Source organism: Lissotriton vulgaris, chromosome 2_1 (assembly GCF_964263255.1).
Source record: "Lissotriton vulgaris chromosome 2_1, aLisVul1.2, whole genome shotgun sequence".
Lineage (NCBI taxonomy): Eukaryota > Metazoa > Chordata > Amphibia > Caudata > Salamandridae > Lissotriton > Lissotriton vulgaris.
Window position 1 is genome coordinate 1,839,676,289 of NC_141687.1, and position 72,089 is coordinate 1,839,748,377.

Below are 72,089 nucleotides of genomic sequence, written 5' to 3' on the forward strand. Positions count from 1 at the left end.
AAATGGATTTATTAATGGTTATTTCTTTTAGAGGGACTGATGTTCAATGTGAAGTACTGGTGTAAGGTGATGTCACAAGCAAAGTGGCTAGACACTCCTGCTAGGGTGTCTGACGGTATTTACAACTTAATCCTGTGATCTGTGATGCCCTTAGGGGTTGTAATTGCAATGCATTGTTATGATATCCAAATGTGCAGAGTACTGTCATTCTAAAGTGTGCATAAACATGTAGTCTTGCTGCTGCGCTTAGATGAAGACCCCAGACTGTTGGCCCTTAAGATGTAGAGGTGAATACTTTTTTTTTGTTTTATAATTTGTTTATTGGCATGTATCTACATACAAACAATGAGCACATTGTGAGCACTTGCAGACATGAATGGTTCAATAAGCAGATAGCATGGACGTTACATTGCAAAACAGCACTGTTCCCACTTCAACCAAACAATACAGCATGGACTAGCAGAATACCAGTCTAGATCTCCAAGTGATCTCCTCATTACCCACAATCTTAGTCAGTAGGTGGTGACTCCCCTTCCCGTCTGTCTCCCATATCTGGTATAGAGCATGGACCTACTCAATCGCCCTCATCCTGTGTATGCCTGTGTTCCAGGTATATCGCCCAGTAGTTTTTGGGTCTGTTGTGTGGCAGTTGAAGTTCGCTGTAGTGTTCTGATTGTGTGCAGCAATACAGCATGTCGTTAGACCAACGTGTTAGTGTAGGAGTCGGGCCCCGCATCCAAGTAAGAGCCACGCATCGCCACTAAGAAGGCTATATCCACCAGCCGACGCGTAGCTGGTGGCACGTCCTTTGAATAACCTAACAGAGCCAGTAATGGGGATGGGGACAGCAACAAACCGGTAACCCGATTCACCTCATCATATACCTTTCGCCAAAGGTCCGCCACTCTCTGGCACAACCAGGCTAGATGTAGGAAATCGGCCGTTACCCACTATGTCAAGCTGGATTCGGCGACGTCCGTCGGCGTCGAGGTTGCCGGCTCTTTCAGAGGTGCTGGATTCACAGGTTCCAGCAAATAGCACTTTAAGCAGATGAAGTCCTTTAGCCCTGTGACTTCAGCAGGAGACTGGCACTCTTCCAGTCCTTGGAGATTTTCTTAGCAAGCGTGAGAGTACACACAGTTCCTCCCTCCTGGTTCCTTGGCAAAAATAAAGAAGCACTGCAGGATTCCCCCCAGCAAACAGCACACCGGCAGAAGGGGTAGGCAAGTCCTCGGATCAGCAGGCCTCTTGTCCTTGGTTACAGGGTTCCTTGTCAGAAGTGATCTAAATTCTTGGTTCAGGGGTCCTTCTCTTATACCCCTTTTCGGCTTTGATCCCTTTGTCCATGCCGGGGAGTTTCCCAACATCCTGGGTCTGTTGTGGGTGGGGCCAGGCAGAAGCACCTGGCCTATTCATTGCACAGGGCTGGGTCCTCAGACGCCCAGCAGGAGGTGGAGCCAGCATTTACACTGGCAGGAGCAGAGCTATCGGCCTCCTGGCAGGAGGTGGGGCTAGGATCGTCCATGGCAGGCACAGAGCCATCAGCCGCTTGGCAGGAGGTGGAGCCAGCATTGTATCAGGCAGGGCAGGCTATCAGAACTACTCTCCCCCTATTCTCAACGCAAATGTCCCACTCATCCCACACTGACTCATCCAGACCTGTGGAGCCACCCAGCTCCTGTCACACACACACCAAACCAGCAGAAACCAGAAATAGTTAGACAAGAAAATAGACACTTTCTAAAAGTGCTATTTTCAAACCCAGAGTCCAAAAACCATCCACACCAACGGATGCGTAATTAAACCCCGAGTTCAGGGATACCAAACTCGACATTGCGCCATGCTCCCCGAGCCAGCTAGGATCATAGCATTAATAATCCCGGCGGCCCATTCTACCCAACGGAGAGCAGGCTACCTCGCAATAGTGAAGAACGAAGATGGCGGTAATTCACTATTAGGACATGCCAACTTGGTCAGGCGTGTCCTACCTTATACTTCCAATGCACCCTGCCCGCGGGCCTACCATAGGGGTGACTAACATGAAGTCAAGGGAAGGTTTGAGGGGCTGGCAAGTAGGTATACTTGCGCAGCCTGCGTGACAGCACTAGGCTGCACGTGGGTCTCGCAATGACCGACCCGTAGACATTCTTTTACGAGGCCGCTCCTGTGGGTGGCACAACACGTGCTGCAAGCCCACGAGCGGCATTTGTATTTACAAACCCCGGCACTCCTGGTGCACTAGACTAGGGACTGACAGTAAACCAAATAGGCCAAACATGGATACAATCGATACATCAATTTAACATAGGGAGCACTTGCACTATGGCACTGATCAGCAGTGGCACAGCGCCCAAAGCATATACCAGCAAAACATCGTAAAACAGTGGAGGCAAAACAGAAAAAATGGAGGAGAGACTCAAGCCAGGTCTAACAGATACGGTATAGGTTTGTGATCAATTTGGTGGAGGTTTTAGCGGTAATGACAATCATACGCCAAAACTGTGGGAGGCTCCGGCATGTCCTCGCCTAGCAATCCGCGCAGGGCATGGCAAACCCGATGAAACTGAAAGCGTGGAAGCAACAAAGTCCCAGCGCCCTCCCTCGGATGAAGATCCTCCCATGTACAGGCCTTCTCTGACACAAAGATCTCCTATGGTATTGACTTCCAAATCCGACAGGGCCGCTGTCACCGCTCTATCCCTACAAGGGGAAGCCACGAACACCACTCTATTTTCGCCTCGGGGGCATATAACATTGAGCAGGCCTGAGCATCCATAAGATGAAACCATGCATGAGTAACCCCGTTCATGAAGTCCAAAACGCCCATTCGTCGATCTCTAGGTCGGGACAATAAAGCTGGTAGCGGAGCAGGAGCAGCCACCAATGCCTCAATACGGAGATGTGGCGCGTCCGCTGGACCATGTATCCATGCGTACGCGTGTGCCCCTTGCGCAGCCCTGTAATATAATTCAAAGTCGGGGGCATTAAGACCCCCATCTTCATACGATCGTATGAGAATTTCCCAGGCAACCCCTGGGCTGCTCCCCAGCCCATACCAAACGGAGTACCAGAGCATTAAGCTGACGAAAAAATGCACCCAACAAGATCATGGGGATATTACTGAAAAAGAATAGAAAGCGTGGAAGCACGATCATTTTTAGCAATGAAATTCTCCCTATCAGTGACAAGGGCAGCGCTATCCACTTGTCGATATTCTCCTCCAGCTTGGAGATGGCCACACCATAGTTTTCCCTAAGCACAACGTCAGCATCCGTGTGCAGCTTAACGCCCAGGTATCGAACTCCTCAGTGGTCCACTGTATGGGGTAGTCCGAATCCACCCTAGCTGTCGCGGGGGTGAGGGGAAACATAGTCTTGCTCCAATTTACATGTATCCCGGATAATGAACTGAATAAAACTACCTCCCATAGCACAGTCGAGAGATTGTCTTCAAGGGTGCTGCAAACACAGTAAAGTATCATCCGCATATGTGGACACGATTAATTTATACGTAGAAAAACCAAGACGGCGATGATTATGGTATTCTCTCAGCGCACATGCCAGTGGCTCCGCCACCAGGGCCTACAACAGAGGAGACAGCGGACATCCCTGTCGAGCACCGCGTTCCACTGGGAAGGGTTGAGTCGTGATGGAGCCCATGCGCACCCTGGCCACCGGAGAAGCATACAGCGTATCTAAAAGTTGTATGAAAAGGTCTCCCACTCCCATCCTTCTCAATACTAGGCGAAGGAAAATATAAATGTAAATGTAGTATACTTGTAAAGTGCATAGCTGCCCCAGCAACGGGACGTCCCGGCGCTGTAAAACACTGTGGAACCCCTTCTGGCTCTCCCTGTGAGATGCCCCTCCTGGGCACCCCCAAGGTGAAGCCAGGCATCCCAGTGTTGTTGGGGCAGTTGTGGAGATTAAGCAAGCTATTGCCCAGAGTTGCAGCGTGGGACCCATGATAAGAGTAGGCGCCGAGGCGAGAATTATCGAGCCCACGGACATTGAGCCCAAGACCCTGCCGCGTCGGGAATTGAACCCTGGTCCCGGGCCCGATCTCTGCGTCAGAGTCTGCCGCTTTTAACCAGTGAGCCACACTTCTCCACAAAAAGGCCATTCAACAGAATCAAAGGCCTTTTCCATATCGAGGAAGACCACAACCGCAGGAACATTCTGCCTCGTGTGTTGAAAAGCCGCAAAAACCCTTCGGAGATTGTAAGTAAGATTTCGATTAGGCACAAACCCTGCCTGCTCCGGGGCCAGCAGTGTAGGCAACAACGGACTCAATCAGTTGGCCACAATCTTCTATGTAGTGATAGTGGTCTATAGGAAGAAAAATCATCGGGAGGCTTCCCAGGCTTAAGAATAGATACAATAATAACTACCCTCATCAAGGGTGGCATCACTGCCTCCTCTGCTATCTCCGCAACCAGAGTCAACAATTTGGGAATAAGAATCTGAAAATGTCTTATAAAAAGATGCTGGAAATCCATCACTGCCAGGCGCACTTCCAGCCTTCATGGAAGAGAGAGCCAATACTACTTCCTCCCTCTCAAATGGCTTAACTGGGAACTCCCGGTGCGTGTTCGTAAGTCCAGGCAGTTGTATATGCGTCAGATAATCCAAAATACGTTCCTCTGATGCAGACCCCCTCGATGCGTACAGCGCCGCATAGAAATCTCTAAACCTGTCCGCTACTCGTTCCTCAGACAGTATCTCATCCGAGTTTTCTGCTCTCATCGTGGGCACCATAGCTCCCTGCCTACGCTGTTTTGCCATTCGTGCCAATACAGCTCCTGGCCGTTCTCCCTCCCCATATGATCTGGCTATGCTATATTTCCCTAAATGTTTAACTTCGGTATCTGCCTCTTCGTGATGTTCACGGAGCGTCTTAGCTAATTCACTAGTCAGTTCCGCACTAGTGTCGTGTAATCGCCTCGTCTCTATGTCCTTCAGTTTGGATTCTAACAATGAAAGGCGTGCCCTTATCGATTTTAGAATACCCGCATGTTTAGCTATAGCCAGCCCACGCATATAAGCTTTAAAGGCCTCCCATACGGTTAAGAAGGAGTCCACTGAGCCTAAATTATTTTCAAAGAATTCCGCAGACGCCAAGTCTTCGCGAAATGCCCCGTCTAGTAGCGCGTAAGGGGGAAGACTCCAACTAAAAGGGGGAGGGCGGTTTGACAAAGCTCTAAGTTTAATGAGGACTGGGGAGTGGTCGGAATACATACACGATCGTGTCAAGCACTGCATCACTGCCGAGATGTAAGAAGTGGGAAGTAGCCAGTAATCCATCCTCGTATCTATATCATGCTGCGCAGAATAGTGTGTGTACCCCCCTGTGGATGTCTAGTCCTCCAGACGTCTAGCAAACCCAATCGTACCATCTCAGGCTCAAGAGCAAGGGCGGAACACGTCGGGCGCCGCACCGGGCCATCTGATCTATCCAGCTCGGGATGTCGTACCATGTTAAAATAGTCTCCCCACGGAACCTGTTCCCCAAAGTGTTCCCGTATGGTAGAGGCCAGATTCAAAAAGAAAGCCGGGCAATCATAATTCGGGCCATACGAGTTAACTACAGTCATGCCCTTACCTACACATTTGGAGATAACAAATCGTCCCTCAGTGTCTGTAATAACAGGGAGCAGCGTTATGTTGGCCCTTGGGTTCACCCATGTGAGCACCCCCTATGCGTGTGATGAAACCCTGCAGCATGTATGTGTCTATGAAGCCCCCTATAGGACAACGTCAGGCTATCCGGTCTTAAATGGGTCTCTTGGATAAGGGCAATGTCAATAGAATGTCTCATTAGATACTGTAGAACGCGCCTAACCTTTCTATGGTCATTGAGACCACATACGTTCCATGTCAATAACGTAACGGTATCTGCATCATACGTGAACTGATTAACTTCAGGTGACATCGGGCAAGTGATAAACAATCAAAACCATCCATATCAGCAGTATCTTAGTCCAGCGCTCTGTGCACATTCCATATGAACTCAAAACACAGCTCTCAAAAGTAACAATATGTCTGCCAATGCAATTTTCTAGAACCCCCCAACAGCAATACCTTCGATCCTGCATAGTATCAAAAACATAACATTTGTGCATCTGCATCCTTCCCCCATCCCACGCATGCCCAACCCAAACACGGCCGCGCTCCCAGCCCCAACCGCCCGCCCCCCCTCCCTCCCCACAGCAACATAATCATACAGGACCCTTAGGACCCTCTCCCTCATTACCTTTAACTCAAACTCAGAAAAAAGGAAGGAGAAAATCAATGCAAAACAACAAAGAAGCCCTCCGCAAGGAAGGCAGACAGTAAGAGTGGTTCACACTCAAGGGCGTAGGTAGCGTGCTCACAACTAGCCAATAGTAACTGGTACTGTGAAAAATTCCCGCCCCCCCCCCGCTTGTACAAAACCAATTGCAGGTGATATTCAAATGGCCATATTGCACTCTCAGGAGCCATGCCGCCCAACTCAAAGACGAGGTTCGGGTGCACCATCTGCCCCCCAAACTTTGTGAGAAGGTCCGGCCTGCACGGCAACCGTATGTGAGGAAGGAGAGACCAGTGAAGCAGGTCCGTGAACCACCACTGCTGGGCCATTCCGGGTCGATCAGTATCATCCGCACCCTGGACAGGGACAGCTTGATGAGCACCGCCGGAATCAGGGGAATGGGTGGAAAAGCGTACAGAAAGCTGTTCGACCAGTCGATCCATAGGGCATTCCCAAACGTCCCCTGTTGGTAGTACCTGGAGGCGAAGTCTCGGCATTTGCTGTTTTCGGCAGTGGCGAACAGATCTACGTCTGGAGTCCCCCACCTTGCGAAGACTTCTCGTCGTTTATGACCCATTCGTGGTTTTCCTCAGTCTGCTCAGTGCGTCCACCTGAACATTCTGCACACCTGGCAGATGGGTAGCCTTTATTGTCAGTCCTCTACCAGAAGACCGTGCCAGATCGCCTGCGCCTCCTGCGACAGAGTGCGTGATCTCGAGCCCCCCTACTTGTTGAGGTAATACATCGTGGTCGTATTGTCCGTCTGTACAAGCAGAGAGTTGGTCTGAAAGGACGGATGAAAGGCCTTCAGTGGCAAGTGAACAGCTCTGAGTTCCAGGAAATTGATGTGGTACGTGGTGTCAGACGGAGACCACGTCCCTTGAATCTGTAAGTCTCCGGAGTGCGCTCCCCATCCGTGGAGATACGCATCCGTCACGATCGTCTGTGTGGGAATGTCCTTGTGGAAGGGAACCCTCTTAGGAGATTCTCCGCTGAAAACCACCACTTCAGAGACTGAAGAGCATGCAGAGACAGTCGTATTGTGTCGTCCCAAGAACCAGTCCTCTGATCCCACTGATCCTCCAAGCACTACTGCAGTGGTCTCATGTGCAGCCGTGCGAGAGGCGTGTGGAAGATACAAGAGGCCATCGACCCCAGTAGAGAAGACACCGTCCTCACGGTTGTAGATGGAGCGGTCATAAGAACCTGAGCCTTCCGAAGGAGTGATAACAGTCGCTCCTCCGAAGGAGACACGTTTGCAGACGGCGTATTGATGGAGGCTTCCAAGTACTGTATGCATTGGACCGGAGTCGGGACAGACTTGGACATGTTGATGTGCAACCCCAGCTTGTTCAATAGAACGCACTTCTTCTGGAAGTGTGCTTGAGCTTCCGAGAAGGAGGCCTTGATCAACCAGTCGTCCAGGTACAGGTAGACAAACACCTTGTTCTTCCGCAGGTGTGCTGCTACCACTGCCATGCACTTCGAGAACGTCCTGGGCGCAGACTTCAGCCCGAATGGCAGTACTGTGTATTGATGATTGGCGCAGACTTGGAATCGCAGGAACTTCCTGTGTTTCTGTGCAATGGGCACATGGAAGTACGCATCCTGTAGGTCTATAGCACAAAGCCAGTCTCCCTGCTGCAGCTGAGGGTAAATCTGCTGCAACGACAGCATGCAAAATCTCTGCGAATCCACTGGTTTGCTTGCCGCAAGTCCAGAATGGGACTGAACTCGTTCTTGTCCTTCTTGAGAACCAGAAAGAACCGCGAGTACAGAACTCTTCACCTTTGAGGCAGAGGTACGTCTTCCATCGCCCTTTTCCTTAATAGGATGTCGGCCTCTGCCTGGAGCTCGCGCAGCTGAAACTGCGAGCTCACCGGCGGAATAGCTGAGTCAGGCTGGTGAACCGAAGAGTGTATCCATTGCCAACAATATTCAGCACCACTTGTGCCGAGTAATTTTTCGCCACTCTGCCAGAAAAAATTGAACGCGTGCCCCCCACCGGCATGGGTAACGGATGTAGGGGAGGTAATCGCTCAGGGCCTAGACCCAGCCGGGCCTTTGGTTGTTGCTGCGGGCTGTTGGCCTTCTCTGCCCCTCAGGCGTTTCTGGAAGGGCTTCTGGAACTGCTGTTGCTGCTGTCCCGAAGTCTAACCTCGCCTTCTGCACGAAGCTCCGAACCATCTTCCAAAAGGGCGGTAGCTCTTCTCAGGCTTCTCTAATCCGACAGCCGTCAGGGTTTCAGCTTCTGCTTTCATACGGACCATTTCACCGTCCGCATGCTTGCCGAATAGGGTTTCCCCCAGAAAGGCAGGTTGGCCACCCGCTGTTGCGCCTCCGGCTTGAGTGAGGTGAGGCGAAGCCAAGTGTGTGACGCCGTGGCAGTATCCATGCGCCACCAGGAGAGATACATCAGCAGCCGCGCTGATCTGATTAGACACCATCACCCCCTCATTTAATATCTCCTGAAAGTCCTCTTTCTTGTCACGAGGGAGGAGCTCAGCGTACTGCTGGAGGGACTCCCATAGGGCACGGTCATATTGCCCCAGCAGAGCCCAGGCACTAGCAGCCTTCATGGTGGTAGATGCCGTCCCACAGACCTTTCTGCCCGCCGAGTCCAGCCAACAGCTGTCCTTATCAGGTGGTACTGTCGAAGAAGGAGTGGTGGCATGCTGCTTCTTAGCCGCTGTCACAATAACGGAGTCTGGTGTTGGGTCCTGGGTCCATTCGAAGAAAATCCGGGTCAGATTCCAGAGCCCAGTATTTCTTGAGGAGCCTGGAGGGAGCTGCCACCGCCGGAGTGAGATACAACTCCTTGGCAGGCTCTAGCAATCCGGGTACCAACGGCAGCAGCGGTCGAGACAGATGCGTTATGTGGAGCGTCTCGAAGATCACGGATGTCGTAAGTGTTGGCACACAGTCACCATGATCCCTAGCTTAGCCGAACCCAACAGCACTTCCTGGAAAGAGACCATATCATCAACAGGAGACACCCTCGTCCCTGGAGACTCAGTGTCAGTGAATAATCCCTGGTGGACGTACCTGAACAGGATCTGGATCTGCGCCTCCTGTGGCGATGTCTAGATCAAGATGACGACTGGCCACGGCTCCGCGATCTCCCTCTCCGGCCGGAGCGTGATCTTCTCGGCCGATACGCAGGAGCAGGCGATGGCAGCCTGGCCGGGAGCCTCAGCTGAGGGGGTCCCCTTAGGTGGCGTAGGATAACGCGGAAACGAGGCCGTCCTGGGTGGAGGCACAGGTGGAGGAATGGAGGGAATCGGCGGTGGCGGGAGTTGAGGCGGCAGTGACTGACGAGGAGCCTGCCCACGAGGCGGGGGTGGAGGCGGTGTGGGGTTCCGCGGAGGCAGACCCTTTGGCAAAGGAGGAGGGGTAGGCGATCTAGGTTTAGTAGGTGTATACATCACTGAGTACACCGAGCCCGGTGACTGTCTTCTTCCTTGGTGACTATGGCGAACCAATCGGCGACCTCCTAGCGTCAGGACTCCTCCTGTGCTTCCTTGGCGTCAAAGAACGCAGTCTAAATCGACCGGTGGCGCCTCCTCGACAGCAATCCCCTTGACGCCGATCTCTTCGCCGACGGCGAACGGCGGTGTAGCCTCTACTGCGAGTGCCGACGCCGGGCCTTTTCTCGAAGTAGATGACTCGACGATGACGTCGCTGATGTAGACGATGCTGTCGACGATGGTCTGTTCAGCTCCCTCGACGCCGCTTCTCCCCAGAGGCCCGGGGAGATGAGGAACAGACCGTTGTCATCCCCCTCGACGCAGGCGTAGTATGGGGACACTTGCTGGACTTCATGCCCCTGGGGAGCCCCCCCAGAGGCCTCAGCATGGCAGATGAAGCATGCCCTGACCCACCTTGTGCCTTCTGACGCCTACCTCGAGGCCTTTGAACCTGATCTTCATCCTCTCTCTCAGGGCCCTGGCAGAGGTTTTGCAGATGTCACACTCCTCTGGGGCATGAGAGGAGGGAAGGCAGACTATGCACACTCCATGTGGGTCAGATTTAGCCTTCTTCCTATCACACTCTGGGCAATTGTCAAATAAGCCAGGCATTTTGCAATACAGGGCACCCACAGGGAAGAAAAAAGGCTTAGTACTTAATAAAAAAGCACTACACACAAAAAGTGGAAAAAAAAAAATCACCCAATAAACCCGAAAGAGAGCTCAATGCTCCAGGGTCCTGCTTGCAGGAGCCGGAAAAAAGAACTGAAAGTAAAAGGGACCTGCTGTGCCTTCTGGGATACTGAGAGAGTTCTGGAAAGTTCTCTTAAAGGCACAGTATCCTGTTTGAGCCACATAATGGCAGCCTATGGAGCTTGCCTGTCCATACCTTCCTCTCTACCATTCCAGAGGCTTTTGCTGGTAGAGGCAAGTTTCTCTGGGGAGGAAACTGGGCAAGCTGTGCTGTTTGTGTGGTTTTTTGGTGGAATTTCTAGTTGAAGTACTGGACAGTGTAGCCTGTGGATATAGGCTTCATTATTGGTCTTTAAATTCTCTCTTAAGTGTCTTTGCAGTTCTGCATTTTTTGACAACTAAAGAGAATATTTTTGATTGCTCCGGGGTCCACGCACATGGGCGGGACTATTCACTAGATTATGACTATACAGAGATCCCCTACTACAGAACCAGATTGCCATGTTGAGCAAGAAAGTCCAGCCTGTTTTTTTGGGGGGGGGGAGACTTAAGTTAACTCGAGGTGTGTTGTGAACCACAGATGCCTGGTGTATTGTGAACCACAGATGCCTGGCCCACTAGAGCGACAAGGACAAGAATGAGGAAGTCTTTTGAAGTTTCTGAATCACATTGTATGGGAGAGGTGGAAAAGCAGAAGCAAATATCCCAGACCAATTTATCCATAGTGTATTGCTCATGAACTGTGGAAACCTTGGAGGGGAGGCTAGGGCATTTGGTGTCCGCTCCTAGAAAGGTACTCTGCTAGCAGGTGTGCTCTGGATTACTCAACACTGTTTTTCCCCAACTGCAAGAGTGTGGAGTTCTCAAGCGGGGCAGAACCCCATGACATTTGTTGGTGAGCTCCAGGCAGTAGCCCTGCAATGGACAGAACCGAAGTCTGATCAGAGTTGATGCCCATTACCATTCATTACAGGCATCACTATACCTCCTATTCAAAGAAAATAAAACGTAATTTTACACACTATGGCAGTATACAGGGCAGGTGTAGCTACAGCTACAAATGCAATGAACATTAAGGTTTCTGCAGATGTTAAGCAGAAATCTGTCTACAATCTACCTGTACATATGTGGAAAAAAGGCAGGGGTGGAGGGAAGCTGCTTGGGAGCGGTGCAGCTTCCCTTGGCTGCTCCCGCCGCTACTCCTACCTTGGAATGTATTCACATATGCACTATTGAATAGCCCCACGAGCCTTGTTGGTGTTGCTGCTGAAGTCTGGAAAGGTAATCATAACCTTGACAAACAATTGTCAACGATTGCACATGCTTGGCTGTATCTGTCTTTTTCAGCATATGATCAACTTGAGGGCTGAAAATGTGTACCCCTATAAAAAGCATGTTGCTCAGATGCAGATTAACTTCTGGCTTGATGCCAAAAACACAAGCATGCCTGTGCTGTGTATTAAGACGAAGGAATTTATGCCTCTGGCAGCTGTCAGCCGCATTGAGAGCACACCTTTTAGTGGTGTTGGGAGACAGTTTGTCATTCAACTACAATCTCTCCTGTGCCAAGTGTATGTATTGGTCAGGGAGATGCTGTTTTAGGTCTCCCATTTCATCCCACTGGGCATGGTCGTAACTAGAAAATAACCCTTAGAAGGTGGCGTCTTGCCAAGGAGTTGCATAATGAGAGAAATCAGCATTCCTCCCCACATTGATCTAACTGACTGGTGATGGTGCATTTGCTCGTTTAGTGTAGTGTGCACCACGAAGTCTGGCAGGAGCTAGCCTCTAATGTAGGGTGGATCAGTGATTTATTAGTCAACCCATGGGGCTACGACCCTAGCCTTGACTGGGTCTTTGAACATCTTCAGCATAGGCTTAACGATACCCTCAAGCATGGGCAGAAACGTGTGGTACGCTGGGTGTGGAAGTGTTTCTACCAGAATCCCCTTTTCCGGAATTGCATGCAAATTCACCTTGTGAAAGGTGGCAGCCCTGCGAATTCACTTGGTGAGAGGTGGCAACGTCAGCTCCTTTCAGACTTTGAACAGCTGGGGCTCTCGAGGGAGCTACACACAATGGTGGTCACACCCTGGACCTAGTCTTTACTAACATCGACTCTTAGCTGTGATCCCCGGCTCCCCTCACATGGACAGATCACGCAATGATCAAGTTCATGCTGGCCCTTAGTGGGCCGAGCCCCTTTGGTGAGAGGGAAACATCTCCCGCGTCAGTGGAATAAGCTGTCTCTACAGAGTTTTGAAGCCGAATTCCTGGCGTTGCCCCCGCCGAAGGATCAATATGCATCCAGGGCCCTGAAGGGCTTTAGGGAGGAACTGGAACATGTTCTAGATACCATTTTACCTGTAATTAGACAGGCCAGACCCATTCGAAGCCGTCGCTCAGCCCAATGGTACTCGCCCAAACTCAAGCAGGAAAAATTTGCCTGTAAGACGTTGGAATGAATATGGCGACGCAACAAGTCTTTACAGTCAAAGGCGTCATTCAAAGCTGCACTGGTGGTTTATCATAATCTCAAGGCAGCTAGATATCAGTTTATTGTAAGTCAGATCGAAAGGCTGTCACTTAATCGAAAGCCCTCTGACATCGTAAAGGGCTTCACCACCCCAGATGCTTGTAAACCGTCACCCATCGAATCCCAAGAGTTGTGACTCTGGCCGACTTTTTCAAGAGAAAATTGTTAAAATCTAAGCAGATTTCCCTACTCAAGCTCAGGGTTCCCCACAACTGGATTGCAGGCCAGGACACCGCCTTGGGCAACGAGACTGCTCACTGGAATCTTTTTCCCCGATCTCCCTCCTGGAGACACAAAGAGTCTTGGAGGAGGTGAAATCAGGTTCCCCTGCAGATCTCTGCCCCTTTAAGGTCATGTCACTGCTCTTTAACATTGTGGCACCGCCATTCAAAGAGGATCTTTAATCTTTCAATCCTGGAAGGTGTGGTCCCACTATCCTGGAAGGAAGCCTTTGTCCGCCCCATACTCAAAAACCCCCAGGATTTAGGTAACTATCGCCCTATCTCCCTGCTCCCATTATTAGGGAAAATTTTGGAGCCTCATAAACCAGCAATAAATAGGTATCAAGAGTCAAAGACCATCTTGGACCATTCTTAATCTGGGTTTCGGCAGGGTTTTAGCACCGAAACAGCCTTACTGATGGTAACAGACTCCCCAAGGATGACCATAGACGCTGGGGGCTCGGTAATCCTGGTCCTGCTTGACCTCTCTGCGGCTTTTGATACCATCTCTCATGTTAAGCTCACGGAGAGGTTTAGAGTGGCAGGTATACAGGGCTTAGCACGAACGTACGTTGTTACAACGCATGCTTTTAGCACGCATGCTGTAACAACGCGGTTTTTATAACGCATTCTTTTACAATGCATAATTCAAAGGGGTGTTGGATAGTGAATATTTTAATTTACTATTCCAACACCAGTCCCCGTTGACACTAGGGAAGGTGTTGGATAGTAAATTAAAAGTATTCCCTATCCTTGAGCGCCCCCCAGAGTCATGCGTTGTAATAAAATGCGATTTAAAAACCACATTGTAATAGCATTGCGTGCTAAAAGTTGCGTCGTAAATGACGTTCCCCCTTAGCACTCATGTGGCTGCAGAGCTTTTTGCAGGACAGATACCAAACGGTCACCATGGGCCCGTATAAATCTAAAAAAACTCCGCTGGACAAGGGTGTCCCCCAGGGCTCCTGCCTTCGCTCCACCCTTTTTAATATTTATCTGGCTCCACTGGCGAGTGTGGTCGAAGCCCTGGGGTTTGAGACTGTCTTACGCCGATGACACCCAGCTGGTGTTCAACTGCGGGCCAGATGTGGTGGCCGATACTCAGTTTTCGCACTGGTATGATGGAGATCGCAAATTGGATGGCCAATAACTGCCTCCAATTGAACCCGAGCAAGACCGAGGAATCCTGGTCCCCGGATTAGTGGTCAGCACAACTGGGCTCGCTCCCCTCGCCATCTCAGAGTGTGAATAATCTGGGCATCAAATTAAACCACACCCTTACAATGCAAAATCACATTTCCTCGGTAGCCGGAGCGCGTTTCTATAGACAAAAATTATTACGGAAGATACTTACTTTTATCTCCATGACACATCGCAGAACGCCGACTCGCAACAATTATTAGCCGGCTGGATTATGGAAACTCTGCTTGTTGAAGCAGGTGCAACACATAAGGAAACTGCAGGTCATTCAGAATACTGCCGCCAGGCTGGTTCTGAACCAGCCTGGCGGGCACTTCATCTTTGCCTCTATTGAAAACCCTACACTGGCTCCCAGTGAAGCAAAGATCTTTTTAAAAGTTTGCTGCCTGACCTTCATGGCTCTCCAGGGCCGCGGACCACTATCTCCAACTGAAGCTGAAAAAAATACACGCCCAACCGCCCACTGAGGTCCAGTTCGCAGCATCTTCTGCATGTTACTCGCATTAAACGAAGTAGGACTGGGGTAGGGCCTTCTCTTACTTGGCCATTAAGTATTGGAAAAGTCTCCGTGACCCTTCAAGATATCCCCTCCTACCAATCTTTCAGGAAACATCTTAAAGCCCACGTGTACCAGTTCTAGTTGTCTAGCTATGCTCCTTGTGACTGCGATTGAGAAAAAAGCACCGAGATGCCCCCAGTGATTCGCGCGCTATAAGCAAGAACATAACAGGAAGTCTAGGCTGGGAAAGGTCAGGGTCGTCACCTGCAGGGACCGCCCCCATAACGGTCCAACAGGTCAGTGATCCAAGGGCCCCAGTACCCATAGAAAATGTGGCAACCCGTCCGGGGAAAGAGCTAGAAGGGCAGGTGATTAGGGCAGTGGAATGGTGCCTCTTGCCTGGACGTTTAAGCTTTGGAGGTTGAAGGGGTTCCAATGCCAGTTGCTCTACAAAATACAGCTTCCTCTTAGGAGGGTGTGTCCTGTGCCTTTGGGGGAAGTTTATGCAGTGATTTGCTTCACGGGGAGGGGCGGGACGAATTAGTGAAGTCTTCTCTTGAAGGCACTGGAAGAGTCTGCAACTTGTGATCAGATTCTGCTGTGGGTGGCTGACTTGGCATTGAAGGCGGTTTCGGGTCCGAGGTGCCAGTACCAAGACCCCAGAAAGAGCAGTGTTGGAGTCAAGATGGGCCAGGTCTGGGTGGCTTGCTAGGTACCTGCATCAGCTCCAAAGCCTCCAGTCAGTGCCGAAAGCCAGTGGTGGCCCGGCCGTCTGTCTCCTTCATTGTGGACTCGGGGCCCAAGGGGTGGAGAGTGACTTGGTGGTGAGAACTAGAACAAAGTTTTTATCAGATGTAATTTGGTAGAATTCTGTCCATAATTTACCTGTATGTTCATCTGATCTTCGGCTACGATTGGCAGAGTTGTTTCCACTCCACATATAGCTCTTAAACTGCCACAATGTGGGGAACTTCATATTCATCATCAATCCACACACCTAACATTTTATTATCAATGGCTATTTTTGCTGTAGAGGGAAGGTTTACTTAACAAAACACTGCTCTATAACTGGCATACCACTATCATTCACAACACTACATCCTCCCAACACCTTCATCAAGACAGACAGCTTTTAGTTTGAGTTCCATGCATCAAAAAACACATTCTAAAGCAGTTATAACCGTTTCAATTTTAAGGGCTACCTACGTTCAATGAAAATCCTCCAGAGCTACTAGTATTAGTGAAGAGAGGTTTAGTCACTTTGGGAAGTTGAACACTGGTAATATGCAACAGTCACAATTCCCCTGGCACCGCGATGAAGAAAAGTGGTAATAACTCTTGTAGCATTGGGAGACCTCTTTTAAAATATAAACTTTTATAGATTTTGGAAATTGGTTCTGAACATGCACATTTTTGCCCTAAAACACATTTCGTTGCATTCAGCCAAGCAAAAGCCAATATAGTAGGCTGAGCTGCACACAGAATAGCTACTCCTAGGTAGATGAGAGCTACCATTAGCTCATGAGATACTCATTGGAGACCTGCTCTTAACTGTGGAACCAACTATCACTGGGCATTACCTCAGACATTGGAGTTACTTTGCTAACAAAGAAACTGCAGTTTTTCCTCTGGAAATTTACCTGAAATGATCTGTACTAGTAAACATTTTCCCCGTTAGGTGCTTATTTCTTTATGAAACAAAACATGCTGCCTTAAAACAAAATGTGAAAACTGTGATGGATCAAAAACAGATCTGTTGACTGGGTGTGAGTGTTTGATTGGTTCAGATGCGTCCATCACCACCCCTTTTGTACCGCTTAACACAAAATATGACCATCTCCTTGGAACTGCAACTCGAGTAAAATAATCTTTGCTTAAAGAACTGAAGTTTAAGCACTTTATTATGGCTAGACCTGTTTTACAGCCAGTTTGAACCATTGTTTAGAAACACTGTCTCAGGCTCATTTGGAGGGTTTCCCCTTGACTTTCTTCTTGGGATCCGTGGACTTTTTGGCTTCCTTGGGTTTTTTGTCTTCCTTGGGTACTTTGACAACTTCAGGCTTCTCAGTTTTGTCTGGTGTTGGCTGTTAGGAATAAAAAAAAAAACGTTTAAAAAAAGTTGAGCAACCCAGTTTTACTGTTCAAACAATCAACTTGTTACCATGCATTTAATTTACAGCTCACTTACTTTGGGAAGATGACGCAGGATTGCATTGCGGCGTACAGTCTTTGCATACGGGTTCAGTTTTACCATCATTCTCAAATTCTTAAGAGGATTCTTCTTAAGAACTCTGCGTTTGATCTTTTTGCTACAGATGTAAACAAACATTGACATTTGGTTACATTATTAAGTTCACAGCAGAGAGCTAGTTCAGCTGAACATTAGAATTTAGTCTTTGAAGAAAACAGTAACCTTGATACATAACTGTAAAGCATGCAACTAAAACTCAACATGCTTTTGGTGGGTAAATGTCAACTGCACTACCACAAAATACTGTCCAGGATACAATATTTTACACTTACAATGAAAATGAAAGTCCAGCAAAGTTTCACTAAGCAGGAAAGACCTTTATCTAACATTCTAGTTAAACAATTTGTTCGCAGGTCTGGGTACCCACACATGTAGATGCTGCGCTGCAAACGTATGTACAATAACAAATAACTTGGTTTAAGCAAGAAAACCACAACTGATATTCGTCAAGTGCAATACAATTAACTAGCAGAGGAATAAAGTGTGGTAAGCAATCCCAACACAGTTCAGAACTTCACATTACAAGGTTGGTGGCCAAAAAAAAACAATACAGTTGCCCACTTACTTTGGTGCACGCAAAGCCTTTTGGATCTCTTGGCTTTTCAGGATCCTGCTAAGATCTGTATTAGTCATCTTGTGCATTGGTAGGCTGAAAAATATAATGTATATGGAGTATTTTTTAGTGAATGCATCAATTAACACTACAAAACGAAGCAAATTAGTGGAATGAAAGCTTACTTGTAGCTGGACTTAAGCGTTGCAGGTTTACGCCACGTGCCATACAATTCATCCAGCTTGCGGAAGGCGCTCTCTGTCCAAATGCAGAAACGCCCAACGTGCCCACCAGGAGCTAGTCTAAGAAGATTCAGCTTGTTAACGTTAAGCAGAGTAATGCCTGTGAAGAAAAGGAATCAAGAGCAAATAACTTATAATGCACATCAAGTAACACTTTTTAACAAAAAGACATTTGTTGATATCAAAGCAACATGCTACATTAAGTAACTCAGATTCCAAGGAAAACAGATCTGGGGGGCAGAACAAAGGCAGACCATAAACCAGTTCTAGTTCTATCCACTGGAAAAACTCCCAATTAGACAATCTGATACTACAATGGCCAATCTACATGCAGTTTGCTGTGATGGAAATTAAAACTATTCCTTCACAGATTTCGTTCAAAGCTGGAAAATTAAGTGTTCCTTGGGATGAAAAACCCCCTGTATGACTTCCGGAAGCTGTGCTGCAATGATTACGTTTGTGGACAGTACATTTTTAAGTCTCACCCACCGGACAGTAAAAGCTGTCAAGTTGCGAAAGACTGAATATAAACCTACAATGGCCTTCCAGCCCGTCCACCGATTACCAGTGGTTGGCTTGGTCACACATGCTTAGTCGAAAACTTGCCATGTCTAGCTACTGCTTGTCTCTCCCATGGAGCATACCCCCTTTGCCATACTGCTAATTTATTCTTCCATTGCACCCTTCTATGGAACTGTTTTTTGGTTATGCACAGAGCATGTATTTTCCAGGTCATCATGTGCTTCCCCCAATTCCCCCCCCCGCTCACCCAAACTCATATGTTGCTCTTGATCATGTGCTTATCCCTTTCCACCCCTTCCTCAAGCATTCCTTCATCCCTTGTATGCTGCCTCCTACACCCTCATCCCTTGTGTGCTCCTCCCACACCCTATCTTCCACTAGCAGCACAAATTCGATTTATTTTTTAACAGTTTTCTGCTTTAGGCCAGAAAGCAATTTATAGCCTAGCAAGAAACAAACAGTTACTGGGCAATACCTATAAATATCCCAGAGAATCTAAATATTCCTTCAAGTTCTGGGAGAGTAAAATACTTGGAACAGCTTTTAAATAAACCCTGGTTTGATTTTGCTTTTAAATCCACCCCGGCTTGATTTTGCCCAATACCACGTGAATTGGACTAGTGGCAAGTTACTTATTAGACTAACTGAATCACTGCATCTTAACTGATTAACTTTTTTCAGCTTTGTGCCACCCAAAAACAAAATGCTTACTTACCGGTATGAGTTTTGCAGCTTACATTTAAAGCATTACACCTTCTGGTGGAAGAGTGGCGCAGCAGCCAGGGCAACTGACGCCGGAACCTGGGGGCTCATGGTACGATCCCCAGTGCCGGCGGCAGATCAGCCCAGCACCATGTGACCAAGCAATAGCTCGCTTAATCGTCCTGAGGGCCCCCGGCGCCTTGACACCTTCGGGTAATTGTTTGCGCTTTACAAATACTGAACATTTCTGTGCATCATTTTAACAACTAGTGGTTGGGTCCGGAATACATTAGTCTTCATTCCCCCCCCACACCCGGCTCAGTTATTGGGCGAAATCTGGCCATTTAGTGCTATGGCCGCCCTTTAATGTTCAAGATATACCCCTAACCCCCCCCCCCCCGCAAAAGCCCCATGCCTGGTCACAATCTCTGGTATATTGTTTCTCCTGGGTGACTTTTCTTTGCCTTACCAGCTTCCTGTTGTATTTGAAAGGTTTAGTCTCCTCTTATCTTTGTTACACCATTTCTTGATGAGGTGGGTGAGTCACATACAAATCTAGTAAATTCTTTAAGCTGCAAAACTAATACCAATAAGAAACAATTTTGAATCGCAGGGTGCTCTTTTCTCGAGTCACAACGGTTCATGGATTTTGTTAGTTTCTTTGGAGATAGGATTGAAATTAGGTTAAACTAGCTAACAAAGGCTTCCGAATTCTGCCTGTGCCACGGTTTACTTGATTAGCCATGCAGCAGTGTCTTGTGAAGGTGTACAGATATAACCATGAGGCTGCCATACAACTCATTGGAACGTTTGCTAGAAAAGGGTGACTCAATTTTTCTTGTGGAATGAGCTCTGGGTCTTTCCCCAGATGCACTCCTGAATTGTGGCAACATCTGGATTATACATAGTTATGGTGCCTTTTGCCAGCAGTGAGCCGGTTTGAATTTGCAAATGATAGAGAACTGGCTTCCTTTCCGAACTTAGTCATTTCTAGGTATAACATTACTGCCCATGCACATCTAGTGTAAAGGGCTTTTATGGCTTGCATTTTATGTTGGGGAAAAAAAAACTTAATAGCCATACTGCGCGAATCATGTGGAACTGAAATAGTGGGAAGCATATATTGCTTAACTTGACTATTTGCTGATACTGTTTCAGGGTGGTTAATACGTGCAGCTCGCTTACCTTGCACAGCGATGCGATTGCAATTAGGAATGTGGTCTTTAACCCCTTCCATGCTGGTGACGAACCCCAGCCATCATGCACTACAGTGCTCGTGTGCTGATGACGGCTGGGGTTCGTCATGGCCCGCCCGTGTTCTGCCGGTTGCAGCACACGGGGAAAATCGCGGCCGCACGGAAGGGGTTAAAGTAGCTCAAAAGGTTCCATTAGTTGTGTCAGCAGCAGGTTGAGGTTCCATATGGGCCAATCTAGGTGGAAATCATGGTCACTCTTTCTATAAACCTGCCGATGTTGTGGTTCTCCCTATATGACCTCAAGTAGACTACTGCTGCTGCCAAGAGAAATTATAGTGAAGCCTAGGTGAAACTGTTGGGTCTACAAAGTATGTTATTTGACCTCAGTGGATCTTATTTGGGATATGGGAACTCAGACGAAACTTTAAGCAGATTAGCAATGAAACTTTGGCCCCTTTTATGAATGAGTTTAGACCTTCCATTGATCATGACGTAAACTCCGCAGCAATGGGTCTGACTAACCATCTCTAGAGCTGTAGACATTCTGGCTCCTGCCAAACAGTGCTATTGCGCCCGCAAGAGTCCCTCCATGTCCTGGTTATCTGATCACCTTAGACTGAGACAGGGCTGTAGAAAACAAGAAAGGAAATTGCATGCCCACCCCGATCCAGCTGGAAAAACACAACATAAACTGCTTAAAGCGTACAAGCTAGCAATAACGGAGGAGAAAAAGGCCTATTATGCCAATTTGACGGCATCTTTAAAATCTAGAGATCTCTTCAAGATACTCCCTTTCTGTCCCTAAGATCGTGGATCGGATAGTTGAATCTCAGGAGCTCTGCGGTAATATTTAATCTTTTTTTCCATACTAAAAATCGCTGACATCTATAAATCCCTCAAACTCTTCAAAACAGGACTGGATGTTAGCGTCCCGCTACCTTCCTCCTACGGGTCTGTCCCTCTGGTGATTAAGCCGGCGCCTAGTTTCCTTGATTTCCCGCCGTTCACATCTGATGGGATAAATCACCTCCTGGATAACACCAAGTCAGGTTCTCCCCTGGACCCATGCCCTTTAAAAATCTTGAAGTCATGTAAGGAGGCGATTGTTCCCCTTCTTGAGGTGATGAACTGGGCTATTGCAGAGGGAATTTTTCCCTCCTGTTGGAAAATGGCGGTCGTAAAACCACTCTTGAAAAAGGCCTCGCTGGACCCCGGGGTCTTGAAAAACTTCCGTCCAATTTCTTTGCTACCGGCCCCTGCTAAGATTCTGGAGGCTCACTTAAATTGCCACCTTGACTCTAACCTCTTGGACATCTCGCAACATGGCTTCCTAAGTGTTCATAGCACAGAATCTGCCCTCACTGTTGTCATTAATAACATCCGGACTAAGGTCGACATGGGCCATACCACTCTTTTGGTGCTTCTCGACCTCACAGGGGCCTTCGACACCCTGTCTCCCTCGGTATTGGTTTCCAGGCTGGGGGAGATAGGTGTTGGAGGCTCGGCACTTAGTCTCTGGACTTCCTTTCTCCATCAAAGGGAACAAAGAGTCAAGTTGGGGGACTTTGTCCCCTCCAAGCCTGTGCAATGTGGGGTCCCTCAGGGCTAAGCCTTAAGTCACCTATTGTTTAATATTTATGTGACCCCCCTTGCTTTGGTTGTGAGATCCTTTGGGTTTGGGGTGCTGTCATACGCCAACGACACCCAAATTATGGTCTCTCACCCAGTCGGTGGCTGACTGCTTCGAAGTTCAGGTCTTGTATGAAAGCAGTTGCCCATAGGATGATCCGTTTCCTGAAACTTAACGGAGATAATACAGAGGTCCTGATTTTGAGGTAGTCAAGACATTTGGTCTTGCGATTGGTGGCCGGCTTCTCTAAAGGACTGTCCTGTCTCCTCCCACTCAGCCAGAAATCTGGGGGTTCTGATGGATACCACTCTCCTTTGACCTTCAGTAGGACGGTGTCCACCTGTTGTGGTATCATCAGGATCCTCAGAAAGATTGCTGCCTACCTCTCTCCAGATGCCCGAAAGCAAGCTACAGTGGCCCTGGTCTCTTAGAGACTGGACTACTGTCATGCTTTATATGGGGGTATGAGCAAGTTCTCTGTTCATCGCCTTCAAATGGTACAGAATGCTCCCTCGACTTGCTTCAATATCACAGGCTCGGAAAGGCCTCCATTGGCTTCCTGTCCAGGCGAGGATATCCTTCAAACTTCTGTCTCGCCCATGGGGCCTTTAATGGCTCTGGAGGCATCAGCTCTCTTCATCCTTAGTAGAGTGCTTTGCTCCTCCTCTAAAAATCTTTCTGGTTCCGAGATTTGTAAAAGCTAGATGGGGAGGGGGGGGGGGGGGGGGGGGGGGGGGGAGGTAGAGCCTTTTCCACTCTGGCGCCCAGGCTCTGAACTTCCTTCCTCCAGAACTGGCCTCCTAACCCTCGCCGGGTCTGTTTCGTAAACTATTGAAAACTTGGCTCTTTCTGGAGGCTTACTCTTAAATCTTGGATTTGGTGCTGTAAGACCTTGGTGCTTTGTCTGTTTGTCCATCTTGTTATGGCTGGTGCATTGATGCCCTTGGGCTAAGTTGCGCATTATAAGACACCTCATTCATTATTTCATGCCGTGGAACAGTTTAATTGCAATGCACCACAGCACGGATCTACATTGTAGCAATTTCTTGTATTTGTTTTTACATTTTCCGCTGGGCAGTCTATGGATCTCTGTTCTGTTGGCAAGTCTATAGATGGGCGGTTTAGGTGCCCAAACTCAGTCTGCAGGAGCCAGGCCACTAGACTGCTGGCAGTGGACCCCGCTTCCCTGCATGGAGAGCAGATGTGTTGCTGTTAGTCTTTATATTTTCTGGCACCATTTCTACTAGGTCTTAGAACCACATCAGCCTTGCCCATTGGGGGGCAATTACAACTGTTGTGACTGTCTGCACTGGTGTAAAGGCATACGTAACACCTTGATCAGTCTATCAATAGGGTATTCCCTGAAGTCTTGGCATTTTACATTTTCTGGAGTTGGGAACAAGTGGACCTCTGGGGTACCTCACAGAAAGGTCAGTACTTCCACTGAAGTCATGTATTTCAGAAACACGGACCATGAAGTGGAGATCATTCCTCAAGAGCACATCCCCCAAAATGTGGAAAGCTGCCTCGATATTGCTTATCACAACAAGTCAAATTACCTGGAATATTTCTGAAAGCCTTGATAATGCCGTTGTCCTCGCTGTAAATGATACAGGGGCCTCTTCGGTGAATGCGACGGCGGTTTCTCATCTTTCCCTTCCCAGCACGCATACGTTGGGATGCATAAACCTACAGGTAGGCGACAAGACGGGAATAAACATAACAAAAAACAAGCAATGCATAAGATTAACGAGAAAGACCTCAATGTCAGATAATCATCGTCACTGTTCTTCTGAAACACGAACTAGTGAAAAAGGATCAAGTTGAAAAGGTTGTTCTGAAGAATACATAGAGTGCATGACCCCAAGTTTGATTCTTGATTCTGCTACACTACAGATACAATTGAATCATTAAATACAGCTCTATAGCAGTTTATTTGAGAAACATCGGAATGAATATAGGTTCTTAAAAAGATTAACATCAACTGTCCTGTTAAACATAGCTTCACTAGCCGAATCAGCAAACACTGTTGCATAATTAATCAGCAGCATATTGCCATGAACCACTGGTAGCACTTACATTATGAAAAGTCAGTAGCTTTAGAATCTTTACATCACTTATGAAAATGTTATAACAAACCGCTAACTTTAACGCATATAAATTGAAATGCATTTCAATTTAAAAACATCAGGAAGTTTCCTTGTAAAATCAGAAGAGACATTTTGGGGGGAGGTCAGAGGGGGGCTGCGGAGGGGAAGGTTTTTTTGTTCAAATTCGGGGCACCTAGGTTCAAGAAGGTTCGGCTGAAAGTTTTTAGGGCAGCCCTTGTTCTTTGGCACAAGGTTAGACGTAGATGGGGTACAGGGTATTACTCACTTCGCTCCTATTTGGAATTCCCCAGGGACTCCATTATGGTTGAGGGATAGCCTTGCAACCCGAATTAAAAGGTCTGGGATTACAACCTGGTCAGAGCTTGTGTCGGCCGAAGGCGTGTACTTGTGGGAGGCTTTAAGAGACAGTCGGTAGCTGCTTTTCTAGATTCAAATATTCACAAATGGTATCTTGGTATGCATCAGAAAAGGACATACAAGGAAATTGGGAGATGGAGCAATTACTACAAGTACGTATTAAAAGAAAGGAGGTTTCCTTGTGGTACAAGAAGTTCATGGGGATTGAAGATTTGGAGCTTCTCCTGCAGTATACAGCATGGAATCTGTTCTTGAGCCTGTATGAAGATTTGTATGAACCCTCCCTGAAGCTTCTGTACAAATTAGTAAAACTGGCTAGTCTAAAAAAGACTAGGCTTCTCTATACCCTGGCAAAGATCGCTGAGTTTGCACCATTATCTGCCCCCAAATGTCCCAGGTTTAACTCTGAACGCTAATGACATCCACATCTTTTATGAATGTCCTGATCAGAGATCTTTCTGGAGGAGGGCGGAGGACGTTAAGTGGCATCTTTTAACTTAAAATTAAGGGCAATCTCTCATTGGTAATATTTGGGGATGATGGAATAAATGTGAAGAATCTCCAGCAGGTACATAGAAGCCTTTTGTTATATTTGATACTAATAGTTCGAAGATAAGTTTGTAAGAAGTGGACAGACCCGCTGCCCCCATCGTATGATTGGTTAAAAGTTGCATTTGCCACAGCATGCACAGACTAGGTGGGAAAACCTGAGATCAGGGAGAACATCTGGCAGGCCCTACTCTCTAGGTGTGGGGAGCTGGCCCTACTCTAGGTGTGGGGAGCTGCATTTGGTATAGTTCCGTTCCGGAACAATCTGGTCCTAGGATTACACCATGCCTTCAACAATGGGGGTGGGCCCGGTTTGGCCGATGCATTTGCAGTAGCGCTGGGTGCATAGGTACGAATTTATGTCTTCTGAGAATTGCAGATGTTTGTTGGTGAGATGAGGATAAAAATATAAATTAAAAAATCTTTTCTAATCACTCAAGGTCTTCACAAAAAATATTCTACAGCTTACAAAGTATCAGCAAATCTCCTAACCTTTAAAATGAGCTCCATTCATTTCCTGCACAAGTCCGTCTCGCACAAAGCTGTTCACACCAGCAACAACGTGATGCAAGGAATTTGCAAAACTACATTTTCTAGTAGTTTATTAAAACTTTATACCAAGAACTTCTACAACCTCCTAATGTCCCTTCTGGCTTATATTCTACATCTACATTTCCTCAGTAAAGTTATATTTTACCAATAGATGTGTTTATAACTGATGACCAGCACTCCCATCTTTGTGCCCAGTTACCCTGTGGCATCCCCAGGTGCTACAGTAACACTATGGAGCAACAGCAAACCACTGACTGGACCAAGGACTAAATGAATGGCATGTAGCACAGTTTCCTTGCTAAGAAATAGCCTGGATAGATCTTTTCTAACTATGGGCAGCATTTAATAAAAGTAACACCTCAGCACCCTTCAAATGAATTCACTTTGTTTTAACAATTATAGTTTGCACCACTTTTCACTGGGGGCTACAAATGCGATCAAGTTTCAAGTACGTAAATGTTATTTAGCACAAGACCTATACTTTGGCATGCCCGGAGGTTGCAATAGCCTTGAAAATGCAAAGTCTCTACATACTTTATGCAATGAAGGAAGTCTTAGAGCTGTGGCACTAAGCCCAAAATGTGGCAAATGTCAAACATTTTCGAAACTCCTGGGAAGAGCTCAGAATTCTTAGGCAATTGTGCTTCTAGCCCAGAAGGTTTTAGCCAGGGATCTGTGGACCCCTGGGTTATGCGGTGAGCGGGGTGGGGACGACCTGGGAAATTATAGAAAAATTATATTAGCAGATTTAATTATATGAACATACACCATGTTTGTATCCTTAGACTGATTCGTGGGAGCAGCTCAAGTATAGGAAACTTATTTTCTTAATGGCCTGGTGGCCTTAATTTAAACAAGGTCATGAGCTACCAAGTTAAAATCATGAGCAAATTCTAGACACTTTCAACAATGAACAAGTGTTGTAGAATAAAAACTGAAACATGTATCTGTACATGTAGCAGCCTAAACTCGCTGAAGTTAATGGTTCGGGTGTCTCGATTACTTGTTAGCCTCAAAAAAGAATACAAGACTGGATCCAGGAACAAAAGTAAAAAAACGTTATCTATAATCGGTATTTTGTAAACGCATTACATGGTGGGTAGGAAATGATAAATTGTAAATTCAAAACTACAAAAATAAAATCTCTGAAAAACTGCACGTTTACATTGCATAGGTGCCATTTATTAGCAGTTCTGTATGGAAAGGGGCACCGATTCACATGAGGTAAATAAATAAAGACTCAGCAGGGTCATGATGTCAATCCCCACCACTCAATTAGTAAAATAAGCCATTGAAGTAAACAAATGAGTGAAATCTAACCAGTAGTAGGGAATGGGTAGGCTGTAAGCCCATAGCTCACTCGCAACCATACAGCTGTCACTGCCTGATAGGCAAGACCTTAATAGCCTTTTGGGGGCAACTGGCCCCAGTCCAACTTAAGGAACAGGAATGTTCCTTACTATGGAGATCCACCTCACGACATAAGATCTCCCCTGCTCTCGCTCAAACCAAATTCTGGCTACTACACAAGGCATTCTAGACCCCTTCCTGGTTATTTGCATTAGGGCTCCGGAAGGACGCAACATGCTGGAACTGTAAACGAGAGACGGGGGACTTAGCACACCTTCTCGTTCAGAGTACTTTACTTAAATCATTTTGGGACAAAATCTTTGCCTCCATACCTGGCTTGTGTACTAGTACTATGGTTATGCCGGAAGAACTGAGTCAGTCTCCCGCCATTCAAATCAGAGGCCACTGAAGTCATTTGCGGCGTGCCACAAGGATCTTCACTCAGCCCCACCCTCTTCAACGTATACATGAGCCCCCTCGCGGCCATCGCACGCCAACACAACCTCATCATCTCCTACGCTGATGATACTCAACTGATCCTCTCACTCACCAAAGACCCCAACACCGCCAAAACCAACCTACATGAAGGAATGAAAGAAGTAGCCGAGTGGATGAAGCACAGCCGCCTGAAACTGAATTCAGACAAAACAGAAGTCCTAATCTTAGGTACCTCCCCCTCCGCCTGGAATGACTCTTTGTGGCCAGAGGCACTTGGAAAAGCACCCATCCCGACGGACCACGCACGGAACCTGGGCGTCATCCTGGACTCCTCACTCTCGATGACCAGACAAGTCAACGCCGTCTCATCATCTTGCTTCAACATTCTTCGCATGCTCATAAAAACATTTTGCTGGATCCCCACCGAAACTAGAAAAACGGTCACCCACACACTGGTTACAAGCCGTCTGGACTACGGAAACCCTATAAGCCGGTACCACCGCAAAAGTTCAGAAAAAACTCCAACGTATCCAGAACGCATCAGCCAGACTCATACTAGACATCCCGCGTAAAGACCACATTTCTGATCACCTGAAAAACCTCCACTGGCTCCCCGTCAATAAGAGGATTACACATTCCACCTCCTAACCCACGCACACAAAGCACGTTACGATCTTGGACCCGATTGCCTTAACACACCACTTTCCTTCTACACCCCCTCCCGCCAGTTACGCTCCTCCAACCAAGCCCTTGCTGCCGTACCTCGCATCCACAAAACCACCATGGGTGGAAGATCCTTCTCCTACCTGGCAGCTAAAACCTGGAACTCACTTCCTATTCACCTTCGCCTCACTCGGAACCACCTAGCATTCAGAAAGCAACTTAAAACCTGGATATTCGACAAGTAACTCCCCACCCTTCCTCAAGCGCCTTGATACCCTCTGGATATGTAGCGCGCTATATAAATTATTTGACTTGACTTTAACCTTCCCACAAACTTGAATTCTGACTAACTAAGACCTATTGGACCCGCTATTAACCTCTGCAGCGAAAGTAATCCTTGCCAACTGGAAAGACACGAGCAAGACATCACATAAAAGCTGGATAAACCGGATCCACCTCAGATGGGCAGACAACATAGCATTGCAAAACGTCCCATGGAAACAATCATCCAGGACGATGTGGAACTCTCTAGACAAGTTTCTAGACTCTTACAAACCTCCATGAAGAAAGTGTGCACCACGGAACATATCCTGATATCTATATGTCAACCCAATATCGGGGGCCATTGTGCCAACATGTGCACAGAAATGCGAAAGTGTTTCTACAGCTCGTCTAGCCGTTGCTCTACCTTCCCCTCCATCCTTCCTTTCACCTTTTACCGATTGCTGGGAACAGTCTCAGGTTATCCACAAAGACGCTCTATCCTCAATAGATGTATACATATGTAAAACTATGCCTAGGATACAGTATGGTTACCCTGATATATGCTTTCTGTATACCTTGTAAAAATCAATAAAGTACTATGAAATCAAAAACAAAAAACTCGGAGTGGTGAAAGCGTCACATTGCACCACGATTGAATTGTTACCAATTTTTAAAAAAGCACTTTCATGGAAATTAGTTCAAGAATTCATTTTTAGATAAAAACATCTTTTCCTTTTTCAAGTTTTATAAAAACGAATCCAGCAGGATTACAACATTGTTAAGTGGCTCAAATATTACTACTCTAGCAAAGCTACCATTAGGTTAACCTCTGCATAGGTTTCTCAAAACCTACACGAAGAAACGGATCCTAAAAGCATATAAAATAAAAATGTGCAGGGAGTTAAGTGAGGAAATACGAGAATGTATGTTGCATTTAAAGGAATCCAGTTTAAAGATGCCACCCTGGAAAGATCTATATTTTTTTTAGCAGAGAAGGGTTACACAAGATTGCCAATGAACAAATGTAAGTATCGCACCCACCTTCTTGATGTCATTCCAAGCTTTCAACTTCTTGAGAAGCAGTACGGCTTCCTTAGTCTTTTTGTAGCCTTCAATTTTGTCTTCAACCACCAAAGGGACCTCTGGAACCTCTTCGATTCTGTGGCCTAAAACAGATAAAAATTCAGCCAGTGCTTCATTCAGTCGTGACTTCTTGTTAGTGAATTTGAGTACTCACTTAGGAACAATGACCAGCACAAATATTTTAATAATTACTCCCTGAACAGAAATCTTAAATGAATATATTGTGTTGACTTGCATGAAACAAATATGTCCAGTCATTCCTAACAGCCAACTTCACTTATTACAGACCAGAACTTCCACTAAAATCATGTGGTTCAGAAACTCGGACCAATGAAGTGGAACTCATCATTTTAAGATGGCAAGATACCGAGCGAAATGGGTGTCATAAATAAGGAAACTCCCAGGTTATCCAGTTTGAGGTCTTAGATTAGAATTAGACACCGTGGAAACAATACATGGTACCTTATTAAGAAAACTAAGATCAATAAAGAATGCACTTTGAGTTCAGGGTTCTCCTGCCTTCCTTGTAATCACTTTATTCAGCCAGGTCCTTTGCAGTTACTGCATGTTTCACCCGCACATGATGAATGTGTTCTAAATATTCAGCACCAGAGACAAATGTACAGGCTATGTATGCCATGGATAGTTTCAGGTCACCAGTGCTGTCTTTTCTGCTACGATTAGAGCGCCCCCCAGTTACCATACATACCCTTTGACATTACCAGGGCAGGGAGAGCTGAAGCAGCCAACGCTGAGCAGATTGCATAACGTTTCTGTGTAATATTCACTCTACGATGCCATCGTCTCCATGTTTTGGTAGGGGCAAACATGCGACCTCCACGACACATCTAATTCTTATATTAAGGAATAACTGTTATATAGGTATATATTAGTGGGTGTATTCTAGTTGCTCAGATTAAAAGGCTTCGTCAGTCAACTCTACAGGCATATGACAGCAGGCAACCGTCACCATGTACAGAGTAAGACGCAAATTACAACATCACAGCAAATAATTCTCTTTTAAAAAAAAATGGACACAAGTGGCTGATAGACAATAGATCAAAAGGATACGTTGCCGAAGGCACCCTGGCCAGACCTGTGCGTACCACCGCCACGTACACGAGGTATACGAGCAACAGCACGGCCTGTACCCCATGATTCAGCACTAGTTTGATGCCCTGAAAAAAAGGGAAAACATTCACTTATAAATTTAAAAACGTTGAAATGGCAAGTACACATTTCCACCCAATATATAACTTGTTAATGCAGTCAGAACTTCTACTTTTATCATGGATTTCAAAAACACGGACCAATGAAGTAGAAATCATCATTCTTATGTGGAAAGATTGAAAATCCACTTTGTAGCTCAAATGCCCAACAAACGCATATTCTGCGTATATGAACACTTTCTGAAATGAACTGACATGGCCACTACACTTACGGAATAAATGTAAACAGAAAAAAACGTCATACCTGCTAATTCACTGACAGCATAGGGTTGTCTATTGTTCTTCCGTAAGTTAGTGTGAACAAAGTTCACAATATCTGGGCGAATAGGAGCCTTGAACACAGCAGGCAAGGTGACATTTTTTCCTGATACCTCCCCCTTTTCGGAGTACACAGATATCAAGGGACGGGCGCAGGCCTGAATGGTAAAGAAATAAAGCATTAGTCAAGCTGCATTTATTATGGATCCACGCACACTTTTCTTCTTGGTATCAAGTCTGAAGATAAAGTGAGATGTTAACAGGGCCGTCAAGTTGCTCAGAATCAAAAATTATCGTCAGTCCGTAGTGGCAGTTCAAAGACAGCAGGCAACTGTCACTGACCACCAGGTAAGACGCAAATTACAACATCATAGCAACCATCTGTCAAAAGTACATTTTTATTCACTTTGACATGTTTTACTACGAACAAAAAAGCCACTTGTGGTCATATCATTGGTTTCAGAGAGTCTGATTTTGCAATTTTAAAACAGATAACAGTGTAAAGGCAATGAGTCAACAGTTGTACCACAACATTTAAGACGCTGGGTAGGTACTAGAAAGATAAAACTACCCGACCATTCTGCTTGGCTTAACTTTTTTTTTCTGATCCTTTATTGTAATCTCAAAGTACTGATGACAAACACTCCCTAAACCTCCCCAAAAATGGTTTATGCATGCTTGAATTATTCTTGCTCGGTTCTCAAAATAAAATATTTTACATGCTCGACTTTAAGGGTGTTAACACTCATCTTTGTTCCTATTCAATATTTTATTCTTATCAATAGGACTCAAGGTCTAGTACTGGTGACGTAAGAGTTCTGTAGAAGTACCGTTACGTTAAACCTTTCACATGTTATATTCATTTTAAAAAGCGAGCCGCGGCTCTCAACACTAACTCCTATCCAGCGAGTTCAAGCCGATTGGTTGTGCAGCAACAAATTTAGATAAAAGTCAAAAGACAACAACTGCACAAGTAGATAGTTTAAAATCCAGTAAGTAGCTGCTTAGACCGATTGCACAAAATTAAAGAGTAACAACTGTCGCGAGTTAATTAATACCTTTCTATAGACATGTAGAGTGATTTCAACACAAACTTTTAGGCAAACTAGTGTTAGACCATCCAATCTGAACTGTGCCAATTATTGAATGTATTATGTAATTGTAGCTTTCAAGTCGCTGAAGGCAGACAAATATAGTTGATTAAATGGTGGCATACATCCAGCAACTTTACATATTTAGAATACAATAGGTGTAACGTTTGCACCTCAAACCCACTTTTTGCACATTACATACACACGTGGACGGACACTGAAAAAAATGACATGCAAATAAGCTATAAAAACATACGTACACACCTACTCGTAAAGGCCAACAGGCATGCAGCCAAGAACCGTAACCGACCACCTAATACACAGGGACCTAAACTATTTCATAATTTTTTTGCTGAGCAGGTCACTATTATACGCTAAAACAGACTTAAAGCTCTAGATTTAGTAGCAGTGTAAAGAAAGTTACAAGAGCCTTTAAACTTTAACTATCCCCTCTATTAAAGGAAATAGTAACCGACGTTAGGTGTAAAGGAGGCGACCACTTAAGTAATTGGCGTCTAAGAGTTGGGAAAGGTACACATAGAAAAATGTAATGAATTCAAGGCAAGACGACGAATTACACAGAACATTGAATGGCAAATAACTGTTTCAAGTACACCTTTCACCTACTTTTAAAATCAAGATTTCGTTCAAACTCCCAGGTATCCAATTTGATAAATAGAAGTCCAGGATCAAAGATAGGAGTAACCTACATTAAAGGTGTAACAAACAACCCCACTTTGGAAACAAGGGCGTTAAATAGATCCTCAGCGGTGTTCTTTATGAAAGACAGTGTTCCTGCCTGAGACAGTGGGTATCCTTAGAATCTGGGAAATAAAAAGTCGGTTGCCAGGCCAAGAAGCTTGCCTAGCCTATTTTTAACAAAGCAGTTTCCCTAAATCGTTCCTGCATATTGAAAGCACGTTTTCCATTTAATTCGAACACCAACAAAAAAAGAGAAAGACAACATTTGCAACAGTGGATTAATTCAGTCCACGTCCATATTCACACCTATTAAAATATGGACTGAACTGGGATACAGAGGACCCATTTGAGAGGAAGGGAACGCATGGCCCTCAGGAGTACAACCAATCAGCGTGAAAGTTGCCGTGATAACTTTAACGAAATTTACTAAGTGATGGGGGTATATTGAGAAATCGGAAACTATCTGGAACACGTCCATAACCCCTCTTCCTTACAGATTAAGTGAACGCTCGTCTGCCACGGCTGGGAAGTAAAACAAAATTAGGCCGCCGAGCAAGTTTGAACGAACTGGGAAAATCCGAAATTTAACTAGAGGCTCCAGCAGTCTAAAACATGCACCGAACGACCTCAACCCCAGAAAAAATGTGCATAGATAAATGATGCACACTAGCGAAACAAGAGCAACAGGCTGGTTAAGTTTGATAACAGCCAGGAGTTGGCCGCGCTGTTTAGATGCCGGCCCATTTCCCATACTTTGTCAGTCAGCCTTCAGCGGACAACATCCTCGGACTTAAGCAAAAACGAACGATTCTTGCATGAATGCCTAATTTGTCTCCCCATGTACAAAAGTAAAATTCGACCGTACGCCCAGACTTCGTTGTGCGTCAAACTTGAACAGAGGGAGCCATTCACTCACGGTCTCTGGCGTGTGGTCTTCGCCTTTCCGCAGCCTAAGATGGCTTCATCCCTTTCGTCAACACGAGACATACGACAGTCGCATCGTAAATGTTGTTAACACCCTACGTATCTCTCAGGAACCTGCCAGCACCATCTTCTACACAAATCACTTGTTCTCAACACCACCTCTCACTGCCATCCTAATCTGCTCACCATTTTCTACCCCGGTACCCTCGGCGCGCCAGCTACACGCTACTGCCTCGATGGCGGCCACAGAAGGAAAAGGAAGTGCTTAGCACTCCGCTTTCAATATGTCCTTCCGCGCGCGTCACAGCAGTAAATACATTAATCACACGGAGGCAACCACCTATGCCATACAGGACAGGAAAATATAATAATATTCATTTTTTTTGCAACCCGTTCCTCAAAAGCCCGAAAACGGATTTAATTTGATTGAAAAATGAAACGAACTACTTTTTTTTCTAGGCGGAGTGATTCGATTCTGAAATGACTTCCAACTATACATTTTAATATTTTTTTTAAACACGTCATTATTATTTTATGTATGCATCGTACTGTTTTGAGAATGGTTTAATATATTCGAACTATGCTTCACTAAGAAAAAAAATACGGTTTAGTGCACATTTTCTTTTTAAAGTTCGTGACCCCAGTGGAATGGGCGCACACCATGACCTGGCGGAAGATATTCCCAGTGATGTCCTAAAATACAACTAGTTCGCTAACTGTACTTCCGTAATGTGCGCGCGCTTGGTGCTTTACGAGCAGTAAAGCTTTACGAGCAGAAAAGTACATCTTGCAGTGTAATTGAAAATATAACTTTATTGTATAAGAATTTGAAGAAACGGCGAATGAAATAAGCCGTCTAGAAACTCAAGTAATTAAGTTTAAGTATTTATTATATAAAAGGCCCAAAAGCAGCCAGTAGAACGCGTGACTGTCAAGAGAGCAGCTGTTAGCCGGAATGACAAGAATCCCATGACATCACTTAAATACAATACCAGTATTCTATATAACATCAAAAAGGGACTAGCAAGTGTAAGGTGAAAGGCAACTATCCAATTTTTATTTATTTTTCGCATGTTTTTATATAGCGGGAACTCGACTCGAAGGTATTGGAGCGCTTTACATGAGCACCGTATTTACATTACACATTCAGGCACGGGGAGATTAAGTGATTTGCCCAGAATCACAGGATGTGGACGGGACCTTGATAACTTTATACAAACAACGCTAACATATAGTTATTAATGTAAAACATCTCCATTTTTTCAAGAGAGAAAGATAAGCTTAAAATCAGAGATTAAAACATTACATATTCCTTATACATTTTAGGAAATAATGACAAGCTTCCAGAGCTGGTACAAATGCCCTTCATATAAATTTCGAGTGGATGTGCAATTTTCTCTGGGGACATTTGTTTCAGGGTAGGCATATCAGATGAGCAATAGTTCTCTGCCAAACACTCATTTTAATGTAACTGATCACTTCCTGTTAACTCATGACTATGTATCTGTGATAGGGGATTGAATTAACAAATTATTTGCGCACACACAATTTTGTGAATGTAATGGAGATTGTTGCGGATCCTGAATGTGTTAACCATATCACACCTACAAGCAGAGGCAGGGCCTGCGTCTCTACCATCGACTATGTTTTTATTTCCCCCTTATCAGAAGACTGTCTACTCAAAGCGGAGGTGATCGATACTATTCATGGAGATCACAATCCTGTACATGTAACCCTGAGACTCGCTCCTAGACCAACATTTAGTAAAGAATGTGGCGCAAGAGACCTGTCTGCCTCTACTGATAATCATAGATTGGTCTGGCGAGGTGCTGATAGCACAGTTTTATTTGGCAAGGTGGTTAAAGTGCATTTGGATGTTGTAGGCATTTGTTTGACTTTTAAAGAACATAATTTGGATGTAGTTGGCGCCTTCACGCAATTATGCGAGGACATCAAACACATGCTTTCCAGGCCTGCTAAGGAAACACCTTTAGGTCCCAAATGGTTCAATAGCGATTGCTCTGCAGCTAATAAAGATCTTAGAAGGGCAGTTGCAAAAATTCACAGAGACTAGGTGGCCATCAAATAGTGTAGACAACGATACAGGGCTGCCATTAAACTAAGAAAAGATGACTTAGTTAAGAACACTGGAATAAATTAGCATGTGCCGCTACACTAAAGGACGGGAAAAGTTTTTGGCAGGCTGTCAAAGCCATGAGGTCCATAGGACACCCGCTGACTCCCATCAGTTGTAATATCAGTAGCGAGTCATGGGGGAATGATTTCTCTAAGATTTATTCAGCTCCAGTCTAAAACATGGTCTTGAACGAGAATCTGGCAGCTACCAGGGTCCAGATAACCCTTTCTGAAGTAGAGGAAGCAATACATCAGAGTCTGGGCAATAAGGCTCCAGGCCCAGACGGCCTGCCAATTGATTTTATTAAACACCAGCCTGAATTTTGGGCGCCTCTTTTATTAAATGTTTTTAACAATTTATAATTTTAATTAATTCCAAAAACATGGTCTACCTGTATCATCGTGCCAATTTTTAAAAAGGGTGACCGTTCTAATCCAAGTTGTTATAGGCCAATGTTCCTGATCGACAATACATTGAACATTTTAGGGAGGATCCTGTTTAACAAGATCAGGGGATGATGGGCCGAGGACGGTCACATTCTCCATCCTTGCCAGTTGGGGTTTAGGAGCAAAGTTGGTTATACCGGTTCTTGGGTCTGTGATGCCTGGTCTCACCCTGGAGATACCCATTAAGGGACCATCTCTCAGGGAAGCCAGGAAGGGTTTCGCAGCGGTCGAAGCGCCTTGGGACCCTATGGGTAAGTAGTGCGCTATATAAATGCCTATACATACATACATACACCGAAGAAGTAACCGAGAACCTTATTAACATGGGTCCCACGAATGGTGCTAACAAGGGTATTGGGGCCATAGTCACGTCTTCGCATGTCCAGGAGGGGGCAGCCCCTGTGGGAAATGTAGATGGAGAAAGAATCGGGGGAGAATCTAATGACCCGGGGAAGGCTCCTTCTACCTGCCTAACGTAAGCTCTTTCTCCTGCTGCAAAGATTATTGCAGACCCCCCTGCTTCTGATTTATTTGAAATCACCCCCCCCCCCCCCAAGGAAAACTCATATGTGGATGAGAATGGTGATATAGAGGGCGAAGTTTCGAATGAGGAATACGAGGAGTGGATTGAAATTGCCCCTTTATTAGACAATACCGAATACCTTGCCGGTAGGAGAGACAAGTCTAAATCTAAACCTAAGAATAAAACGAAGACCAAAAAAAAGGGAAAGTACTGGGTTTATTGAATACATCTGTACCGATTTTAGTGCCAGCAGTAAAGAAATCGCTTCTTGTTGAGAAAAGTCCTCTTAGGAAGTGGATTCAAGCCAGGGGCTTGGTAAAGAGCATGACACTGCGGCTCTCTCGGGTAAGCTCGCCTGAACAAGATATTACCCAAGTCTCTGTAACGCCTATAGAAGACGTTCCATCAGTAAAGGATACTTTTAAGCTGCCCGTACCCGATATGAACACCATAGCATTGCAAAAGCCTGCAACATCCAATCACTTGGCTAATATCTCGAAAGCTTCAGAGGCCCCAGAAAATGCTGCCATTCAGATGGAAATTGTAAAAAACACAGTTGATGGACAGTGGGCTGGGTATGCTCAGACGTGAGTCCTAGGCTCTCCACATCACTGGAGTCAAGCTATCCAGGCTGATAGCCAGAAACCGGTCCTTGGATGCTTGATTCCGGTCTAGGAAAGACATGGCTTGGTAGTTCGGGCTGGACTGTTCCCATGAGGCACATGGTCAAGGCTGATTTGCATATAGCCAGTGTCTGACCTAGGGTGGTGTGGTGTGGAGTGCAAAAAAACGATGGATTTAGGCCTAGATCTTTGTACTGGGGTGAATGTAAGACATTGTTCTGCATTCTGTCCATCAACTGTGTTTTTTGCAATTTTCACCCCGAGTGGGCTGGGTATGCTCAGACGTGAGTCCCAGGCTCTCCACATCACTGGAGTCAAGCTATCCAGGCTGAAGAAGGCTGATAGCCAGAAACCGGTCCTTGGATGCTTGATTCCGGTCTAGGAAAGACATGGCTTGGTAGTTCGGGCTGGACTGTTCCCATGAGGCACAGGGTCAAGGCTGATTTTCATATAGCCAGTGTCTGACCTAGGGTGGTGTGGAGTGCAAAAAAACGATGGATTTAGGCCCAGATCTTTGTACTGGGGTGAATGTAAGACATTGTTCTGCATTCTGTCCAACAACTGTGTTTTTTGCAAGCGTCATTCAGATGGAATAATCTACTAAGAAATCTCCCCCTAATAGTCCAACGGTGCTGGAGGACGTGGAAGATCACTTCTTCTGCTAGTACAAGCCAGCTAACTTTACTTGAAGGAGCGGACAATACTAGCATTGGTAGAACATTGGAGGAAGAGACGGGAAATACGAACTCACCATTTGATATCATCTTACAGACTTTGGCTAGCAATAGGAAGGAGGCGCAAGAACATTTCTTAAAATTAAGAGAGGATAACACCAAACTGCAGAACTCCTTACAGGATATTGATGTAAAGATGGGCGGGATGTTGCAGGAAATTGGGGATCTACAACAACGTGTGGTTAAGATAGAGGAAGGGGCTGCAGGAATGAGCACTGTGGTTAGCCAACATGATGATAAGCTTTTAGCATTGCAGTTAAAAGTTGAGGACCTTGAAAACCGCCAAAGGCGGTCCAATCTTAGACTTTTTGGTATTCCGGAAGGGGTCGAGGGGGGGGACCCGAGGGCATTTATGGTTGGGTTATTGCAGAAGGCCTTCACAGATCTCTCAGACTGGGATTGGGACTCTCAGTTGCAGAGAGTCCATAGGTTACCAATGACCCAGAGAAATAAACAAAATAAATTCCCTCGCCCATTTTTAATTCACTTCGGGAATCATTTGTTAAGGCCCAATCTACCAGTTACGGTAGGTGAAATGTCCTTTTTCGTTAAATCGGACCTTAGTAAGGCCACAATGGACAGACGGTGGCAATTACGCAAGCTAATTGATCCATTTAAGGCCCTAGGGGGACAAGCATACCTGCAGGAACCGGCTAGGCTAAAAGTTATTAAGGGAGGGCATATTCACTTCTTCACAGATGTAAGGGAAGCCGAGGATCTATTAGCCTCATTCTCGTAACTGAGAGAGATACTACTTGAAGTAAAATATTTGTTTTTTCCGGTTTGGCAGGGAGTGGGTGAAGCCACAGGCTGCTTCTTGGGGTAGCTGCCACTACAGCGGCAGAAAGCTGTATTTGGGGGGGTGCCCTCTCGTTGGAGGAGGGAGGGGGCAGGAGGGATGGGGGTGATTTGGGTGGGGGGGTAGGTGGAGGGGGGTTTGTTTGAAAAAAGCTTCACAGGAAAATGAAAAACCAGAGCAGCTGGAGAGAAATGCACTATGCATTATAATATTACAGATTGATAGGATTAACAGAATGTATGTAATTTTTTTAAAAAGCTTCGAATAAAATGTCTAGCCTGGAACGTTGCTGGTTTGAATAGTAAAAGGAAAAGACGTTTGGTTCGGGAAGAAATAGCTTTGTATACGCCCAATTTTGTTTTTTTATCTGAGACACATGTTGCCTATGCAGATAGGAAAATTTTGGGACACCTGGGGTATGAGGTGATAATTTGCTCGACATTCAATGCATCAATAAGGGAGGTTGCTATCCTAAAAGATAAACGTTTTAAGGTAGAAGTTGGAAAGCGCAATTGTGATAAGAAAGGGAGGTGGGCCATTGTTCAATTATTGATTGAAAAAATTAAATATGTTTTTTGTATATTTTATGGGTCAAATTTCGATGATGCCTATATTTTTGATCAGTTGAATGTAGAACTGCTGCAGTGGGTAGGCGAACTAATTATAATGGGTGATTTTAACTGCATAATGGACTACAAGATTGACACCACGAGGGGCAATGCCCTTTATCGAATGCAGAGAACCAGGGCAGCCATTCTAGAGTTAGGGCGCATTCACAACATTAAAGATGTTTGGCGGTGCGCTTTTCCTACTACGCCTGGCTATACATATTACTCTGCCCCTCACAGGCTCTGTTCACGTATTGACATGGTTTGGGCATCGGACAGGGTAATGAGCATTAGTACTATTAAACTTTGCCCTAGAATTAACTCTGATCATAATCCAATATTACTAACTTTCGACACCGAAAAGAACCATATAATACCCCGTACATTTTCTTTTCCCAGGCATTTATTTACCAATACATTATTTATCTCACAACTTAAGTTACATATTGTAGACTTCATTAAGCTTAATCTTAATTCCACGACATGCCTTATGGTATGGGACTCTTGCAAAGCAAGTATTCAGGGTTTTACCCAACAATTTCTTTATCACCAAAACTCTGAGCGCCGTAAAAAAGATAAAGCTTTGGTTAATGATATACTCTCTGTCGAATTGCTACTGGCAGAGGCTCTGTGCCGACATGCCACGAATATAACAGAATTGAAATTACACCTAGGACGGCTGAAGTCTGCCCTAAAAACTATTTTCTGGGATAAGAGTAGCATAAAATTACATAAATTTACAAAAATAAGCACGCCGCTCTAGGCATTCAGGAAACTACTCGCTGCACAGCCGATTTGAGCGCTGTTGGAGCAAATCAATTTCCCTGTTTACTCTCGCCGCCATCGACCGCGAGACGCGAGGCCACGCCCACTCGAGGCCACGCCCCCCTCCCTCGCTCCCCTTGATAGCATGTGCTTACACCGTACGCGCAGCGGACGGGCGCAGCGGGCGCGCCAAAGGCAAGCCCGTCTGGGCCCGTCCGGGCCCAGACGGCCTTAGGCCTAGACACTATGCCCAACCCGCAGAAACGTATCTCTTACACCCAAGATACACTGCTTGCCTGGAATACTAAAAAACACCCCCAGTGCAAATTCACCCTCAAGGAAGACACACCCTTCTCAGGATGTATCCTATGCAACACATCCAAGGAAACGGAACGCGGCCAAGTACTTCGGCTTGGCCTCCTGAATTGCAGATCCCTAGTGAAACACGCCCACGAAATAAACATCCTCGCCCAAAACTCGTCGCTAGACGTATTGTTTCTGACCGAAACATGGCTGACCCCCCACAGTGACTTTGACATGGTCAACGCAACCCCTCCCGGGTACCAAATCTGCTGCCTGAACAGACCAGTCGGCAGAGGTGGTGGTCTAGCCATACTCCACAAAGACCATCTTAATTGCAGAATCCAATGTGGAACCGTCAAAGACTGTGAAAACTGCAATTTCACCATCCAGATCTCACCATCTATCTCACTCTCAGGACTTTTAGTGTACCGTCCGCCAGGCTCGCTAGGAGAATTCTCCAGCACTCTGATGGATCACATCTCACTAAAAACAATTTCAGCCTCCAATTTTCTCCTCCTAGGGGACCTTAACCTGCACTTTCTTGACCCCGTGGACAATGCAGCAGCTAACTTACTTGCTGACCACACAACAGCTGACCTCCACCTCCTGAACTCTAAAGCCACCCATGACAAAGGACAACTCCTGGATCCAATTTTCACTAATATTAAGAACCTGAAAACCCAAGATCCTACCCCCCTACCATGGACAGACCATATGCTGGTCCCTATGCACTGGTCCCTCCAAACCATTCCAGCATTGAAACAGAAAACCAGGGTGCGAACCAGACGGTGGTACAAACTAGCACCAGCGGAATGGGAAGCGAAATTACGGGAAACCGTCGGCCCTCTCTCCACGGACCCTGACACCGCGGACAAAGAATTTAACGATTGGCTCACCCACCCCCTAGACAGCCTTATCCCTCTTACCAGCACTCTGAAACATGTAAAAAGGATCAACCCCGCCCCCTGGTACACACCCGCCCTTAACGCCTTAAAAAAGGAGTGCAAAAAGACAGAACGCACTTGGAGGAAAAACAAGTCGGTGTCGGAGAAAGACGCCTATCAATCATCTATGAAAGCATATAAACGAGCCCTCCACAATGCGAAAAGTGCCTTCTACGAGGAAAAAATAAAGAGTTCCTCCTGTTCAGCTAAGGAGACTTTCTCTATCCTCAAAGAGCTCCTTCATGTCCCAGACACCCCTCAAAAACCTATGGACCCCAAAGCAGCGGAGGAAAAATGCGTCAAGCTGGCCACCTTTTTTGACGAAAAAATTAAAAAAATCCTCGCCTCACTCCCTGCTGCCAACCCCGACACTACAGAGAGAGCTAAGGACTCGCCGCCCTCAACCGATAAGCCTTATCTTGCGTCGGTCGGCCCAGTTACCGAAGAGGAAGTGGCGGCAACTTTTACATCAACTAAAAGTGGAGCCCCTAGTGACCCAGTCCCCATACGGTACGTCAAAAACATCACCCAGTTCATAGTGCCCCAATTGACTGCCCTCATCAACATCTCGTTGACACAAGAAGTCCCTTCAAACTGGAAGGAGGCTGTCGTGAAAGGGCTCCTCAAAAAACCATCGCTAGACCCTGCAGATCTTTCCAATTATAGACCTATCTCACTCCTCCCTTGGATAGGTAAGGTCGCCGAAAAACTAGCGAACAAAAAATTGTCACACTTCCTGGAATCTAACCAACTCCTCAACAACTCACAGACAGGCTTTAGACCAGGCCAGGGCACGGACACTGCTCTCCTCGCAGCAGTAGAGAAGACCAGGGAAATCATCGATACAGGAGGATCAGTGGCAGTGGTCCTCCTAGACCTGAGCGCGGCCTTTGACACGGTCAGCCACCAGGTCCTAACCCAACGTCTTGAGAACATCGGAGTAAAAGACAAGGCGTTGAAATGGCTCTCGTCCTTCCTCTCCCGACGCTCCTTCCAAGTATGGGAAGGTGAAAGCCGTTCCCCCTCCATTCCCCTCCAGTGTGGTGTGCCACAGGGCTCATCTCTAAGCCCCACGTTGTTTAACGTGTACATGGCCCCACTGGAGGAACTGGTCTCACCTTTTGGAGTTACTATCGTCAGCTACGCCGACGATACACAACTGGTGGTAACGCTGTCCCACCCCAAGCTAGGGCCCTCCAATCTCCACGACTGCCTCTCCAACGTCCATCGGTGGATGAGTGACTCCGCCCTTAAATTAAACGGATCCAAAACAGAGATCCTGCTTCTAGGTCACAACACCACGAACCTTCCCCCTAACATCTGGCCCGCCTGCCTGGGCGAACCTCCCACCCCCAAGACGGAGGTCAAGAGTCTGGGAGTGTGGCTGGAGACAGATCTCACCTTCAGGACACAGGCGAGAAAGACAGCCGGCATTTGCTACGGACTACTCAGATCTTGCAGGAAGGTAATCCCCCTACTGCCATTCCAGTCGCGTCTCTTGCTGATCCAAGGCCTAATTTTATCCAGGCTGGACTACAGCAACGCCATTTATCTGGGAGCTCCGGAATCCACCTTCCAAACTCTGCAAAAAGCCCAAAATGCCGCAGCCCGACTTCTGACGAACACCCCAGCCAGAACATCAGCCAAGCCCGCACTGAGGAAGCTGCACTGGCTCCCAATCAGGGAAAGGGTAACTTTCAAGGCCCTCTGTCTGGCCCACAAGGTATTGAACAACACAGGCCCCCCAATCCTCAACAACTGGATCACACCCTACAGACCCACGAGAGCGCTCCGATCCGAACTTGGAAACTTCATCATGATCCCCAGGGTGAAGAAGGCCCGTGTAGGCGGCCGCCGCTTCTCAGTCAATACGGGAAAAAAATGGAACGCACTCCCCTCGAATCTCAGAGCTGAACCTAATCTCCTACGGTTCAGGAAGTCTCTTAAAACTTTACTCTTCCCTTGAGCTGTCTTCATTCCCGACCTTCAGCCCTTGGGAGCACCAGGTTCAGCGCTGGGATACCCGCTGGGTGACTACGCGCTCTAGAAAAACCTAAAATAAATAAATAAATAATAAATACATTTCAAGTGACACATTATGAGAGCAGAGATTACGTTGGAAAGCTATTAGCTTACAAAATAGCTGATGAACAAGCTAATACTTTGATAAAAAATTTAAGGGGCCCTAATAACACTATAATTGACCAACCAACCCAAATTTTAGAACACTTTGTCACATTTTATAAAAAACTATATACTCCAGAAAATCATCCGACAGTGACGGCTATCCAGAACTATCTGGATTATTTTCTAGAAAAGCCCGACTTTCTTTAGTTGGAACAACTATCCAACTCAATTAGTGTACTTGAAATTAGTAAGGCGATTTCCCTCTTGCCATCTGGGAAAGCTTCGGGAGAAGATGCGATTCCACTAGAAATATGCAAGTTATGTGTTGATGAGCTTACACCTCTCCTTTATCAGGTTATTAAATTCATCGGGGAAAGCAAGGAAGCCCCGAAGTCTTGGAACAAGGTAAAATTGTTTTTTTTAAAAAAGGGGAAACTACCAGATGAGTGCGGTTCTTACCGCCCCTTTTCGTTAATTAATGCGGATGCTAAAATATTTGCAAAAGTGTTAGCTACCCGCTTAGCACCTATTATACCGAAAATAGTTAGCCCAAATCAACATGGGTTTGTAATAGGTAGGGACACCACAGCACATATTAACATGGCTGTGACAGCCTTTGACATAGCTGAAAAGGAATCCACTCCACTCGGCATGATTATTGCCGCTCGCAAGCCGAGGAGTCTGTGGTGACCTTTACCCTGTCTTTCCGGGACTTCATACCTGCAGAAGGGAGAATCGTGCTCAGTGCCCTGTGCTTCACTGGTGCTGCGAACTTTGGAATTTACTTGGGACCTGTTGGAGAGAGAGGACGGGGCCGGGACTGCGAGGCCCAGCATTCCGAGCGGCCTGTCACTCGCCGCAGCTGGAGCCTCTTCCCGCCCCGCCTCTCAGCAGCACCTGAAATACGGCTCGCGGCCCCCGCTCTGCGGGAGCCGCTCGCAAGCCGAGGAGTCTGTGGTGACCTTTTCCCTGTCTTTCCGGGACTTCATACCTGCAGAAGGGAGAATCGTGCTCAGTGCCCTGTGCTTCACTGGGGTTGCGAACTTTGGAATTCCCTTGGGACCTGTTGGAGAGAGAGGACGGGTCCGGGACTGCGAGGCCCAGCATTCTGAGCGTCCTGTCACTCGCCGCAGCTGGAGCCTCTTCCCGCCCCGCCTCTTCCTATTTAACTCCTCAGATCACCGGCGAAGCCCGGGCCAAGGGCGGGCCCGTTGTAGCCCGTTAGAGCCCGGGCGAGACCGGACCGGGCCACCCCCCTAAGTTTTCCTCCTGTGGATTTATTCATTACCTGGATTGGGCTCCTTAGAGCCGGTGCTGAACAACATGGCCTCAAGGGAGACAAGGAGCAAAGCGGCTGCCCTGGTTACAGGTACCATTGAGAATTTTTTTTGTCAAGGCAAATACTGTGGTTAACAACGGTCTCATAGCCCTCGAAAAACAGACAGTAGAGGGCCTTGAAAGTTCAGAGCAGGTTCCCCCGGGCTCATCCATGATTGTCAGATCTCCCGAACCGCTGGATGTCACACATCTATCCCTTCTGGATAGCATCGACCAAACAATAGAGTCAGTGCTGCAGCAGCTGAGGACACCATCTCACTCACAAAGAGATCGAGACTCAGTATTGACTATCCAAGAGTCGACGCCCCCCTTAACATCCCATTCAGTTTCAACTCGGGTAGAGGGGGAGGTCTCTACTGCACCACATCCTAGGGGTCTCCGGGAGGGTGCAGTCCAGAAAAGGAAAAGACCTAGGTTGTCAAAGGGTGCCAAGAGGGCAAAAGTAGATCATACCTTAAACACCATTGGTAACACTACTGACGCCACGGAAGTATCTCCTCCAGTGAGCCCCGTATACCCGGTTCACATCCACACACCACCGCCCCCTGGCCCGTTTATTTTTGGAGAGGGATTCTCTAATAGCTCGGACCATATTATCCACTCCCTTAATAACATCCTCAAACATTTGCTGGAGCCCCTGTTGGTTAAGCTCGACTGTATCAATGCTAGACTTTTAGCCATAGAAAATTTAAGTGGGGGTAAGGTCGTCCAGCAAGGGTCGCGATCTAGCACTAACGGAGTAAATGGGACAAATAGTGGGATTCCCCTCCCGTCTAGTGCTCCTACTGCCGTGAATTTAATCCAGCCCACTTTTTCTCTCACGGCGAATGCTCCCACAGTCACCCTACCCCTACCCGACCCATTACCTCTCCCAAGGCAAATCCCCCCGGTGCCTCTTGCTAGAAAGTCCAAGTTGCCTACCTTGACCACTGCAATGAGGCAGGAAAACTTGCCCAGTGCAGCGATCGACTGTCCTACCCGGTCTAGTAATAGTTTAAACCAGCCAAAAATAGTTAATACGCCTCCCAAGGCAGCGGCCTATACTGTAATCCTGATCGGGGTACCCGAGCTTGCTAGCAATGCGGTGGAATCCTTTGATTCCTTACGCAAGAAAGTCATTAATTGGCTGAATGTTCACCGGCCCCTACCACCTAAGCTGAGAGGAGAAGTACGCATGGTTAGGAGGGTCCCATGGGTAGGGTATACTGTTTAGAAAAAAGGGGGAGATTGAATCCTTGTAAGCTTTAAGAATTCCCAGATTGTCCCCCATATATGTAACTGGTTCGGGTGTACAGGAAACACATCCATAGAATTAGTCCCACTCTCGTTTTTTTACCCACGTGGAGACAATCTGAACTTGGGGGTAAACGATGTCTGGACTAGGGTGGGATTTGCTATCGATGGCTCAAGGTATAGGCCTCCACGTCATGACGTTTCAGCATACAGCAATTATGTTCATGTTAATAGATATAGTTGCCTTGAGCAGGTTGATTGACTCCCGATGGATGTATGCACTGGGGATAGTGAAGGGGTGGTTCCCCATATTGCTCTGCTGGAAACAGGGACAGTTGCCACTGTTTTTTCTTTTAAAATTTTTTGAAAACCTTTATTGCACAGTATAGTCAAACAAATACGGGCCTACAACCATCCGGCCGGCCTCGGCATCTTTTGAAGCACAATAGCAAGCTGTTGGACGACTCAGTAGCATATCGAAGCAAAGCACAATCAATCTGAGTTACACTGGAAGTAGTTGCGCTACCGAGAAGTAGGAGAAGTTAAGGTTTATTTTTAAAGTTTTTTAAAGTATGTCCAAAATAGTAGGAACTAGGAAGGATCAAAGTCCAAACAATCCGTCCAGGACATAAGTGGGCGGCGTCCACCAGAGAAATTCAGCAAACAGTACCAACTAATCAAATGGCGGCATATGAATAACACAGGAGAGTTAACGAGCAGACATTATGTTGCGCGCCAGCCACTACCCACCTCACATCGATCCACCCAATGACCCAAGGAAATAAGAGAAGAAAAGAATATAAGAATAAAGAAAAAAAGTAAGGCCCATAGGAACTGAAATGGACAAAATAAAAAAACCCCCACCACCCCCCACCCTACACGCATGCAGAGGCTACGGCCTACCCCCCCCCCCCCAGCAGTGTGCCTGTCGCCCAAAAAAGAGTACCCGAAATACAGAAGCAGAAGAAAGAAGGAAAAGAAAAATCACATACGACCGGAGGAGGGCCAGAAGTAAATGAACAAAGCAATCAACATGTTTACCCTCGGCCGCCCGTCCCCGGACCCCAACCCAATACAGAACCAACGGTTACCACCCCTATCTGACCATTAAAGCCCCAGCAATACAAGCAACAGGATGCAAGAAAGGAAAAAACATCCTCAACCTTGTCCCTTGCGATCTAGCATGTCAACGAGGTCCAGTTGTATAGCAGCCATCTTGGATGGGATAAGCAAATGGAAGGACCACAGCAGAACAGGGCGCCATCCACAAAGGTCCGTCCAACTCAAAGCCAGATGGTCAGCGGCTACATAAAAAAGGGCAATACACGACAGCAATCCTCGAAAGTCAACCGGCCCAAGCAACAGCAGCAACCCCAGGATAGAACAAAGAGACCCGCCAGTAGACCACGAAGTAGTTGTTAGGCGTGGCGTCCAAAAACGAATACCCAACCGTTGCACAGGTCCAAGCGTCCCATACCTCTTCACAGCCTTAACAGGTATCGCGGCGGCATCAATGTCTCGTACCTCCAGCGCCTCCATGTACATCTGGATAGGCAGTTCACGGCATTCGAGCACAGGGTGTGGCGAAGTGCACAGCACGCGATAGGCAGCACGGCCACTCGAGAGCAATGCGGGCACAGTGGCATCCAGTAGGCCCCCCAGGTCCTGGGCATTATCACGTAGAGCAACTCACAAATCACTCAGGGCGCCCAAAATATCACCAATCTTAAGGGACACCTCAGGAGAAGAGGGCGCTGCAGTTTCCTGCACCCGGGGCGCACAGTCATAAAGTAGCCCTCGAGACTGTCCGCTGATATCCATTGCTAAAAACAGGTCACCAGTCACGGGTCTGCGGGGCACAGCCACGTCGGGGGGCACAGGAGCAGCACGGTCCCTGCCGACTTTCACACGGTTGCAGTGCAGTGTCAACCGTAATAAACACCCCGAATAGTTGCATGGGTTCGTCAGGTCCAAGTGCCGAGCGCTCGGTTCAAAATGGCACCCACCGCAGCGCTGGGGGACAAGAAGGCTCTCAAAGCCGTCCACAAGCTGGAAAAGGGATACAATGTATCGCTGGCAGCGGTGATATTGATCAAGCGTGGAGGTTTACAGGACAGGGCGGCTCGCTGTAGCAGGGAATTCAATGCGGCAGCCGCTCTCTGTCTGCCAACCCCGCCCTGCTGCAAGTGTCCGCTGTTGTTGTGATCAGGGACGGCCGTCTCCAAAGAACAAAGACCCGGTCGCCGCCATTCAGCGCCGGGACGAGAACAAGGACGCCCTGTCGCTTCTGCAGCAGGGAGCACACCGGGGAGTACACCGTCGGAGTCAGGAGTGCCTCCCGGTTCCAAAACACCGACGCGATCACAGGATAGCTTGCAGGATCAATAGCGTTTTGGAAGGAGAACAAGAGGGTCGGCGGAGCCGAGGGATTAGGCGGCCATCATGGTTGCAGGCTAGGCTCCTCGACAGTTGCCACTGTTAATATCAGCTCCTGCCCTAATGCATTAACATCGGAGAGTTCACCCACCATTAGTACCCTGTGTCACCCTGCCAACCCGCCCCTAAGATCATTTAATTGTAACTTAACATCTCAAATTACAACTGATCTGGGGGTCCATGAGGGTCAAGCAGCATTACTGGATAGGCCCCTATCACCATCTACAGATAATGTTAGTGAGAAAGCGAGGGGAATGGCACCTAAGTCAGGCACGGGAATTATGAAGGTCCTTTCATGGAATGTTGCAGGCATCGCCAATAAATTAGATTCTAATGACTGGGGTACCCTAGTAGACAGTAATGATATCTGTCTCTTCCAGGAGACTTGGGCTAGGGAAATTTATACCAGGGCGGGTTATGCTACCTTTTATACCCATGCTAGGTGGAGTGGTAAAGGCAGGCCTTCCGGTGGACTCGCTGTCTGGGTGGCGAGTCACATTGGCTGTAGTGCGGAGGTAATACCAACTTCCTCGGAGGACATCCAATGTGTTCTTCTCAAATGGCCAAATGCTCTCAATCTGGCGATTGTCAATGTGTACTCGCGCCCAGTCAGTGTGTCGTCGGAATCACCCACCTTGGATGATTTATCTTTATTTCTGGGGCAATTACCCGTCGATTGTAAAATACTGTTGGGCGGTGATTTCAACTGCCACTTTGAACCTTTGGAAGGTTTGAAGGAGGGTGCTTTAACTGCTGAGGGTGACTACTGGGGGATTCCCCCTTGCCAATCCCCCAACCCGAAATCATGGTCCCCCTAGCGGTGCAGATTACTTCCCTAACTTTGAATTATGCCCTGAGGGCCTGTAACGGGCGTACTCCCTCTGATACCCCCTCATTGTGTACCTTTAACAGAAAGGATCACGAGTCTCGCTTGGACTACATTTTTGTAGATACAGGCATGTGGCCCAAGGTTTTGGATTTCAGGGTAATTGAAAGACTAGACAGTGACCATAATACCCTTTGCTTAGATATGGTACACCCTGTGCCCGAAGAAGAGATGCCACTTATAGATCCAAGTGAGGACACAGGGAACCTAGTTCTATCCAATAATAGACGCAGGGTAAGATGGGGGAAACTGGTCACCTCACCAGAGTGCATCGCAAAAATGTATGTCCTGGCACTCCCCAAGCTAGTTGAAATGGATGAACTAATCAGTAAACCAAGAACCACTGATTTAAATGAGAAACTAGCCCAAATCCATGCAGATTTAGTGGGAAGTTTAGGAGAGGTCTTTTACCCTGAGATGGGGACTAGGAAGAAGAGGACTTTAACTTCAGCTTGGTACAACTCTAAATGCAAAAAGATTAAAACTGAGCTGATCTTTATGGTAAAGTCTGGTGCCGATAAGGGCAAGGTACTTGAGCTGAGACGTAAATACAGGGAAGCCATCGCCCAGGCAAAGTCAGATTGGGATTGGGATAGATGGCAGGACCTATCCCTGGCATTGGTTACCAGGGACTTAAGAAAATTCTGGTCTCTCGTCCATACGGGTACAGGCGAGTTGAAATCAGCTGTGGAGCCGAATATTGCTGCCTCAGTTTGGGAATCTCATTTTAGTAAATTGTATCAAGACACTCTCGTTTCTGCCAATGAGGTAACATTCGATACCACCCATGAGTCCGCAGACAGAATTCACACTGGGCGAGGTGGTAAATGCTATGGAGAGATTGGCGCTGGGGAAGGCACCAGGCCTTGATAAACTCCCTGGAGATTTGTTTAGACACCATCCAGAGATCTGGGGTCCTTACTTCCAGGTTATATTTAATTCCATATTGGGAGGGATGGAGATCCCCTGTACTTGGCTGGGGGCAGACATAGTACCGATTTTTAAGAAGGGCTCTCCTCTGCTCCCACCCAACTATAGGCCGATCAGTCTCATAGACGTACCCCAAAAACTTTTTGACCGCCTTCTCCTGGACCATCTCCTTGACTGGATGGAGGTCAATGCGATTCTTAGTCCCCTCCAGGCGGGCTTCAGGAAAAATACGTCCACCATGGACCAGATTTTCCACCTCGTTCTTCTTTACTGGAAAACAGTGGTGATCGAGGGGGGGAGTCTGTACATGGTGTTTGTGGACCTGAAGTCTGCATTCGATTTAGTACCCCGCGGGAAATTATGGGAGGTTCTTAAGGAGCTGGGCGTTCCCCCACAATTGCTACAGGCAATAATCAGGCTCCATGTTGGCAATTTTGCCCAGGTTAGGTGCGGGAGGGATGGTGCGTTGTCTTCTAGATTTCCAGTTCGCAGGGGGGTAAGACAGGGGTACGTCCTTGCACCGACCCTGTTCTGCCTCTTTGTTAACAATGTCATATCCCACCTCGATAACGTTAGGGACAACGATGCTCCTAGGTTGGGAGGTAGGAGGGTTCCGGCAATCATGTTTGCTGATGATACCCTCCTGCTCTCCAAATCCCCGATGGGGATCCAAAGGATACTGGATGGGTTTGGGGATTTCTGCAGGGCGTACGGCCTGGAGATCAACGCAGAAAAAACCAAATTCATGGTATTCAATCCCTCCTCAACAACTAGGCCCAACCCAACCCTGGGTTCCGAAAGGTTGGAAAGGGTTAGAACGTTCCAGTATTTGGGGGTAACTTTACATGAAAACTTATTGTGGGCCCCGCAGATACCAAGATCCCGTTTAAAGTTATCCCAAATGGTGGGAGCAATTTTGAAGGTTTCGAATTCATCAACCTTTAAACCTGTTAGTCCAGCCTCGGAGATGTACAAAACCCAAGCCAGAGCAGCCTCTTCCTACGGTGGTGAGTTATGGGGCCACAAAGCTGGGATAGAACTCATCAAGGTGGAAAACAACTTCCTTAGATGCCTGTTGGCCCTTCCCCAAGGCACACCATTGGTACCTTTGAGATTAGACCTGGGGCTCCCCTCAATAGGGGACGAATTGGCAATAAAACCATTGAGGTTTTGGGACAGGTTATGGACTACGGGTGAACTTTCCCACTACAGGCAAGATCTCAAGAACATCCTGGACTTAAACCAAACTGACAGAATTACATGGGTGGGATATGTCAAGCGAGAATTCTATCGTCTAGGATTGCCTGAGTTGTGGGATGATCCCGAAAGAGGTTGTCAAGGGGTGTCACGCAAGATGGTTACTAAGATTTTTAAGGATAAACGCTTAATCTCGCTCGTGTGTACATCGAAGTTGGCACCCTAACTGAACAATTTATGGCCACCAAAAATTCTTTTTACTTTGAAGGTTTTATGGACATCATATTCCCGATCCTTGCAAGGAAGCTGTTCATCCAATGGAGGTTTGGAACGCTGCCCCTTAAAGCCCTTACTAGTAAATGGACCACGTCGGACGATAAAATCTGCCCTGGGTGTAGTGGGAATGTGGAGGACGATCTACATGTGTTGTTTTTTTGCCCAGCCTACAACAGACCGAGGAAATATTGGCTAGTGCCACTGTGCAGGAATTTGGGCATTAGAAACTATTCACAATCCTATAGAATCTTAAAGACAAGTACCATGCACCATATAGTTTTTGCAGTTGCCAAGTATTTTATGGCCATGTGGCAGATAAGGGGAAAAATACTGAAAGGCTAATTTCCCACTAAATGTACTAAATGTACTGGACTGTAATGAAATGTAGTTAACTGTGTCCATAGCTCCCTGACTATCCTGGAACCGAACTGATTTGTATGTTGCTCCTTGCCCTGATTTTACTGTATGTTTTATGTGTTTTATATGTTTTAATGAATCTTTTATGGTCTCAAATGGCCGAAATAAAGAATTTTTGGATTGGATTGGATTGGATTATGCTTGATGCAGAAAAGGCTTTTGACCGAGTGGGGTGGGATTACCTGTGGCGAGTCATGACTGCCCCTGGGCCTCAGGGAAAAAAATTTGAATTGGATACAGTCACTATATGAAAATCCCATGGCCAAAATTAGTTATGCTGGTTTATTATCCGCCTCTTTCACTATTGCCCGAGGAACTCGCCAGGGGTGTCCCCTGTCACCTCTTTTATTTGCATTATCAATAGAACCATTTTTGCACGCATTACAATTACAATCTACTATTACTCCTTTTAAGTTTGGCCCTCATTTACTGAAGCTCACAGCTTATGCTGATGACATCGCCATCTATTCAACCAACATTGTTAAGGCGATGCAGGGCATTACAGTAGAAGCCAGTAGATTCGGGGACGTCTCTGGATACAAATTGAACTTAAATAAAACACAAATAATTGCTAATTATAAACCAGGGGGCCTCGCTGGATTGTGTCAGTCAGCAACATATCTAGGGGTTGAGCTATCTGCAAATATTAAGGACTTAATTAAATTAAACTACGATGATTCAGTCAAAAACACTATCACTTTGTTAAAAAAGTGGCATAAACTTCCTTTAAATATTATTGGTAGAATTAATTTGATCCGTAGGATAATTTTACCCAAGTTTCTTTATCTTTTCTGTTCTATCCCCTTGGTATTATGTAATTCTTTTTTAAAAAAAATTGGATGGGGTCTTTAGTAGTTTTATTTGGGGGTATCGCAAAGTTCGTAGATCTATTACTCTTTTAAAAGGGGCTTCTGACACAGGAGGGCTGAACTTCCCGGATTTTAAGTTATATTTCTGGGCAACATTTGTAGGACGCTTACGACATTTAATTAATTCTGAGGATGTAGATAACCGACCTTACTATCTTACATTTACGTTTAATTTGGATGTGAAAATGTTTTTGTGAAGGATCAATGATCCTAATTACTACAAAAGGGTGCATTTTAAGACAGCTAGAGATTTAGTCAAAATCTGGCGTAATATTCAGGCCTTCTGCAAGGTGACCTTTTTTCATCCCAAATTGACTTTGTGGGGAAATCCTGGTTTACCGAGAATATTTAGTGATGGATTAACTAATATATGGTTGACGCATGGAATAAAAAGTCTTGGGGATCTGTATGGCGCACAAGGGCTCTTGAGCTTTGAAACACTTAGGACACTCTATAATATCCCTGACTCTACGAGGTTCAAGTATATGCAGATATATGATTTTTTTATCCGTAAAATGAAATTACAGAATATTTCTGACTCTAGTATATGGGATAGCTTTTATTCTCAGAAAAATAAGTCATTAATCAGTGGCTGCTATAAGTGTTTCAATACTTACAGAAACACGGACTGCAGTACTCTAGCAGAGAAGTGGAGTAGGATGCTAGGGAGTAATATTACTCCGGCTTTGATTAATTCATCTTTACGCAATATTAACAATGTGGTCTCTTCGTCAAGTTTAAGATTGCTGCAATTTAAAACAACATGCATGCTCTACCATACCCCAGAAAGAATATCTAAATGGGCTTCGAACAGTATATACAGGGAACAAACTAAATGCCCTAAATGTGCGTTAGCTGCGGCAGATCTGGTGCACATGTTATATACTTGTCCCCAGATATCAGAATTTTGGACATCTTTCGAGAACATAATGACATTGAAGCTAGGGGTCTTATTTTCTTTAGATTCAGCGCTAGTTCTGTTAGATATTAATGGTAGGAGCACTCCACAAAGATCCCTAATCACTATTTCGGTGTTGTGTGCCAAACTTATAATCGCACGCGCCTGGATCTCCCCTAACTCTCCACATATTATGGAATGGTGGTCACTGCTTAACGAAATTCATAGTCTGGAACTAGCGTTGGCTAGGCTCAGGGGTACTAAATCTCTAGTTAAATTTGATAAGATCTGGGGGTCTTTCCTACTCTAGGTGAAAATTATTTATTATTCAGATAACAGTTTATTTATGTTGTATACCAGCAACGATACACATATTTATTTTGCTTGGATTTAATTAGAACTTGTCAAATGATTTAATGTCAATTCTGTATATTTTTAGACTATTCCTTTTTCTTTACATTGTCTCTTTCCTCATGCTGCTTGCTTTGTTTTGTTTGTATACTTTTGTTTCCTGTGTTGCGAATAGAAAATAACAAAAAATAAAAAAAGGAGCAAAGTTGGCACTGTTGAGCAGTGCCTTAACCTCAACCTGATTATAGGTAAATACACAATAGCTAAAAAATCTCCTATTTACCTCACATTTATGAATCTTACCTCAGCCTTCGATTTTGTTAATAGGTCTCAGCTTTGGTCCATCCTTTTAAAATATGGCCTGGATGAGGTTTTAGTGCATTTTCTAGCCTACTTACATAAGGACCTTTATGCCAGGGTGCGGATCGGGAAGGGCGGAGAGGTATCGAAGGCCATCAGGGTTGAGAGAGTGATTAGGCAGGGTTGTGTCCTGGCCCCTCTGCTTTTTATCCTTTATATTAATGATTTGAGTGAATCATTGGTATCACTTACCCCTGATGTTCCTATCATTAATAGTAATACGCTCCCGGCCCTTCTCTATGCCGATGATGTGGTTTTAATGGCACACACCCCGAATGCCCTACGCATATTGGTGCAGGGCTTTGTAGATTTTATGGCAAGCTTGGACCTATGTACTAATTTTAAGAAATTGTTTTTAATGGCTTGTGGATCAAAAAAGTATCTAAATAATACCATCATTTTGGATTCAGATTGTTTACAGAGCACTTGCACTTTCCCCTATTTGGGGCTGGTTTTTGCATGGAACAGTTGATGGGCGGAGCATGTAGCACATTGCGGTAAAAAGTTTTCTAGAGCGATTAACAACATGCTCAGCTTACCCCAGCCTGGAAAGACATAGGTCGTCTCTGCCATCACCAACATTTTTAAACTACAATGTATCCCCACTGCCACCTATGGTGCAGAAGTCTGGGGTTTTAGGCAGTGTGACAGCATACAGGGGGAAGAAAACAGATTTTGCCGTAAATTATTGGGCGCCCCTATTTCTACATCACAGTATGCTTGCCACAGTGAACTGAAACTTCCTTACATAGAAGACTATATTAAAGCACAACCTGCTTTCTTTTGGCTTGTGGTCTGGAAGAACCCCGCGGCGCAGCTAACAAGGAAAATAATTATAGATTGTCTCAGCTGCGATAAAGGAAGGGATATACACTGGCTTGTTGCTGTTAGGAAGAGTCTGATTAGCATAAATCTTAAGCGGTTATTCTTAAATCCAACCGACTCAGATGGTATAAGTAAAAAAAGCCTACAGAAGGCACTTTATGCGGTATACAGCTAAAATAGACATGAAACAGAGGTACACTTAGAAGCTAGATATAAGTTGATTGAGAAAATATCCCACCTACCCTGTTGTTATTTTTAAAGACCAATCGGTAGATGGGAGAGGGGTCTGCTTTTTAGACCAAGGGTTGATACTGTGAAATTTTTGCTCTGTTTCCCTTTGGGGTTTAACTCCAATCTTGACCAACTCCCTTGCCCCTGCAATGCCCAATGTAAACAAACAACAATGCACTTTTTATTCTTTTGTAGTTTTTATTCAAAATACACTAAACAGTTTTTGATACAATTTTTTAAGACCATACCGATGATCAATTATAAGGTAGCATATGGGCACGTTGTTACTCTGGAAGAAGAGGAGTTAACCTTCTGTAGGATCCTTTCTGAAAGTTGCAGTACGTGCCCGCAATTCCATGTGCACCTATTGATTTTTATTCTTTGTAAAATTCACTTGTATATATTGTAGATATATCTTGTGGAGTTCTTTTTTTACTGTATTTTTATTTTTTTATTTTCAAAGACTTTTAATCTCATGCAGAATATTGTACATAGCGTGCAGCCTACAACCCTGGGGCCGGCATCTGATTCTCAGCAATCCTGTCCGCACATACCAGGAAATTCTTACACAGCCAATTAGCCGGCATCCCGGAGGCCCGGCGGCATTCAATTAGTATGTGATTCAAAGTTCGCCACGGTAATCAACAGTTCCACAGCATTAATATCGCCTCCCTCCTCCTGTAAATGCACATTCGCATGTCTACTAACCGTTATTACACCAAGCCCCATAGGTCGCAGTGCAAACACATCTTCCACGTCAAAACTCAATCCTTAAATCCTACCCCAACAACCCTCCCACCCACAATTCGCCAGCAGTACCCACACCCAATTGGAGTTCCTAGTGAGGTAATTGCAAGTTGTCCCTTTTTTTACTGTATTTGTATATATGATGAATTGTCGTATCTTTTTAGTTGATTTAAAAACTGTGATATTTGAGATTCTGGATTTGTGCTTTTATGGATATTTGCTGTATCCCAATAAAGATATTGAATTGAATTGAATTGAATTGTATCTGTGATCTATTCATTGCAGACTGATTATTAGATGAATTACAAGGAGAACTAGAAACATTTAATGACACTCTGTGATAACAGTCATGCAAATCTAGGAAAAACCACAAATAATCTTCCTCAGACAAACAAGAATTCCTGCTGGAATCCTCAGTGAGTTCTCTTTGCCCTGGTTTGAGTCTGACAATATCACTCTTACTTCTCCATCCTAACTTATCCAAAATAACAGAACTATGAGTGACTTCATAACTAGAGCAGGTTTTGTGAATTTTGGATTCTCCTTTTTGAACTTTGAAAGGTTTCTTAATAATGACCCAATTACCCTTTGCAATATCTTTTTCTATTGCTCTGTGAATCTTGTTGTGGTAAGTTTTAGATTCACATTGTTTTTCTTGGATTCTTTCCTGCACCTTGAGTAGATTGTCATAGATTTCAATTACACTGGATTGTCTTTTCTCACTTCCTCCAATACTGGGCATCAGCAAAAGTTTACCTTTCCTGCCCCTCATGAGGAAAAAGGGGAATAACCAGTAACACCAGTTGTGTTGTTGTTTGCGTTAATTTGCACCTGTATGAATTCTTTAACTGGGAATCCAGACGCAATAGCAAGTTGCATTCCATCCTTCAAAAATCTGTTGACCCTTTCTACTTGTCCATTGGATTTTGGGAAATAGAAAGGTGTCTTCTGTTCTATTCCATTACACTTCAAGAATGAAACCCTCTTTTCTGAGGTAAGTTGTTTGCCATTTTCGGAAAATAAAGTATAAGGTAGTCCTTCTACAGAAAACACATTTCCAGAAAGGTCAGAACAGAATAGGTATCAATAGAAGCTACAAATTCAACATAAACCCATTTGCTATAGTAATCACTTATAGCTATCAAAAATGTACAGTTGCTTTCCAAGATGTTAAAGGGTCCTGCAAAATCAATTGCAATTTTGTTCCACGACATATTAGGAATAGAAACTAATTGCATTTTATTTAATCTTGGTTTCCAGTGCTTATCAGATTTCAGACAAACAACACAATTGTCCACATATAAATCTACATCAGTGTCTAATCCTGGCCACCAATAGTACATATTAAGCATTTTCTTAGTTAGCGTGGAGCCAGGGTGGCTTCTATGACCTACATCTATTAAAGCCTTCTGAATTTTGAGGGTGGTATTAACAAATCTCCTCAAAACAGGAAATCATTCACAATGCTTAGTTCATTTGCAACTTGGAAGAAAGTTTTTAGATCAGAAGATAAATTCCTCACTGCTGGCAAATTTCTTACAATAATTTCCTTAACTTTAACAAGGATAGAGTCGAGTCATTTTTACATACGTCTAACCATTCACTTTCACTGCAAGCTTGTTCTGTGTTTGTGACAATATCAACCGAAGCTACAACACATTCAGTATCTTCTTCTACATGGGGTTCAGAAGATGTCAAAGGTAATCTAGACAAGCAGTCTGCACGAATATTATCTTTACCTGCAATGTGGATAATGGTAAAGTTATATTCCTGTAGTTTTGCTATCAACCTTACTAACCTAAAAGAGGCCTTACCATTGCCTCTCCCATAACCATCCATCATATAGGTTAATGGTTTGTGGTTGGTTACCAATTCAAATTGCTTGCCCCACAAGTACATTTTCAGCGTTTCTAGAGCCCTAATACAGGCCAGTGTTTATCTCTCTATAGAGCTGTAGTGACAATCAGAATCATGTAGGTGCCTAGAAATGAAACCAACAGTATTAATAGATTCTTTAACTTTTTGAGTAAAGATAGCTCCAATACCCACAGAGCTGGCATCAACTGTCACTATATTCATGCCTTCCGCATCATAAGGGTGTAAAGTGGGAGCATCAACAATAGATATTTTCACATTTGAAAATGCTGAATCTTGTTCATCTGACTACATGAACTTCTCTCCTTTACGTAATAAGATACGTAATGGTTCAACCTTGTCAGCATAGTTTTCTATAAAGGGTGAGTAATATTCGCTAAGACCTAAAAAGGATCCCAGGGAATCTTTGTTCTCAGGCTTAGGTGCATCTGCAATGGCTTTAACTAGATCCAGTTTTGGTCTGATTCCTTCCTTAATTATGAAATGGCCCAAGTACTCTATTTATTGTTGAAGAAACTTACACTTATTTTTAGCCATATTCATACCTCTCTCATCAAGTTTTCTTAACCCAGTATCTAGAATTACATTGTGCTTTTCTATTGTAGGTGAATGTATAAGAATGTCATCTTGAAATTTCTTCACCCCTTTTACTCCCTTAAAAATTATTTCCATTAGCTTTTGGAAGACGCTTGCTGATGAAGCCAAACCAAATAGGAGTCTAATAAATCTGAATGCACCTAACGGTGTTATGAAGGTAGTATCATCTTTAGAGTCATCAGAAAGTTTGACCTAATGATAAGCCGATTTGAGATCAATCAACGAAAAATAACTGGACCCAGCAGTAGATGCCAAAATACCCTGATTTTTGGGTAAAGGATGGCAGTCCACCAGTATATTTCTGTTCAAGGACAACCACAGAAATCCATTCAGAAGAATCATTTTACTCTATAACCTCATCTTCAACCAACTTGTCTAATAACTTTCGTAAATCCTGTTTAATAGAAAGGGAACTGCCCTTACCTTATGTTTGACAGGTATTGCATTTTTCTTCAGTTTGAATGAATGTTCAAAACCCTTCACACATCCGATGCGATCCTCAAAAAGTGAACTATATTTGCTTAACACAGCATCTGAACTTGTGTGAGATGGAGAAGGAGAACAGGAAGACTGGACAGAAGGAACCATAATATCCCCAAGAACAGTAGGGTCATCGTCACCTGGTTTGAAAATAATGCCCAAACGTGCCAACTCTTTCCACCCAACTATTTCTGCCACATTCTGCTACATATACTTTGGTCAAGATAGACCTACCTTTTATATTCAACATGTCTTGAAAATACCCTAACATATTTATGTCAAATTCATCAAAGGCTTTTGGGTTGACATCAGATGCTAATCAACCAATATGAGACCAGTTGTCTTGATATTTTGTGTCAGACATTATAGTGATTGGCAATCTTGAATCCGCCATTATATGCACTACAACTTCACCAATATGTGCATTTCCAAGTGGTCATTTTATAGTACCATTTTTATCTTCCACGGTCAACACAATATTTGAACACATTACCTCATTGAATATATCTACAGTGCTCACTTTTACCTTCTGAAACTGAGATGGTCTAAAATTATTACATACACCTGCAAAATGCCCTATTTTATAACATTTGGTACATTTCTTACCGAGTGCAGGGCATCTCAGAAAATCTGCTTTATGAAATTTTGACCGCATCTGAAACAGATAAAATGTTTAGAATCTACGAATGTATTAGGTTTGCTTCTAGTCTCACTTTTGACTATATTTATTGTTCTATCCTGTATGGGAAAAAAATTTGTTTTAAGGTTTCTATCTGCCGACAGCTCTTTCAAACTCTCTAATGAACGTTGAATCCCTTAGGAAATATCAATAACTTCCTGAAGAGTTGGATTCCTGCAAGCCAACAATCTCTCTTGTGTCTTCTTCTCATAGCAATAAAACACAGATTTATCTCGAATTTAGATATCTACCATTCATGAAATTCACATTTTGTTGCTAACACCCTTAAGCAGGCAATGTATTCCTCTACAGTCTCAGTCTCGGACTGCTTGCACATGGGGAAACGGTGCCTACCATTCATTATGTTCGGTTCCTCACCAAATTGGTTTTCCAAACATTTAATAGCCTCTTGATACTCATATAATGGTATGAACTGTACTGCTGAAACCTCATATTCAGGAAGACTATCAAAAATCTCTTGACCAGCCACACCTAGTAACCCAAACATAATAGCCTTCTTCCTTTCTGGTTCGTATTTCTTTCCGTCTATAGCAACTAGGTAATTTTCAAAAGCACGTAGCCAGTTTTTCTACTTCATATTAGGCTTTCCAGGTTCAGCTAAAAATGCTGAAGGTGCACTAATATTTGAATTCTGTGACATAGTGTCTTTTGCGCAATAGTCTTCTTTTGTTTTAATTTTAAACTCAATTTTGAAATGATTGAAATAGTTAATGTTCTAAAGAACAATGTAAATTCTTTTAACTCTCTAAAAATAAAAAATAAAGTTTGAATACCAAGTGTAACTTGAAAAGGAACAACACTTATAAAATGAGTTACATTGAAAAGGAACAACTTCAATTCTTACATTTTTGAAATATCACTTTTAAAGAAAGTATTTAATCTTTATTTCAGTAAGATTTGAAAGGTAATATCGTATTTATTACGACTGACGTAGCGTTTCTGTTTTTAATGCAAGCTTTAGGGAATTTCATATTGACTGAAACTGACTGACTTCAAGATGGAGCAACGCATGTTACGTTATGTAGCGCGCCGTGTATCCTAGACTCAATAACCAAATACGTTGCCATGTCAGTTGCCGTTGTGAAGTGAAGCGGCAGTTGACAGTTATACCAACTGACAAATTCCAACTGTCACGGAACATTCAAGGTGAGCTATAGAATACGAACCAAGCAGAACGATTGGCAGAATTAGTACACAAACGAAATAAGCATAGTTTACAAAACGTAGTAACTTGCCTCATAGAATATGTTTGAAGTCCTGGAAATCTTTTCCCGACACTTCTCAAAGCTGTCATTGGCCTCAAACAAATTCTTTCTTTCTCCGCAGTTCCTTGTCACCAAATTGACGTAACAGCAAATTAAATAAGCCGTCTAGAAACTCAAGTATTTAAGTTTAAGTATTTATTATATAAAAAGGACCACAATCAGCCAGCAGAAACCGTGACTGTCAAGAGAGCAGCTGTTAGTCGGAATGACAAGAATTCCATGATATCACTTGAATACAATACCAGCATTCTATATAACGTCACAAAGGGACTAGCAAGTGTAAGGGGAGTGGGTGAAAGGTAACTATGCAATTGCAATAACTTTATACAAACAACACTAACATACGGTTATGTACAACAGAAATAATAAAAAACCAGTACAATAAACATTTTAATAAAATTTAAATAAAGTCACAGTAAACAGTCCTTATCTATCACTTTTACTAGCAGCCTATTTGAAAAAGGTGATAAACTAGATCTACAAATGTAATCTGTGTTATATACTATGCCTCCTAGTTCTTTGATGCTCAGCCTGTGTGAGTGTGATGTAATCGAATGTTAATGAGTGAATGGTTTGGATGAGTGGTCAGTTGGAATGAGTGGGGCTGAGCACCAGGATGCTACTCCCTGTGGGGCCTGTAACATCTTACTTGTAACTGAACAAACCTACATAATGTACACTTCCGGCTACTGAATTAATTACCTACAAGGACCTTACTTAAATTACAAAAATCTGCATATAAATTGGCAATTTTGAGTGGTGAAACTCTATTTTTCTGACTCTTTAATAGTGTTATATTAAATAAAGTCTTCAATTATTTTTGCTTCAAATCCAGAAGGGCAGAATATATGCAAATGATGTGTTTGATGGTTTCCTCCCTGAATTTTCAAAGTCGGCAGGCTTTTGTTGATAAGCAGTTTATAGCTGCCAAGGTTTCAGTTAGCTTATGTGTGACATTTTCATTATTTCTGTGTAATTATGAGTGATATTCAACGACTATATGTGACACTTTATCGTGAGCAAAAATCAAGCAATGAGGAGGAGGGAAACATATAAATATCAGAAATTGCACCCATTTGAGCAAAGTGAAACTCTAAGAAGATCTTAAAACTGCTGCAAAGCACCAGACATGGAAGGGCACTAACCAACATATCCAGGCTCTCCGAAATACCAGACTATACCCACACTGAAAAAGGATGTGCGAGAGGTCCCAGCATGCAGATCACAGCTGCCTCAGCCCACTTATAAATTATTGTAATTACTAGTCATAAATTAATAACAGACTGACTCCGAAGCGCGGCTGCCCAGCCCGCCACAGCACCAGGCACATGGCTGCAATGTTTCCAGATTGCTTATATGTGACGTTTTAAAGATTTCGGTGTAGTTATGAGTGACAAAACAACAGGCAAAGGTGTTGTTATATTCCCAGATTCGGCCCATGTAGTGAAGCAGCTCATTTTCTTACATCGTCCTCACAAATGACATATCCCTTGGCACACATTTGCATACACAACAATGTTGGATTAGTTTCTCCGAACTAAACTTGTTTTATATATAGCTTAGCACAACATTATCGCAACGCCCTGAACATCAGGTACAAGGTCTCATTCTTTAATATGCACAAATGTCATTACTATCTTCATCCTCGGGGCAACAGCGCGGTCTACATATCCACAACATCACAAATCTAGGAGTACGTTGCAAGGCTACTTTCTATGAGCATCCCAGTGGATTAGTGCGGGAGGAACTTTCGCTGACACCGAGGGTCCTTGCATGCGGAGAAATCACCATACAGCTACCTGACATTTCGTGAGTGGTGTCCAGTTCGTGACCAGGACGGGGTCCTCCACTCTATCTCATCATGTAATGGGGTTGGATCGTCTCTTGGGGGATTCTTGGCTTTACACCTACACACACTTGAGTCGAGATGTACTTAGAGTAGGGTCCACATCGTAGGAGTGCACCTGATTCCCGCCTTGTTTTATATGCCTGCATATATACATTGCTTTAGCACCATGGTAGAACTCTACCTACTATTTAAGATTTTGGTGCTCGAAATCATGTTTATCTGCTTCTGTCTCCTAACCATTGTAGCACACATATTTTATGCAAGATTAACGTTGGTTCAATAAATCTTATTGAAAATGCCCCCCTGAGTATTCACTGTATATTTCTCTGAGAACAAGTGAGCACAAGTGATTAACCAAAAGGTTCTGTACTGTTTCCATGATCCCTGAAGGCACAGGGTTGTCATGTTCAGTGGTTGCCAGAAACCATTTGCTCCCTGTTAGGTTAAGAGGGCTTACGGTGGCACTGTGAGCTCGCTGGTCTTTAGGCCAACATATCCTAATGGGGTGTCTGGAATCAGTCTTGACACCAAGCCCTTAGTTTATATTGTCCAAACAATGCGCAGATCCTACGGATTTGTACGAACTACATGAGACAGCACTTATTTAATGGTCAAATCTGAGTAGTTCAGTCGTGCTTTCTCAGAGACTCCTACTCAAATTTTAACCGGAGACGTCTGTAGTGGGAAGGGAAGTTCAGTAGTTATACTCTGTGTACTGCAAGCCTAAAATAATCTACTCGCCCACTCGCAATTGCGAGTAAAATTTAATCAGGTCGAGCTATTTTTAGCACCTATTAGTCCCATCTGGTGAGTGAATTTAGGCTGGAAACAAGCAGGTGCTCTGTTAATTCAGAAAGTGACTGAGCAGTAAAGATGCCATTAAAGCTTGTTTTTATCTTGACACATTTGGAAGGAGGTCAAATGTCAGTTTGTCTTTTCACTAACTGCTGCTTTGAAAATTTAGTATATTTTTCTCTCTCTTACTAGAGTTAGAGGATTTTGTCAAGTGAGCTGTCTGAAGATGTCAGTTATTTTTCTCTAACACATAACATTTATATAAATAGCCTCTTAATTAAGATTACAAATATGTCAAAATATATCAGGAATTATAAAATCAAACTTTTTGTCATTAAGTAGTGTGATGCAAACACAGAGTTAAATAGGAGAAAAATAAATCAGATAACTTTACTTGGTGATATGTAAATGACACATATTTGCAGCAACTCTTTTTCCAAACATTATTGCTTGTACACTATATAGTTTTATAAGTAAAACTGCAGGTCAGTGGGAAAGTTTGTGACCATTTCAATGTAAAATCTGCTGATTACAAATGACAGTGTGCTACCACTTCATGCTTTAATTATGTATTTATTAAAAGTGATAGTTTTTAAACATGATTTGAGAAACATTCCTGACCCCACCCTGATGACAATGCTGTTAATGAACTAAGTGGAAAGTCAAGGGTCATGTGAATTCTGGGGGTAGATTTGTATTATATATGGAAAAAAAGTTTAGTCAATTAAATAAAAAAAAGAGTTTTATATACAGCAGGCATGCTGAACTCACACATTTGAAGGCGATCTCATTTGTGATAATGAAGAAAATTGCGGCTCAATGAATCAAAATAGTTGCCTACGTTCACATCATTTGAAACTAGTTTATAGGTCAAGAGCATTACAAATAGGTTGAGTAGATTATTTAGTCGCAGGACCTGCAGGTCTAGAAACATGTGTATGGTTTTTTAAGGCCTGTATTGACTTAGGTTAAATCAAGCTTGCAGGATTAGAGGTTCCCACATTGTGCAAACCATTTCCCTATAACTAATTGGTTAAAAACGACTGCTCTAACAATGACCAAACAGGATGCGAACATTGGAGAACAGACAGATACACTAAATATTTCATAAAATTGCAGACAAGCGGTCACTATGAAATTATTACAACATGGCCTCCCGGTAATGGGTGGAGATGTAACATTCGTGGTTGATGCACACAAAGCATTCAGAACAAAGGTATTCTATTCTTGGGTTAAATTCCTGCCCGTGGATGCACCCACAAGGTTATTTCATTAATACATTGAAGAGGACCCACCTGATGAGTATTTCCCATACATGGACTTAGAAGTCCCATTAACTTACCAAGAGCACATTCATTGGTTTAAAGGCACCCTACCCCATATACAGAACACGTGAGACTCGGTCCGCTCAGCAGAGAAGGAGCGACCTGGCTGGTCTTAGCTTCATACATACCGCATCCGGATTTTGCTGCCTTAACACCAGCAGGAATGTGAAAACTTTACAGAGATTTAGCAAAAGATTTACAGAAATCTTACACAATATGTAATGAGAACATTGAAAGGCCAACCTGAAGTGGCTGCTCAGGCTACACAACCACACATGGCTACCACTGGTATTAGCCCACGAACACTAAATGCAATTTTTGGAAAGTTTCCCACCAGCCAGGAGTAAATCCCGTCTCAATAGCACAAAAAACAGCACAGCTGGAAGCACTTTTCCCCATACGGGCACGAAGGAAAAACACAGAATACCGAAAATTTGCTTGCTGATGGGATGGCTCCCCAGTTGGAAGATTGTGCCACTGGGGTACAGTCTTCGCTGCCGTACACACCAATACACATGGTACCCCTTCAATAGCTGTCATACCAGACACATTGAAACATATTCAGAATGAGTACGGGCAGAGCATGCCTTAGATCTGGGAATGAAACTGATGGGCAATTTTGCCCAGGATTCTACCATTATGTTGAGTAACATAAAAGGGGAGGCAGCAGCAGTGGCTATACTCCAACGCCTCAGGGAATTCACTCCAGCACAGCAGGAGCACGTTTGACCTAAGATTATCAAAGAAACATATGCCTCTTTAGGCAGAGATAATCTGGGAACCAAACCTAGGAAACCAATAGTTAGGAGTAGTTCTGAAAAGGATAACTATAAGCAAGCAAAGAAGAAATGGGATAATACAAAAAATAAACAAAACAAAACTCTGTCATGTGGTGGGTCTCCTCAACAGGAACACACCGAATCAAGATATCATTTGAGAAACTGTGACAATATTAGAAAGCCTGACAGGCATCAGGATATTGATACACATTCATCTCATTCCTTTCAGGAGACATCCGAAAAACTTTCGCAGAGAGACGGGCGGTCAGAGAACAGATCGGAAGAGCGAGACAAGTCGTAATGGGAGGCACATCGCACTTCGGACTACATAATTAAATGAGAAGACAAAAAAAGACATCTAAACCTCAATTTAAAACAAAAAAGGTAGCCGGGATAAAAATTTGAAATGCTCAGGCTTCTGAGGTCACTGCTTCTGAACGGGGAATGGGCAGTGATGATGCTGGACAGCAGGGCAGAAGTCACCATAGCTCTCCAGAACATGATGGACATTTTGGGGATAGTAGCGCTGAGTGAGCATATCATGGTGGAAACACCTGATACAAGGTTAAGTGTCCCACATCATTTATACAAAATAAATCTCTAGATGGAGGGGGAAATACCCAGGAAGTGAAGGGTCTCTTTTTGGAAAACCTGACAGTCGGTTACAACATTCTTTTGGTCGAAAAGAATTGTCCACCTGAGTTCATAATGGATTGCTCAATGGGGGAAGAGGTTATTTTACTTGCTTTCTCCCGGCTCGTACCAGAATCAGTAAAAAATGTAAATGTGCAGGAGTTAGCGTTAGCGTTAGCTCCTGGACTTTACTGCAATCATGTTCGGTGGGATGATGAGTCACCTCATCATGAAATCCCGTTAAAATCAATTCTTCAACCTCAGAGACAATACTCGATCAAACATGAGGCAAAGAAACAAGTCAGGGAGATCTTAGATCAACTTGAATACCAGGGTCTTATAGAGAATTGCACCTCACCTATGAACATTCCCTTTGTTTCCCGTAATGAAACCCGATAATTCATATAGTCTAGTCTTAGATTACAGACATTTAAATGCATCCACACGCACATTTGCAGTACAGAATGCACATAGTGCCGCACTAATGAATAACATAGTGCGGAAAAAATACAAAACAACACTAGATATCTCAAATGGATTTTTCTGTCAAAATATAGCACCTGGGAGCAGACATTGAACAGCATTCTCAGCGCTAGGCTCTCAACACCAAAGTTGTTGATTACCCCAGGGGTAAATGAACAGCCCAGGGTTGTTTTCACCCAGGGTAACAGAGTTACTTAACATTTTTGATGAAGAGGCATTGCCCTATATAGATGATATCTATCTGACGGCCGCCGAATAATGGAGCACTTGGCTAGGTTCAGCCATATAATTCTTGGATTCGCACACTTAGGATCAAATTTAATTTGAAAAAAAATCTAAAATTGCCCACCTCAGTATCCTATTTTTAGGATACGAATTTTCAAGTGAAAGCAAAATCCTGGCGGCACAGTTTTTAGAAAAATGTGCACTGATCCAATCTCCATCGTTTCTGAAAAGAATATAGTCCATTTTAGTATTCTTCAATTTTGGCAGCACACATATTTTGGAATAGGCAGAAAGGGTGAAACCTTTCTGTGACTTAATTAGACAAGATTTTTCAGTGCAGCATTTTACACATGAACATACTGATATTCTATGTTCCGTACAAGCTGCCATGTTAGCTTCCAAACATTTACACACACATGTCAATACGGCTAACCTGGTGATACGCATAGTCGCTAGACCAAACGGGTATAACTACATAATTTTCAATGACGGCAATACAGTACCTATTGCATACAAATCACATTTGTACACAAATGTTGAAATGCGTTTTGCACCAATTGAAAAAATACTCACAGCAGCACAGACTGCTGTAGTGAGAGAGGAAACTGTAACACAGGGGAAATACATAATTGTCATGACCCCCCGTACCGACCAAGGGGACCGTTACGAAGGCAAGCATTCCGAATGCTAAAGCATATTATTCACAATATATTCAATGGGCTAACTCTCTCACTGCAACAGATTTAGATTACAAATTTTATTCTAGCATTCTTGCAATACGAACAATAATATCCTCTGCTGAATTACATAATGCCTCTAGATCAATATGAATGTATCATTTATACTGATGGGTCTGCCCAGCCAGCCATAGGAACAAAACAGCAATATTCCGCGGCATGCACAATTTTAAAAGGGCGCATGTAGGACAGAAAGTTTCTTCCTGGTAAAACACACAATCTCTAGGTGACTGTACTGCCCAGCTCGTGGAACTAAAAGCACAGATGCTGGCACTAGAAAACATAGATCACAAACTCCCCATACTCATAGTGTGTGATTAATTTTACTGTGTCCAGTCCTATAGCAAATATTTACATTATTGGGGCCAGAATGGATTTAGGGATTCCAAGGGTTGCACAGTAAAGCACAAGATGCTTTGGGAACAAGTGGCGTAGCTGAAAGAAAGCTTGCCACTGGCTCATGTTATTCATACATTGAGTCATCAATGTATTGGCGTTCTCGTTGAAGGGAACTCAATGGCCTATGAGGCCACCATAGATCTACAAAAATAGACGGAGCAAAGATGATAGCTGTTAATGCCACATGCAACAGCTCAGTACTGCCAAAAGGCTTTCCACTCAAGCACTCCTACCAATTAGATGCACAAAACTGTATGCTCAAATTCCAGGAGTGGGGGATAGAGTAATACCAAACACGGATCGCAGATTGGCCACAGCGCTTCGCTAACGCTTGAACTGTTATAAAAGGATTTGCAAGTCTTTTTCGGCACATACAAAATTGGCACACTACATTTCGACCAGGGCCCGGTGTTTAGCTCTTGGGCTTACACAGAAGCCATGGGAAGTTTGGGTGTGGCCTTGTGGTACTCTTCCTCCTATCATCCTGAGGGAAATTTGGTAGTCGAGAAGAAAAACCATGACTTAAAGCAGTCCTGAACAGCAATGGTATTAGGCTTGGGCAGCAGTTGAGTTAATAACCTATAGGGGGTCCAGAGGGCACTTAACACCATGCTAAGAAAATCCCTGGGGGGGGGGAGGGTCGTACACCATATGAGCTCCTGTTTGGGGTAAGAATGTGGGTACCCAGCTGTTATATTCTAGTGTTGTATTATCCCAGGAGAGGGCTGCAATGTTATGATGCAGCCAGTGCTCCGGGTCGTAGAGAGGAGACAGTGAGAGACCAGGACACTGTTGACAGAAGAACTTGGTAAGCTCCCAGGGGCCATTCCAGTTATCCTAAATAAAAAGGATTGAACCATCTAAGAGTGCCTCTTTTTAAAAATAGTGACGAGGATGGGATACACCCAAGGAAGTCGGGACCAACTGAAGAGATTTTACAACTGACTTTGGGATATTTTGAGAAGAAGATACTTGTGAGAATCTGTGGCCCCTGGAACGCAGCATTGAGCACACATCGTACAAGGTGTGGCGTATCCAACTTGATGGCGTTGGTGCATTGTAAGGTGACAGTGCGTACCAGCAGTAAAAAGAAGAAGTGTTGACTATGTTTATTTTTTAACTTGTCTCACCGCTTGTAGCGACGTTGCAGTGACAGGATTATGAGCACCAATTACGAGCAGCCAAGGTAACAGGAGAATTCTTCCAGGCAGGGCGTTTGTGTGCTTTGGGAGCAGTACTGACGGGAGAAAGGAAGCACCAGTGCATTGTAGGGGCGTGTCATCACTACGTCGGCGGGCCATCTTGAGGAAGTGCGGTATATCTGCAGTGTTTGCAGGCGAAAGTTACTGGCACAGTCGCGTTTTGTGAGGCTGCTGGTGATAGAGCGCGCAGGTCACCCGACTACTTTCTTTACCAAATATGCACACTTGGGCCCATAATTTATTTACCACACTGGTTTAATCGGGTAACCTACACTCTACTACCAGTAACCCTTTTCTCCCTATTTATGTCCAATGTACCTGATTTACCAATCCTCGTCACAGGTACCTAAGATCACAATGGATCAGGAGCTAGCTGAAAGGTAAACAGTCTTCACAAAATACAAAAGCAAAAATATGTTTGCACTCTTTATAATAACCACAGACGCAAGAAGTTTTCAACACCTTTATCTAAATTTCAATCCTCGTCGTCTGATGCCATGAGCCACAAATTAACACAGATTAGACTGTCTATTACTAAAATTAAGAAAATAGTGTAACTATGAATAAGAGTAAGAAACATTTAGAAAATCAGAAATAAAGAGAAAGGGAAAAAATAAGGAACACGCTATATTTGATCAGCAGTCTTGCACAACTTTTCTAAAGACGGGTAAAGAAAGGGAACATCCTAATCAAAGCAGACTTTCGAAATTCACTAATGGTTCAGAGAAATGAAACCTATGCAATTTTATTTATCCAGATGTGCTTATTCGCTAAAGGGAGGGTAAGAATGGAACAAAACTATATATGCATTCAGTTCAATATTCGACTAAGGGTAGGGAAAAAGTGGAGCATACTAATAGACACGTTTGCACAGAAAACCTTAGTTCTAGAAACAGGGTCAAGGACATAGGAAATTGTTTGCTTTATTAGGGAGAGAGAAAGTTTAGATAGACAAACACCCACACTTGATATATTTACCTAGGATAGGTTGCAGACTAACCCTGGCCACGGGTCAGTTGGAAAAGGCGGGAAGGGACCCTCAAGGACTTAGGCTGCCAGTAGGCGAGCAGGTACGGTTCATGGACATGTGCCTCCCCTCACGTGTCTCTTGTTTAGCGTCTTTTTAACACTTTTTAACAATTTTAAACCTTGCATAGTAAACCACTGTTTTCACTTTTGAGAAGGCACCTGCCTTTATCTTTGCAGTCACTGTTCCTTTTCACCCACGAGTATGTCTTTGAGTGTTTTGTTTGTGTGACCTTGTAACATAACATAAACAGAACCACCACAATGCTTTTTGTTATGTACTTCCTTTAGGTCACCCCAACTCAGCAGGACTTCTTTGCCTGCCTTTATACGACCTCAAAGCATAAGGTTTTATGAACACCCTATTTTTCACTGTGTAGTACGTCTCACTAAGGTCCTGACGAATTGCCATCCGGGCAAGAAACATGTTGACCTGATCAGGGGGTTGTAGGTATACTGCTTAATACTACCCGAAGCATATATCTCCCCTCCCACCATTTTAACCAAGGGCGCCAGCCACGCTAATAAATTTCATTGTGGACTGACCCACCTTTTTTTAATTTTCACCACCTTTCTCACGACTACACCCTTTTCCTTCCTGCACACCCGCATGCACCATATGGCTGGAACAAAAGATCTCCGATAAAGAGCCCCTTTACGGGTGCCCGTCAGACAATGCAGCGCCAGTCTGACGAGGAGCAGAACCCATATGATGAAGCATGACTTCTAGCTTGCTAGGTGTGTGAGGGTTTTAGTTCCAACAAGGGTATTCCCCTTCTTTGGCTTTTCTCTCCCTCTCTTTTCACGCTCCACTTGACATACTCTGGCTTTCCACCACCCCACCTGGGGAACTTTGTACATTGTTTTGTGACACGGTTCATGGACAGTCAGGACAGGATAACCCCAGGATTTGGATCAGGACTGGGCTCATCAAGGGTACGACCAACACCTGCAGCTTCGGATGCAACGCCTGCGCTACCCCCTCTCTGCAAGGAATCTGCCAATAACCCCGATTGGGTTTTCGAATCTTCCAGCAAAGTGCTTCGCCAGCACTTAAGGTTTCCCAAACCCAGACTGAGTCTGTGGAAATTATGGACAGAGTGCTCCGCAGCTCTCTGTATCAATCACCTATAGAGTTCGTT

At 44.8% G+C, this 72,089-nt stretch overlaps 1 protein-coding gene and 5 non-coding genes across 6 annotated transcripts; all 6 read right to left on the reverse strand.

The window, feature by feature from the left end:
- Window positions 1–16,790: 16,790 nt before the first annotated feature.
- RPL4 (ribosomal protein L4) lies at window positions 16,791–33,973 on the reverse strand. Its single transcript, XM_086957995.1, has 10 exons — window positions 33,761–33,973; window positions 30,844–31,015; window positions 30,442–30,548; window positions 30,080–30,218; window positions 29,329–29,453; window positions 23,563–23,692; window positions 17,897–18,053; window positions 17,724–17,807; window positions 17,096–17,216; window positions 16,791–16,991 (listed from the first exon to the last, which is right to left on the reverse strand). The coding sequence occupies exons 1-10, from the start codon at window positions 33,761–33,763 to the stop codon at window positions 16,869–16,871; spliced, it is 1,161 nt and encodes a 386-aa protein (XP_086814121.1). The 5' UTR covers window positions 33,764–33,973; the 3' UTR covers window positions 16,791–16,868.
- Window positions 23,431–23,497, reverse strand: LOC147733369 (small nucleolar RNA SNORD18). Its single transcript, XR_015308820.1, has one exon. It is a non-coding gene; the product is annotated as a small nucleolar RNA SNORD18 (small nucleolar RNA).
- Window positions 29,654–29,724, reverse strand: LOC147733370 (small nucleolar RNA SNORD18). The gene has a single exon (XR_015308817.1). It is a non-coding gene; the product is annotated as a small nucleolar RNA SNORD18 (small nucleolar RNA).
- LOC147733371 (small nucleolar RNA SNORD16) lies at window positions 30,279–30,378 on the reverse strand. Its single transcript, XR_015308824.1, has one exon. It is a non-coding gene; the product is annotated as a small nucleolar RNA SNORD16 (small nucleolar RNA).
- LOC147733372 (small nucleolar RNA SNORD18) lies at window positions 30,636–30,706 on the reverse strand. The gene has a single exon (XR_015308819.1). It is a non-coding gene; the product is annotated as a small nucleolar RNA SNORD18 (small nucleolar RNA).
- Window positions 31,132–31,233, reverse strand: LOC147733373 (small nucleolar RNA SNORD16). The gene has a single exon (XR_015308823.1). It is a non-coding gene; the product is annotated as a small nucleolar RNA SNORD16 (small nucleolar RNA).
- Window positions 33,974–72,089: the final 38,116 nt, after the last annotated feature.

Excerpts from the sequence above, each read along its gene's own strand:
- RPL4 (XM_086957995.1), bottom strand. Across the intron at positions 29,454-30,079 it reads TGCCCTGGTAATGTCAAAGG|GCCACAGAATCGAAGAGGTT; the intron begins GTATGTATGGTA and ends TATCTGTTTTAG. Across the intron at positions 17,808-17,896 it reads ACGCTTAAGTCCAGCTACAA|CCTACCAATGCACAAGATGA; the intron begins GTAAGCTTTCAT and ends TATATTTTTCAG.